The following is a 69,353-nucleotide window of genomic DNA, read 5'->3' on the forward strand; positions in this document are numbered from 1 at the left end:
CGGCTAATTTTTTTGTATTTTTAGTAGAGACGGGGTTTCACCGTGTTAGTCAGGATGGTCTCGATCTCCTGACCTCGTGATCCTCCCGCCTCGGCCTCCCAAAGTGCTGGGATTACAAGCGTGAGCCACCGTGCCCGGCCAGTATGTGGCTTTTTAATACCGGCCTCTTTTACTTAGCAATATGCATTTAAGGTTATGCTATGTCTTTTTGTAGCTTGATGGCTGATTTCTTTGTATCGCTAAATTTTAAAGAAATTGCCAAACTGTCTTCCAAAGTGGTGGTGATCATTTTACCCCTCTTGGTGTTTGAGAGCTCCAGTTCTTCTATATCCTTGATAACATGTCAACACTTGGTATGGTCAATCTTAAATTTTAGCCATTCTAGTAGGTGTTCTTTTAGAAGCAGTCCTTCTAGTGGCTTTAGTTTGCATTTCCCTAAGAGTAATGCACTCAGTGTTTTTTCATGTGCCTATTTGCCATCCAGAGATCTTTTTGGATGAAGGGTCTGTTCAAATGTTTTGTCCGTTTTTTGACAGGCGCGGTGGCTCACCCTGTAATCCCAGCACCTTGGGAGGCAGAGGCGGGCAGATCACTTGAGGTCGGGAGTTTGAGACCAGCTTGGCTAACATGGTGAAACCCTGTCTGTACTAAAAATACAAAAATTAGCTTGGTATGGTGGCAGGCGCCTGTAATCCCAGCTACTGGGGAGGCTGAGGCAGGAGAATTGCTTGAACCCGGGAGGCGGAGGTTGCAGTGAGCCAAGATCGCGCCACTGCACTCCAACCTGGGTGATGGAGCGGGACTCCATCTCAAAAACAAAAACAAACACCAGAAAACAAACAAATGTTTTGTCCATTTTTATTGGATTTTTATTCAATTGTAAAAGTTCTTTATACAAGTCCTATATCAGATAGAATTTTTACAAATATTCGTCCTAGTCTATGGCTTATCTTTTCATTTTTAATAGTTTCATGCATTTTGAGGAACAAAAGGGTTTATTTTGATGAAGTTCAATTTATTGATTTCCTCTATCATTTACACTTTTTGTGTCATATTTAAGAAATCTGGCCAGGTGCCAAAGCTCACACCTGTAATCCCAGCACTTTGGGAGGCTCAGGCAGGAGGACTGCTTGAGCCCAGGAGTTCCTGACCAGCCTGAATAACGCAGCAGGACCCCATTTCTACAAAAAATTTAAAAATTAGCTGGGTGTCGTGGCACGTGCCTGTAGTCTCAGCTACTCAGGAGGCTGAGGTGAGAGGATCGCTTGAGCCCAGGAGTTTAAGGTTACAGTGAGCTGTGATCAGGGCACTGCACTCCTGCCTGGTCAATGAAGGCAAGACCTGCCTTTAGAAAAGAAATCTTTTCTAAACCCAATATTGTTAAGATTGTCTCCATTTTTAAAAAAAGTTTTATGGTTTGGCCATTTATATTTAGGTATGTAATCCAGTTTGAGTTAAATTTTGATGGTGTATCCTAAATAGTTATCGAATCCATCTACTTCTGCCTGCCACCTGCCTAGTTTAAGCCACCGTTCTCTGCCCCTGGACACCTGCGCAGAAAGCCTAGGAGCTGGTTCCACCCATCACTCACCAGGTTAGGGAGTTCAGGCAAGTCACACCCTCTCAGGCCTCAGTTATTCTCTTTTGTTAACTGAGGGTGAAAGTGGGGTTAGATTAGATCAGCGGCTCTTAATTTTTGAGGGGTCGTGGGCCCTAGAGTCCTAGGAACGCTATGCAGTTTCCTCAGCAAAATGCTTGCATCCACAACCTGCGAGGCTGCAGCAGCTGCTGGGCTGGGGCTGCGAGACCAGCGAAAAGCCCTGACTTGGGGGCGGGGTCTCAGGAGTCTGTGCAGTCTCCCCACCCACACTCCCGGCCTCCGCGCCGAATCCTGGCCCCCCAACTTCTTGCAGCCCGTGAAGCAGGATCTCAAGGTTCTGGGGGTGGGGAGAGGGGGCTGCCGTCCTGCTCGCAGCCTCTGCCGCCCTCTCCTGGGTAAGGTGACACATGGGCGCTTCCAGGTGGGTGGGCTGAGAGCCTGGGGGAGAGGACAGGGATGTCCACCTCTCGAAGTTTCCAGGTTCAAGAAACCCCAGAAAGTTAGAGAAAGATGGGCTCCCACAATTGCCCAACCCCATCCCATAGGCTGCACGCATGCGGAAAGCCGGGCCGAGCGGGGCAGGGACTTACCCAAGGTCACGCAGCGAGCCCGGTCCCCCTGGGTTCCCCCGGGGAGCGCCAAGCTGGGGCGCGGCGGTTGGGTGGGGGCGGGGAGCGGCTTGGCCCTGCGGGGTGAGGCTGCGGTTTGCTGAGTGTTCGGCAGGGGTCTGCTCGCTGCCAGCCGGGCCCCTCCTCAGAGCAGCTGCCGCAGCCCGAGGTAATCTCGGCCCCGCGCCGGGGCGGGCTGGGAGCGGCGGGAGCAGCTGCGGCCGTGCGGAGCGAGGGGAGCTGGGGACCGGGCGGGCCCGGGGCTGCGGAAGGCGGCGCCGCCGCCCGATCGCCCGGGAATGCCCGCCGGGGCGCGCGTGGGGTGCGGCCGTCCGGCCCTGCAACTCGAGCTACTGCCCCTGGTTAAAAATACCCCCTGCCCGGCCCTCCCCCTCCGCTCCCAGCGGTGCCCTTCCGCCGCGCCCCGGCCCCCCCCCCGCCCCCCCCCCGCGCTGGCCCCTCCCCGGGGACTGCTCTGCCTTTTACTAATTTGTCCTCTCGCGGAATTGGCCCCTGGCCTGCGGAGGGAGGGGCGGGGAGACACCGTGAGTAAGAGATAGTCAGAGACCGTGCCGGAGAGATAAGGGAGAGCCGAGAGGAAGCGGGGTAGGAGCCCCAGGAGGAGGAGGAGGAGAAGGAGAAAGGGAGGGCGAAAGGCGGAGGGGCGGCGGGAGGAGGGCGGGGAGGAGCGCTCTTCCTGGTTGGGCCCTGCCCTGAGCTGCCACCGGGAAGCCAGCCTCAGGGACCGCAGCGACCCCCAAACACCCCTCCCCCAGGTAAGAAGCTGGGTAGCCGAGCCGGGATTCCTTGACCCTGGCCACTGCTCCTAGGCTGAGGGGCTGCCCCAGCTCGGCCCCTTCTCGGGGGCCTCTGCGTGCCTGGGGCAGGGGCGGGGGCTGGCGGAGCGGCACAGCCCAGGCGCCTGTCCGAGCCTGGCTCACCGCTGTCCCCATGGGCTGGGCTAGGGCCCACCAGCGCTGATATCGAGCCTGCTGCGGGATGTCCCCAGGGGCTGGGCTAGGGCCCGCCAGCGCTGATATCGAGCCTGCTGCGGGGGCCTGAGGAGGGAGACCCCGACTGTCTGGGGTTTTCAGCCCACGGCAAGGGGCCGGTGCACAAGGAGCTTGGTTAGTTTGGGGAGGGGGTTGCAGCCCGTGAACAGGATCAAAGAGGCCTTCCCTGCTGTGTCCCACCTGCCCAGTTCCTTGTGCTGTCTGGAGGCTCCGCCCTGCCCCACCTGACCTGCTGGCTCACTACAGAGCTGCAAGCCCCTGACAATGGGATCCGGGAAAGGAGAGGTGGCCGGCACGCCTGGGAACTGGGAAACCCCTTTCCTAGATTCACTGGGAGCACCGGGGGGTGGCTGAGAACGCTACTTCTGTGAGGGGAGCAGTGAGGCAGGGAAACCCTAGGTTTGGGGATGGATAAGCAGGGGCAGGAGAGCAGAGCTTGCAGGGAGGAGCCCAGGTTCTAGTCTTGGGAAGGCCTGGGTTCTGAGCAGGCCCATCTGTCCGGCAGGATGTCGGAGGAGATCATTACGCCGGTGTACTGCACAGGGGTGTCAGCCCAAGTGCAGAAGCAGCGGGCCAAGGAGCTGGGCCTGGGCCGCCATGAGAATGCCATCAAGTACCTGGGCCAGGATTATGAGCAGCTGAGGGTGCAATGCCTGCAGAGTGGGACCCTCTTCCGTGATGAGGCCTTCCCCCCGGTGCCCCAGAGCCTGGGTTACAAGGACCTGGGTCCCAATTCCTCCAAGACCTATGGCATCAAGTGGAAGCGTCCCACGGTGAGAGGGGCCATCCTGGGTGGGACTCGGCTGAGCCCAGATCCTGGATGAGGAGTAGGGATGGGACTCCATGTCCCTGGTGGGGAATGGGGTCTGGGGTGGCCTGGTGCCAATTTCTGGGAGGGGCTGGCCCAGGAACAGGACTCTGGGTCTCTCGTAGGAGCTGCTGTCAAACCCCCAGTTCATCGTGGATGGAGCCACCCGCACAGACATCTGCCAGGGAGCACTGGGTAGGCCCCCAGGGCGTGGGGTCCCGCCTATTTTTTCCACAGTAGTTCCCCATTCCCGCTCCTTCAGGCTCTGCCCCAACCCCTCCCTCTTGCAAGCCCAGGCAGGCTCTGGCTATCAGCGCTGGGGCTGGTTTGCCTAGATTCCTGGGTCTTTTCTGCAAGCTGAGGGGAGTTAAGTGGCACCCTGGCCAAGGAACCCCAGATTCTCCCTAGCACCCGCTTCCCCCCGGGGCAGGTTGGTAGAGCAGGCTGATGTGCATCCCTCCTGCCCCAGGGGACTGCTGGCTCTTGGCAGCCATCGCCTCCCTCACTCTCAACGACACCCTCCTGCACCGAGTGGTTCCGCACGGCCAGAGCTTCCAGAATGGCTATGCTGGCATCTTCCATTTCCAGGTGAGGGCCCCCCTGGGGAGGAGGTGCAGCAGGCACTGGGGGAGATGTGGAAGGATGACCCACAGTACCTGCAGTTAGGGCCACACCCTGTGGGGCCAGCCCTCCCTCTAGCAGGTATTTGACCTCTCAGTGCCATCTCGGGTCTGTCATGTGTGAAGTGACTGGGCTGGGCAGGTATTTCGGCTGGCAGTTTTTCTAGGTGGTTGTATGTATCAGGTGGAAAGTGCTTGAAAGAACAGAAAGACTTTTGTGTTATATCCTGTGGGACAAATTCCGCTCCTCCCGGAGGTCGGTCTCAGTTGCCCCATCTGAGAAAGGAGTGTTCGCTGGGGAAAATAGATCAGCACGTGTGGCCTTCTCCACCTGTCAAGCCTCCTATCCCCCAACTCCTCCTGTGCTTTGGCAAGGTCTGACTGAGCCCAGCAGAAAAGAAAGACTCGAGATTAAGTCTATGTAAACCAGCTTTTCCTGACAGTGTGCCCACGGCCCATTTTTCAAGTCACACCAATCAATTCTCAATGAGCTGCCTTTGGGAGGGACATGCCCAGCAACCCTGGATGAGACTCTCCAGCCTTGGAGGCCCAAGCCCTGCCCGAAGGACTCTTGGGTGTTCCCTCCTTCTGCCTGGTTAGAGAGCCCCTTACCCTACTCTGACCTTGCCCACCTTGCGCGGGTGGAGGTGGCCCTCGGAACCCAGGGTGCGGAACTCACAGTGCGGATCCAGTTTGGCCCAGCGCCACACTCACCCGCTCTAGTCTGCAGGGGTGCAGGCTCGCCCCCTTCCCTCGCTCCTCCAATCCGCTCCTCCCTGGCCTCTGATTGGCTAGTTCAGTACCCGCCACCCACACTCTCCGCAACTTGGGCTCCTAGGGCCCCCTCCCTCCGCCCCCCCCCCCCCCACCCCCGTTGTCCTGGCCCCGACCCCTCAGATAGTACCTGGAGTCCTTGGTCGCTTCTGACCCCAGACGCCTTGGGCCCCGACCCTGCCCTGGGAAACCTGCCCCTTGTGGCATCTCTGAAACAAAGCCTGTGATTGTGAGAACCAGTCCTGCCCATCTTGTGGTTGTAGGATCTGGATGCCACATTTTCACTGCTCATCCAATGACACAGGTGCCCCTAACCCCCTAGAATAGGGAGGGAAGAGTCAGGGGGCCATGGCCTAAAAGGGGGCTAGTTCCAGAAAGCCCAGGCCCCAGAGCTTTTCCACCTCTCCGTGCCTGAGGAGGAACCCTGTTTGTTCAGTGACTCCCTAAAGGCTTTGCCTGTGCTCTTATTTAAAAATGTCTTCCGTGAAGAAGGCACCGCTGCTCCTTTTTATGGATAGGGAAACTGAGGCTCAGAGGCGATAAGTTTCCCAGGATCATGTAGCTAGTATGTCTCGAGCATACATGTACATATCAAGTATACACATGTCTCTATGTGGTATGCATGTGTTAGCATACATCAAATATGAAGGTATCTAGTATATATTGTACAGGCAAAGGAAAGCATCCCCTTCGCCCTCTGAAGGTTCACGGAAAAATCAACTCACAAAAGGAGGTTAGTAGGAGAAATGGCATACAAATTGATTAGCCTGCAGCGTGGGGTCGGGAACCACAGAGTGACCACCCCAGCCCCACAATGGGTACAGAAGCATCCTGAGGTTACAGGAAGAATGGGGGCTCGAACATGGCCAAAACCAGGTTCTGGTGATAAATCAGGTTATAGTGGCAAGACAGACTATGGAAGGGGAAGAAAAGGGGGCCTGGGTAGCAAAGGCAGTCTTGTTATGTAGATGAAACCTCACAGGTAGCAGCCCTCAGAGGGAATATATGGTAATTGTTTCGTTCAGACCTTTAAAGGGTGTCAGGCTCTCAGTCTGACAAGGGAAGGCCTTAGAGAAAGCCTGGCTACATCAATGCAGATTTTCTCTACAGATGCAAATCTCCCCCACGAAAGACAGTATTACAGGGCTACTTCTGTTTGCAGACCCTCTGAACAGCTATCTCAAAATATGTTGAAGAAGTATATTTCAGGGTGAAATACTTTGATTTCCTTCAATACCTAGATTCATGTATCTAGCATATCTGTAGCATACATGTATCTAGAGGTATACATGCATGTAGTGTGTATCTAGTATATGTGATCTAGTATACATGCATCTACTATGTACCTGGTATACCTGACCTAGTATACATCTAGTATGTATCTAATTTACATGATTTAGTCTACGTGTATCTGGTATGTATCTGGGATCTAGAATCCTCATCTAGGAAGGTAGAGGTAAGGATGGAGCTCAGGTCTGGGAATTCCAAAGCAGGTACTCACCGTGCCCCTCCCCCACAGCTGTGGCAATTTGGGGAGTGGGTGGACGTGGTCGTGGATGACCTGCTGCCCATCAAGGACGGGAAGCTAGTGTTCGTGCACTCTGCCGAAGGCAACGAGTTCTGGAGCGCCCTGCTTGAGAAGGCCTATGCCAAGTGAGTAGCGGCTGAGGGGACAACTCCAGCTGAGGGGTGGGGGCTCCTCACTGTCTTCCCAGAGGGTCCTGCTTGATGCCAGAGCACTGACCTGGAGCTGCCCACAGGGTAAATGGCAGCTACGAGGCCCTGTCAGGGGGCAGCACCTCGGAGGGCTTTGAGGACTTCACAGGCGGGGTCACCGAGTGGTACGAGTTGCGCAAGGCTCCCAGTGACCTCTACCAGATCATCCTCAAGGCGCTGGAGCGGGGCTCCCTGCTGGGCTGCTCCATAGACGTGAGTGCGCCCGGCCCCGATGCTTTGGTACCCTGGAACCCTGGTACCCTGGTATCCTGACCTGTCGCATTTTCTAAAATCCCCACCTGGGCTTCGCTCCAGACCCCTGTCCTGCACCTAAGCTCCACCTCTGGATGCATACCCAGCCTTATCCATCACTTCCACCCCCCATGCCTGGTGTCGCTCCTGTCCTCACCTCCCCACTCCTCCCCCAAAACTTCACACCTCAGCTCTTTCCTGTGCTTGTTTTCCCGACCGTCCACAATGCTGTTTTCCCTCACTCCTGTCATCTCGATCCATGCCATCCTCTGTCCAGTTCACCAGCCTCAGATTTCATCTCCTGGTCTCAGTTCCCACCCAATCCTAGCCTCAATCCCACACTCACTCCATTCCCACCCTTCCCTGCTCCTCTGTTTCCACACTCAACTCTGCTCCCCAGTCCTCAACGCCAGACTTGACCCCAGTATCACTGCCACCCGCAGCTCTAACCCCAGCTCCCATCCCCATTTCTAACCGACTCTCCTGTCCTCACGTCCTTCTCCATGAGGCCCACTGAGGGCCGTGTGGCTCTGGTGGGCTGTGCACGGCTGTGTGTGTGCACATGCATGTTCGCACAGGTTCTGGTCAGCCCTGGCCAGTAGCAGTGTCAGCCGGGTGGCTGAGCTCCCCCGTCCCAGTGGCAGCATTGGTGGGGTACCCAGGCTACCCCTCTCCAAAAGAGCAGCATCTATATGTGGGGGTATCCATAGGTGGGGGTGATGAACCAGGTGGGATCGGGGTCCCTGCTTGCTTCTCCTGGCAACTATTGTATGTGCAAGTGGGAACATCCAAGACCCTGAGTGCTGGGGGCTCATCTGATAGGCCGGGGGGACCTAGCCACTGACCACAGTGTGTGCCTCTTTCTGCAGATCTCCAGCGTCCTAGACATGGAGGCCATCACCTTCAAGAAGTTGGTGAAGGGCCACGCCTACTCTGTGACCGGGGCCAAGCAGGTACTGCCCTGGGTGGGGCCTTCCCTGCAGGGCAGTTCCTGCCCCCTGGCCTGTTCTTGCCTCTCTGGCACCTGACCAGGGCTGTGGAAGGTGCTGGCTCCTCCTTTCCCCTCCTGCAGCACCTTATCTCTCTTCTGGGGACACCCATCTGAGATGCCTATCATGTGCTGCCCTCACTGACTATAGTTCATGTGCACAGCTGCCTGCCTGGGCTGTGAATTTCAGGAGGACAGGCTTCATCTGGGTGCTGAGCAGGGCTTGGAGAGGATGAGAGTATGGGAGGTGGAGTGTTAAAGTGCGTGCATGGGCCAGGTGCAGTGGCTCACACCTGTAATCCCAACACTTTGGGAGGCTGAGGTGGGCAGATCACCTGAGGTAAGGAGTTCGAGACCAGCCTGGCCAACGTGGTGAAACTCTGTCTCTACTAAAAATACAAAAACTAGCCAGGCATGGTGGCAGGTGCCTGTAATTCCAGCTATTTGGGAGGCTGAGGCAAGAGAATTGAATTGCTTGAACCCAGGAGGCGGAGGTTGCAGTGAGCTGAGATCACACCACTGCACTCCAGCCTGGGTGACAGAGCAAGACTCTGTCTCAAAAAAAAAGTGCCTGCTGGAAGCTAGCACTAACAGGAGCTCTGGCAAATAGGTGAACTACCGAGGCCAGATGGTGAGCCTGATCCGGATGCGGAACCCCTGGGGCGAGGTGGAGTGGACGGGAGCCTGGAGTGACAGGTGAGGGGCAGTGGGCACTGTCTGGGGTGCCTTGGGGAAGCTGTTAGGTGCCCCGACATTTCTGCTCGGGGCTCTTCCAGGCCAGACTGGACCCAGGATTGAGCAGAGGGGCCTATCTTCACAAGACTGGGTCTGGGGGACTGCTCTGACAAAGCTCAGGCCGTGCGGGCCCCTGTGCCCAGCCATCAGGTGTGTGCAGGGTGTTAGACTGGCCCTGATGAGACCACCTCCTAGAAGCGGAACCTTGGGGCTTGACCTTGAGGAGGCCACCTGGGCTGGGCCGGGGGAAGACAGGCCAGGGTAGACAGGCCCTAGGGACAGAGGCCAGGCAGGTCATTGCCCACCAGCCCTGGCAGAGCCCTGCTCCTCACAGCTCCTCAGAATGGAACAACGTGGACCCGTATGAACGGGAGCAGCTCCGGGTCAAGATGGAGGACGGGGAGTTCTGGTGAGCGCCCCTTCCCCTTCTACTCCACCTCTCCACCGCTATACATCAGCTCTGTGCCCTGACGGGCTGTGCCTCACCTGTGCACCTCCCCGCTCAGGATGTCATTCCGAGACTTCATGCGGGAGTTCACCCGCCTGGAGATCTGCAACCTCACACCCGACGCCCTCAAGAGCCGGACCATCCGCAAATGGAACACCACACTCTACGAAGGCACCTGGCGGCGGGGGAGCACCGCGGGGGGCTGCCGGAACTACCCAGGTGCATGGGGGCGGGCTCTGGGTCTTGCTGCTTCCTGGCTTAGGGGCTCCAGAAGGCACGTCATCTCACTGAGCCTCCGTTTCCTCACTTGCAAGATATAGGCTGATCTCTTGAATTTGCTTTGAGGAGTAAAATATTAAATGTCCTCGTAAATTTTAAAGAGGCATGCTTGACTCACCGTCCTGGGGCCTGAGCCTAGGGTGCTCATGAGGGGCAAAGATCTTGTGGCCATCCAGCCACCTGCCTGTCACTCCTTTCCTGGGCCCTTCCCTCCTGCTTTCGCTTTTTTTTTTTGAGACAGAGTCTCACTCTGTCGCCCAGGCTGGAGTGCAGTAGTGTGACCTCGGCTCACTACAACCTCCATCTCCCAGATTCAAGCAATTCTCCTGCCTTAGCCTCTCGAGTAGCTGGGATTACAGGCACCTACCACATCCAGCTAATTTTTGTATTTTTAGTAGAGGCAGGGTTTCTCCATGTTGGCCAGTCTGGTCTCGAATTCCTGACCTCAGGTGGTCCGACCACCTTGGCCTCCCAAAGTGCTGGAATTACAGGCGTGTGCCACTGCGCCAGGTCCCTTTTGCCTTCTCTTGCCATCTTTCTCTGGGCTTCTAGATCCATGTGGCTGACGCGGGCCACAGCCTGGCCTCTCAGTTCCTTGTCACTCTCACCTGCAGCACCCTTTTTCTCTACCTTAGCTCAGCCCCCACCACGAGGGCACCAGAGCTGCCTTGCCTTGCAAACACCCGCTCTCTGACCTCCACCTTCGACTCTTTCCACTCCCTTAGTCTTCAACCCTTGGACCAAGCCAGTCCGTTGAACCCACCAGGTGTACCATCCTGCCTCTCCCATCTTGCCTTCTCTCCTTACCTAGGTTAGAGCTATCATTTTAATCTTGTTCCTACAAACACTTTCAGTCCCCTGGCCCCTGTCTCCCATCATCTGGCACAAAACCCATCCTAGTGGAACCTAGCTCTCCACTGGCTTGAGAACCATTGAGTGTGGCAGGAGAGAAATCACATAACTGATGCCATATTTTCTCTGTAAATTCACAGCCACAAATCTCAAATGAGCATTTTCCATGATCCCCAGCAATTCCACTATTGGTTAGTAACGTTTCCACTCTCACCTTGACCTCTCCCCACTGTTACTGTCACCTTCGGGCCTGGCCTTGCACTTCATTGAAAAGATAGACTTCATCCTGCAGGACACCTTGTGTTCCCACCTCCAAATCCCCCAGCCTTCTGCATCTATGCCTGTGTTCTCATTGCCTCCCCACCTGCGACAGTGGCAGAACAGTCCCTGCTCATGGGGACCCCCACGTCTGCACCAGATCCCATTCTCCCTCACCTCTGAAAGCATTTGCTCCTTCATCTGTCACCTCTCTCTCCAGTGTTATTATGGAGAGTTCTCTGTCTTAACATAAAGCAACCCTCTCAACCCCACTTCCCTGTTCATTTCTCCGCCCTCCTTCAAAGCACAATTTCTCAGGAATTTTCATACTCCCTGTTTCCTTTCTCACTTCTGCTTCATTGCTTAACCCTTCCCAGTCCAGCTTCATCCCTACCATGCTGCTAAAACCACCCTTTCAAAGGTCACTTACAGCTTTGGCCTTGCCAGATCCGCCGCTGCCCTGTTCTCCTGTGCTACATCCTCAGCACGGCTCCCTGCCCTCTGTTTTGAAGCATTCTTCTCCCTTGTAGGGATCCAATTTCAGTCTTTCCCCAAATAGATAACCACCGTTCCCTGTGCCATTTATTGAGAAATACATCATCTCGTCTCTCCCCAGCAGCACTAGCGCCCTCACCTAGTCCCGAGGTATGTGTTGGTCTGTTTCTGGACTCACCATTCTGTCCCTGGGTCTATCCCTCTGCCAATAACACATTGAATCCATTACTATAGATATGTAAGTCCTGCTGTTGCACAGGGCAAATTCCTTCTTCAAGAGTCTCTTAGCTGTTTTTTTTTTTTGTCGTTTTTTTTTTTTTTTTTTTTTTGAGACGGAGTCTTGCTCTCTTGCCCAGGCTAAAGTGCAGTGGCGCGATCTTGGCTCATTGCAACCTCCACCTCCTGGGTTCAAATGATTCTTCTGCCTCAGCCTCCTGAGTAGCTGTGATTACAGGTGCCTGCCACCACACCCAGCTAATGTTTGTATTTTTAGTAGAGACGGGGTTTCACCACGTTGGCCAGGCTGGTCTCAAACTCAACTGATCCGCCTGGCTTGGCCTCCCAAATTGCTGGGATTACAGGCGTGAGCCACTGCATCTGTCTTAGCTGTTCTTGACCTTTGTTTTTCCAAATGAATTTTAGAATCAGTTTACCAAGTCTTTTGAAAAATCATTTTGAGATTTTAATTTGGAATTACATGAAACCTATAGACCAATTTGGGGAGAATTGACATTTTTATAATTTTAAGTCTCATCCAAGGATGTGGTGTATCTCTTCATTTATTTTGGACTTTAATGTCTTTCAATAGAATGTTGTATTTTTTATCATAAAGAATTTATACATCTCTTGAGATTTAATGCTAGGTACACTATAATTTTGTTTCTATTATAAATAGTATGTTCTTTAAAATTACATCTCCCAAGTGATCTTGTTGCTCATACGATAACATGCATTTGACCTTTTAGATGTATTTTTTATATCCAGCAAATTTTTTAAAACTGTAATTAATCTTACTGATTCATCTGTATGTATTTTTTGGCACGATCTTAGCTCACTGCAACTTGTTTCCCTGGTTCAAGTGATTCTCGTGCCTCAGCTTCCCGAGTAGCTGGGATTACAGGCGTGCGGCACCACACCTGGCTAATTTTTGTATTTTTATTAGAGACGGGGTTTCACCATGTTGGCCAGGGTGGTCTCGAACTCCTGACCTCAGGTGATCTGCCTGCCTTGGCCTCCCAAAGTGCTGGGATTACAGTGAGCCACTGCATCCAGCCCTTTTTGGTTTTCTAATTAGGAATATAGCATCTGCAAATAATGACAGATTGTTTCTTTTCTAATTCTTACAACTTTTGTTACTTTTTCTTGTCTAATATGCTGCCTAGAACTGTAGAGCTTCCTGCTCTTGTTCCTCCCTTTTTTAATTTTTATTTTTAGGAGCAACCCTATTAACTAAGCCTCACTCTTAAAGGGGAAGTTTTCACCACTAAGTACCTTTCTAATCTAGGTTTTTTGTGGATACCTTTTATCAGACTAATGAAGTTTAATATTGTTAAATACTTTTAATTGTCTACATTATGATGATAGTATGCTTTTTTCTTTTATTTATTAAAATGGTCCCAGGAGTTTGTGAACAGCTTGGGCAATACAGTGAGACCTCATCTCTACAAAAAATTTTAAAAATTAGCCTGGTATGGTGGTACACGCTTGTAGTCCCAGCCCCTCAGGAGGCTGAGGAGGGAGGATCATTTGAGCCAGGGAGGTAGAGGCTACAGTGAGCCATGTTTGTGCCACTGCACTCTACCCTGGGCAACAGAACATGACCCCGTTTAAAAAAAAATAAAATGGTAAATTGCATTTGTTGCTTTTCTAATGTTAAATCAACTTTACATTCTTGAGATAAAAACAACATGGTCATGAGTGACATTTGCCTGTTATTTTCCTTTCTCATACTGACCATACTGGTATCAGTGCTATGTTCGTCCTGTACAGTGAGATGGGAAGTGTCCTCTCTTTTTCTGTTTCCTAGAAGAGTTTACCTAAGATGGGAGTGATTTGTTGCTTGAATGGTTGGTAGAACTTGTCTGTAAAGCTGTCAGGCTTGCTTTTTTCTTTGTATGAAGATTAATGATATTCAGTATTGAAAGTTAAAGGTTATAGAATTGTTCAGATTTTCTGTTTCTTGAGCCGATTTTGATAAGTTGTATTTTCTTTTGTTTTTTCTTTTTCTTTTCTTTTTTTTTTTTTTTAAGAGAGACAGGGTTTTTTTAGAGACAGGTTACTCACTGCAACCTTGAACTCCTGAGCTCAAATCCTGCCTCAGCCTCCTGAGTAACTGGGACTACACAGGTGTGAGCCTCTATGATTGGCTAATTTTTTATTTTTATAGAGATGGGGGCCTCACTATGTTGCCCAGGCTTATCTCGACTTCCTGGGCTCAAGTGATCCTCCCACCTTGGCCTCCCAAAGTGCTGAGATTACAGGCATGAGCCACTGTGCCCAGCCCTGAGTTGTATTTTCTAATAATTTATTCTTTGCATCTGTTTTCAAAGTTATTAGCACAAAGTTATCCTTAATATACTCTTTTTTTTTTTTTTTTTTAAGACAGAGTCTCGCTGTCGCCCAGGCTGGAGTGCAGTGGTGAGATCTTGGCTCACTGCAGGCTCTGCCCCCGGGGGTTCACACCATTTTCCTGCCTCAGCCTCCCGAGTAGCTGGGACTACAGGCATCCGCCACCTCGCCCGGCTAATTTTTTGTATTTTTGTAGGGATGGGGTTTCACCGTGTTAGCCAGGATGGTCTCGATCTCCTGACCTCGTGATCTGCCCGCCTCGGCCTCCCAAAGTGCTGGGATTACAGGCGTGAGCCACCGTGCCCGGCTCTTTTTATTTTTATTTTTTTTGAGACAGAGTCTCGCTCTGTTGCCCAGGCTGGAGTGCAGTGGTGCCATCTCAGCTCACTGCAAACTCTGCCTCCTGAGTTCACGCCATTCTCCTGCCTCAGCATCCCAAGTAGCTGGGACTACAGGCGCCTGCCACCACTCCTGGCTAATTTTTTTTTTTTTTTGTATTTTTAGTAGAGATGGGGTTTCACCATGGTCTTGATCATCTGACCTTATGATCCTCCTGCCTCGGCCTCCCAAATTGCTGGGATTACAGGCGTGAGCCACTGCACCCAGCCCCCCCAATATACTCTTATGTCTCGTGTATAACAATGTCCCCTTTTTATGCATGGGATTGCTCATTTGCATTGTCTCTTTTGTCTTTATTAATCCTGCAAGAAGTTTGTCAATATAAATCTTTACAAAGAAATGACTTTTGGCCAGGCACGCTCAGGAGATGGAGACCATCCTGGCTAACACAGTGAAACCCTGTCTTTACTAAAAATACAAAAAATTAGCCGGGCGTGGGGGCAGGTATCTGTGGTCCCAGCTGCTCGGGAGGCTGAGGCAGGAGAATGGCGTGAACCTGGGAGGCAGAGCTTGCAGTGAGCCGAGATCGCGCCACTGCGCTCCAGCCCGGGCAACAGAGTGAGACTCCGTCTCAAAAAAAAAAAAAAAAAGAAATGACTTTTGACTTTGTTGGTCCTTTGTATAGTATTTCTTTTTCTTTTATTATTTTTACTTATTTATTTAGAGATGGGGTCTTGCTCTATTGCCCAGACTGGAGTACAGTGGCACAATCCTAGTCCTCTGTGATCCTAGGTCACTGCAGCCTAAATTCCTGGGCTCAGGTGATCCTCTCACTTCAGCCTCCCAAGTAGCTGGGATTATATGTGTGTGCCACAGTGCCTGGTAGTATTTTTTTTTTCCTATATCATTAATCTTTACTGTTTATTATCTCATTCCTTCTTCTTTGGATTTATTTATTTTTTATTTTTTATTTTTTTTGAGACAGAGTCTCACTCTGTCACCTAGGCTGGAGCGGTGCGATCTCGGCTCACTGCAACCTCCACCTCCTGGGTTTAAGTGATTCTCTTGCCTCAGCCTCCCAAGTAACTGGAATTACAGGCATGCACCACCATGCCCGACTAATTTTTTTTTTGTATTTTTAGTAGATACCAGGTTTCACCATGTTGGCCAGGCTGGTCTTGAACTCCTGACCTCAACTGATCCGCCTGCTCTGGGCTCCCAAAGTGCTAGGATTGCAGGCGTGAGCCACCACACTCGGCCTGGATTGATTTTTTGACTTTATGTTATGACTTCTTAAATTAGATGCCTATTTCGTTAATTTAGATTTTTAAAATTTAAGCAACTAAAGTGATAAATTTCCTTTTAAGTACATCCTTAATTAAGTTACACAATTTTGATACGTAGTGTTTTTGAAAACTGTGAATGAATATAATTCACACACCAGAAAATTTGCACTTTTGATGTGTGAAATTTAGTGGTTTTTCGTGTACCCACAGTGTTGTGTAAGCATTACCGTTATCCAGAGCATTTCTTCACCCCCTCCCCCGAAAATCCTGTAACTATTGGCTGTCACTTTCTTTTTTTTTTTTTTTTTTTGAGACGGAGTCTCACTCTGCCGCCCAGGCTGGAGTGCAGTGGCGCAATCTCGGCTCACTGCAAGCTCCGCCTCCCGGGTTCACGCCATTCTCCTGCCTCAGCCTCCCGAGTAGCTGGGACTACAGGCGCCCGCCACCACACCCGGATAATTTTTTGTATTTTTAGTAGAAACGCGGTTTCACCGTGTTAGCCAGGATGGTCTCCATGTCCTGACTTCGTGATCCGCCCGCCTCGGCCTCCCAAAGTGCTGGGATTACAGGCTTGAGCCACCGCGCCCGGCTCCTGCTTGCTTTTCTTTGCAGTTGCTCTGCTCACTAACTTAACAGACTTGCTCAGACTGAAGCCTCTAGTTTGCAAATGCAGGCTGTGAGGGCATGGACCGAGCCTGGCCCAGCCTGCCCATCACCCTGCATGCTGCAGGTGCTCAGTAATATTTGTTGAATGAATGAATGCGTGTACAGGCACGTGCTGAGGAGGCTTGGGGGCCACTTGGCTCTGCCCTGCCCTGCCTCTGATCCCCGCCTCCTCACCTGCCCTCAGCCACCTTCTGGGTGAACCCCCAGTTCAAGATCCGGCTGGATGAGACGGATGACCCGGACGACTACGGGGACCGCGAGTCAGGCTGCAGCTTCGTGCTCGCCCTTATGCAGAAGCACCGCCGCCGCGAGCGCCGCTTCGGCCGCGACATGGAGACTATTGGCTTCGCGGTCTACGAGGTGAGCAGGGTGGATCCCACTGAGCAGGCAGAGGACCTGGCGCCCCCGACCCGCAGTGCAGGCGGGCTTCCGCCAGGGGGTGCCAGGGGCCATGCCCTTCCCCACAAATTCCTCTCCACTCCCCCCACCATCCTGAGGGCTGGGAAATCTCAACCTCCAGGAGGCACCTGCTGAGGCCCTCTGGCCGAAAGAGAGTAAGGGGGTTGGCTCAAGGAAGGGAGATTCTGGGATTCACCTCACGCTTAGAGGGCAGCCTGCTGCTCTTGGAGGAGGGAGCTGGCTCAGCTGATGCCTGGGAGTACTGAGCTCTCTGTCTTGGAGGCTGTGAGCAGAAGCTGGCAGGGAAAGCTAGGGGATAGGGAGGGCCTGTTGGCCAAGGTGAGGCTGTGCCAGTCGCTCTGGGATTAGAACTCCTTGCTCTTGCCCTATATTTGCCCTGCTTCACACACTGCCCTTAAGACAGGGACAGAAACTTCTGGACCTCCCTGGTCGCAGTCTTGGCCCACACCCAGACCCCCTGGTAGCAGCCTGCAGTGGCCCTTTCCTGTCCCTGGGCTTTGGAACATTGCAGTTGGCCACCCCGGGGGCTGGCCTGGAGCCTCTGACTCAGAGTGGAGTCCTAGGGCAGGCATTCCCAGGACCAAGAGGACCCTGCCTGAGCCCTCCCTCCTGGGGCCCTGCTCTGGTGCAGGGACAAGATCTGGGTCCCCAGGGCCCTGCCTTCTGCCTCCTTATCCCATCAGTCCGGTCTAAGAACTCAGGTCCTCTGCCCATCATGCAGTGTGACCCCGCCCTGGGACAAACACACATCTCTGACTTCCCCTGTCTCTCTATTGCAGGTCCCTCCGGAGGTAGGTGTGGCACATGACCCACCTGCAGTCACACACCCCTGATGGTGCCAGAGGGGAGCAGCCCAGTGGCAAACCCACCCTGGCCTGGAGAGCTAAGAAGTCACCTTGTTTCACTGCTTGAAAAATGCTTCTCCCCACCTGTTCAGTGGGCAGAGCAAACATTGCTCTCCTGACGGTCAGCACAGGTAGTCAGTGAGGGAGCTGGATTTGAGCCCTGGTCCTCAGAGCCCCTGTCTGACATGTACACACGAGGCTCTTCCTGCCTTGCCATCTACACCAAGTAAGTGCCAACTAGGGCGGTCCAGCAATGTCAGGAGCAGCACATTAGACAGGCTGAGAGTTCTGTACCCTTGAGCAGTTGCTTAAGCTCCGAGCCTGTGTTTGTGTCTGTAAAATGGGTGTAATAGCAGAACAGCAAATGAGGTGCCGAGTACCCTGCAGTGCTGGACCTGGGGAAAGCTCCCAGTGATAATAATGACAGTGTTATTGAAACACATGCCTAATCTGCAATCCGGTGCTCCTCTCCTCTACTCTCTGCAGTGAGTAGGGTTGTTACATTTTACAGATGAGGAAACTGAGGCAAAATGTCTTGTTAGGGTCACACAGGCTGTGAGTGAGCCATGCCCCAGCTCTCCAGCCCCTTGGCCAGGACAAGGAGCCTGGAGTCTGGGTCTGGGGGCGGCCCCTGAGGGTGGGCTGAGTGGGCAGCTGCAGCCCTGCTCCCTCCTCCCTCTCACCAGCTGGTGGGCCAGCCGGCTGTACACTTGAAGCGTGACTTCTTCCTGGCCAATGCGTCTCGGGCGCGCTCAGAGCAGTTCATCAACCTGCGAGAGGTCAGCACCCGCTTCCGCCTGCCACCCGGGGAGTATGTGGTGGTGCCCTCCACCTTTGAGCCCAACAAGGAGGGCGACTTCGTGCTGCGCTTCTTCTCGGAGAAGAGTGCTGGGACCGCGTGAGTCATGGACCGGCCCCTGCCACCCTCCCCTCTCCCAGCCAACCCCCTCAGGCCCTCTCTGCTGTCCCCCTCTGACTGGCTCCTTTCCTCCCCACTCTCTGCAGGGAGCTGGATGACCAGATCCAGGCCAATCTCCCCGATGAGGTGCGTGGTCCCACCCCACCAGGCCCCGTCCTCCTCTCTTCCTCACCCCTGGGTGTGTGATGGGGATCCAGGTGTCCTGTCCCCTGAGTTCCTGCTAACGGGGAAGATCCCCTCCTGGCAGGAGCCATAGGAGTAGTGCTAATCCCTCATTGGCCCAGCACTTTACAGTTTGCAGACGACCTGTGATACTAATGGCACAGGCCCTGAGCTCTCACCTGGTGGCGGGTTTGTGCTGAGCACTTCACCTGTGTTACCTCATTTCCTCCCTACATCAACCCTGTCTGGGTCTTGTTGCCATACCTCCTCTGAATGGGAAATTCAGGTTCACAGAGGTTAGGGAACTTGCCTGAGGCTGTACAGTAGGGATCCAAACTCTTGCCCTTTTTTTTTTTTTTTTGAGACACAGTCTCACTCTGTCACCCAGGCTGGAGTGCAATGGCGTGATCTCGGCTCACTGCAACCTCCGTCTCCTGGGTGCAGGTGATTCTCCTGCCTCAGCCTCCCGAGTAGATGGGATTACAGGTGCACGTTGCCACACCTGGCTAATTTTTGTATTTTTAGTAGAGACGAGGTTTTGCCATTTTGGACAGGCTGGTCTCGAACTCCTGACTTCAGGTGATCCACCCACCTCGGCCTCCCAAAGTGCTAGGATTACAGGTGTGAGCCACTGCACCTGGCCCAAACTCTTGCCTTTTACTCACTGAGCAGAACAGCATCCCCTTCATTTAGGTCACATGAGTCCTGGGTATGGGGCAGGGCAGGGCAGGAACGAGATTCCCTTTTCAGATTAGAAAAGTGAGACTCAAGCCAGGCGCGGTGGCTCATGCCTGTAATCCTAGCACTTTGGGAGGTTGAGGCGGGTGGATAACCTGAGGTTGGGAGTTTGAGACCAGCCTGGCCAACATGGCAAAACCCCGTCTCTACTAAAAATACAGAAATTAGCCAGGCATGGTGGTGGGCACCTTTAATCCCAGCTACTCAGGAGGCTGCGGCAGGGAGAATGGCTTGAGCCCAGGAGGCGGAGGTTGCAGTGAGCTGAGATCCCGCCACTGCACTCCAGCCTGGGTGACAGAGTGAGACTCCATCTCAAAAAGAAAAGAAAAGAAAACTGAGGCTCAGAGAAGTGAAGTGACTTGTAGCAGATATGCGGCCTCAGCCCTCCCTCCAGCTGCCTCCACATGGGCAGGGCCGGGGCCTCTCTTACCTGCTTTCTCCCCTTCTCGGTCCAGCAAGTGCTCTCAGAAGAGGAGATTGACGAGAACTTCAAGGCCCTCTTCAGGCAGCTGGCAGGGGAGGTAGGTTGGGGCATGGCGCGTTGGGAGGGGCCTGTGAGGGGCAGCCCTCTCCTGGGGCAGGTGCCACCTCCTCTCTCTCCCCAGGACATGGAGATCAGCGTGAAGGAGCTGCGGACAATCCTCAATAGGATCATCAGCAAGCGTGAGTCCCCGTGGGGCTGCCCCACCGCACCATTTCTTCCACATCAGAATCCAGGCTCCTGCTCACACATTGAGCTGAACCCCATCCCTTGGTCTGCACGAGTCAGGGAATCCTCCAGTTTTTCTGAGCCCAGTTCCCTGCCATTTCCATCCCATACTCCTCCTCCTGACCTGCCGTCCTGATAATCCCTGTGCTCGGGTGCTGTGCTTTTGTGGGATTAGAAGCACAGCCTGGCCAGGCACAGTGGCTCACACCTGTAGTCCCAACACTCTGGGAGGCCGAGGCAGGAGTCGCTTCAGCCCAGGAGTTCAAGACCAGCCTGGACGATATGGAGAGACCCTGTCTCTACAAAAAAGTACAAAAATTAGCCAGGCGTGGTGGCATGCACCTGTAGTCCCAGCTACTCAGGAGGCTGAGTTGGGAGGATGGCTTGAGCCCAGGGAGGTTGAGGCTGCAGTGAGCTGTGATCACATCAGTGCACTCCAGCCTGGGCAACAGAGCAAGACCCTGTCTCAAAAAAAGAAAAAAAAGCAGGAGCAGCACCTTAGTGCCAAGGAAAAGTCTACCTTTCCTCCCAAAGCCTCCTGGGCCAGGCTGAGTGGCTTGGGGAACACCACGTGACTGGCTTCACTCCCCAGGGCAGACAACTGCTGGCCTCCCCTCCCCTCCCCTCCCCTCCCCTTTGCTGCCACTGACCTCCATCCACACGGTTTCCTTAACCAGAGCCTCTCTCCTCCTCTCCTCTGCTAGTGAAGCACTGCTTACCCTCCTAGCCTGCAGCAAGCCCTGCCCTGCCCCATCTTTCTACCCAATTTCGCGCTCTTCTGTTTCACACTCGTTTCTTTTTACTTTGGACTAATTGTGGCTGTTGGGACTTTGGCTTGATTGCTAAAATACTTTACCTGTACTTCCTGATGATACAAACAATCCTGCCCACTTCCTCTGCCAGATAGTGCACCCACTCATCAGGATTTGTGCGTCCTTGACTCTGCCCCACCCAGTGCTCCCAGCAGGGGCAGGTGCAGGAAGCTCGCTAGGTGGAGATGTTGGAATTGGTTTTTCTTGCAGACAAAGACCTGCGGACCAAGGGCTTCAGCCTAGAGTCATGCCGCAGCATGGTGAACCTCATGGATGTATCCTTCCGTTTGCTTTTGTCTCCTGAATGGGGTTTTGGGTGGAGGTATCGGTGTTGGGAGAACTGTCCCAGGACAGCGGAGAGAACGGGACAGAGCCATGTGGAGTGTGGACACACAGTGCGCCATGCTCAGATGCCTCCCTGGATGTCTTCCTGTTGGTTGGGAGGGAGAGACTGAGGCACAGACCTGTGTCAAGTGAAAGGTGGAGCAAGACCTGGGTCCCCATTGACCCGGAGGCTGGTGCTGTTTCTGACCCCTCCCCAGCCCACTCCACTGCAGCCCAGCTCAGAGAACGAGGCAAGCCCGGCTGTGGGTTGACTGCACGTGGCTTTTGCTGCTTCTCCTCACCCAACCCCAAGTCGGCTTGCTGGCTTGGCGGCCGTCTCCACTTCTGCACAGTTGCCCACTCTCCCATGCCTGGTCTAAGTGATGGAATTTCCTTCTTAACGGCCACCCAGCGTGATGGCAATGGGAAGCTGGGCCTGGTGGAGTTCAACATCCTGTGGAACCGCATCCGGAATTACCTGGTAGGTTGTCCCCACTCACCTCAGTCATGCAGGTGCCGGCTGGGCAGGTGGGAAGGGCCGGGTGACTCAGCCTGGCCCTCACCCTCTGCCCCCACCCCAGTCCATCTTCCGGAAGTTTGACCTGGACAAGTCGGGCAGCATGAGTGCCTACGAGATGCGGATGGCCATTGAGTCGGCAGGTGAGACCCCAAGGCTGATGGCACCTGTGGGGACTGGGGCAGGTAGCCCCACTGCTCCTATGCCCCAGGCCCTTGTCCCTGGGGTGCTAGTGGTGACGTGGTAACAGCCATCTTGTCCTTTTCCCCGAGGTTACTAGCACCCTGCCTAGCCCCAGCCCCCTTCCTGGGGACCCAACCCCTCCCCCATCCTGTTGGGCAGGGGCTGCGCCTCCCTGACCTTCACTCACTCTCCTGCACCAGGCTTCAAGCTCAACAAGAAACTTTACGAGCTCATCATCACCCGCTACTCGGAGCCCGACCTGGCGGTCGACTTTGACAATTTCGTGTGCTGCCTGGTGCGGCTAGAGACCATGTTCCGTGAGTGTCCCCAACCGCCTCCCACCCTCCAGCTCCATCCCAAACGCATCCCCCAGGAGCTGGGGGGAATGACAGATGGGTGAATTAGCAGATACAGGCCAGTGCTGTGAGTGTGTGCCAGAGAGGCCTGGGTCTGGGTTTGGGTGGCCCTGGCTGAGTGCCAGGAGAGTTGGGGAGGGAGGGAGTTGACAGTGGCTTCTCAGGCAGCAGGAAGGGGTGAAGCTTCCCAGCTTCAAGGGCTGTCAGCTTGCGGCACTGTGGGGAGGTAGAGAGGGACCAGGCAGGAAGGGGGCCAGGCCTGGCCCTGCGTGAATATCCCCCTGAGTTTTCAGCCCTATATCACCTTTTCTTGAACACACAGGATTTTTCAAAACTCTGGACACAGATCTGGATGGAGTCGTGACCTTTGACTTGTTTAAGGTGGGAACCTCCCTGGGCCCATGGTGGGGGAAGAGTTCCAGGCGATCGAGTTTTCTCATCTGGCCAGTGTTCCCTGTCCTTTCCTGGAAATAAGGCTGGGGTGGGGGTGTCTGGATTCTGGGAAAGGAGCAGGAGGGGAGGCCCAGGCCCTTGGAGGCCTCTATGGGAGCCACACTCCGGTTTCCCAGGGGTGGGGGAGGTAAGAAAGTAACCCCTCCATGAGGTCCCTGAGGTGGCTCCTGAGCCGTGGAGCTGGGGGCTGGACCTGGGGTTCGGGTGGGGAAGAAGCCAGGGAGCCATTTCTGCGGCCCCGGCTGACCTGCCTGCTCTCCCGCAGTGGTTGCAGCTGACCATGTTTGCATGAGGCAGGAACTCGGTCCCCCTTGCCGTGCTCCCCTCCCTCCTCATCTGCCAAGCCACGCCTCCTACCACACCACACCAGGCCACCCCAGCTGCAAGTGCCTTCCTTGGAGCAGAGAGGCAGCCTCGTCCTCCTGTCCCCTCTCCTCCCGGCCACCATCGTTCATCTGCTCCGGGCAGAGCTGTGTGGCCCCTGCCTGCGCCAGCCATGGGCTCGGGATGGACTCCCTGGGCCCCTCCCATTGCCAAGCCAGGAAGGCAGCTTTCGCTTGTTCCTGCCTCGGGACAGCCCCAGGTTTCCCCAGCATCCTGATGTGTCCCCTCTCCTCACTTCAGAGGCCACCCATTCAGCACCACCGGCCTGGCCTTGCCTGCAGACTATAAACTATAACCACTAGCTCTACACAGTCTGCAGTCCAGGTGTGTGGAGCCGCCTCCCGGCTCGGGGAGGCCCCGGGGCTGGGAACGCCTGTGCCTTCCTGCACCGAAGCCAACGCCCCCTGTGTCCTTCCCTGGCCCTGCTGCCGCCCAGGAGCTGCCCAACCTGTGGGCAGTCGGCCTTCCCTCCTTCGCTCCTTTTTTATATTAGTGATTTTAAAGGGGACTCTTCAGGGACTTGTGTACTGGTTATGGGGGTGCCAGAGGCACTAGGCTTGGGGTGGGGAGGTCCCATGTTCCATATAGAGGAACCCCAAATAATAAAAGGCCCTACATCTGTCTGTGATGTGTTTCTCCCCAGCCTACTGCCTGGAGGGCACCTGCCCTGGCCCATGGGGGCAGCTTGTGGCCTCAGCTCACCTCTCCCCTCCAACCCCTCCATCTCCTTCCCCTTGACCCTGAAGCTTGAACCCCTACTGGAGTACTGGGTATCTGGGCAAGGCCACCCCTGGCCCTGGGAGGTTGGGAAGGAGGGGTCCTAGCTGCAGGGACAGGGCCACACAGCTGAGGTCCCACATGGCTCTGCTGATCCTACATGCCCTCCCCGCTGCCCAGGAGGCCTGACCCCTACCTTTGTTGCACACTTCGTTCAGCCCGTTGAGGTGAGGCTGTGTCTGAAACTCAAACCTCTACTTAGCACACACCCGGCCCCCCAGGGAGCTCCCCAGAGCACAGAGCCGCCTTCAGGTCATTCTGTGGGGAGCCCCTGTGACCCCGACACCTGCACTTACATAAGCCCCTCCAGGGCCTTCTGGGATCTGGTTTTCTTACCAGAGATAAGAGTGGTTTGGGGGAAGGAAGAGGGGATGGGGCAAAGCTGCAAATGCAGAGCAGAGGCCAAGGTGGGGAGGGTGGGGGTTGGCTGCTGTCAGCTGCTGTGGGCCCCAGCGTTGGGGCGGAGATGGAGGTGGAGGCCCCTGTGTGCCCCATGGGGAAGGCTGCCCACACACTGCTATCTTGAGCTTGCGTTTTGCCCTTGTCACCTCCTCACTGGGAGTCCAGGTCCTGTTGGGCTCAGGGTCTTCAGCAGTGAGGGCAGTGGCTCAGCTCTCCTGGAGCCTGGGCTGGTGTGTGAGGGGCTGGAGGGCGGGAGCGTCTGCAGGGCCCCACCATCTTGCTCAAACCCTTACTTGCTCTCTGGATTGGGTTTTATTTGATGTGGGGATGGGAACACCACGTCTGGATGACCTGGGGCCCTAACCTCTCATAAACTGAGTCACTGAGGTAGGGGTGGGAAGAGCAGGGCTTCCTCCTGACTGCCCTATTTGGGCTTTCTTGCTTTTTTTCCTTCCTTTCTTTCTTTCTTTCTTTCCTTCCTTTCTTTCTTTCTGATGGAGTTTCTCTCTTGTTGCCCACGCTGGAGTGCAGTAGCATGATCTCGGCTCACTGCAACCTCTGCCTCCCAGGTTCAAGCAAGTCTCCTGCCTCAGCCTCCCAAGCAGCTGGGATTACAGGTGCCCGCCACCACGCCTGGCTAACTTTTGTATTTTTAGTAGAGAGAGGGTTTCACCATGTTGGCCAGGCTGGTCTAGAACTGACCTCAGGTGATCCGCCTGCCTTGGCCTCCCAAAGTGCTGGGATTACAGGCACGAGCCACTGCACCTGGCCTATTTGGGCATTTTAAAAGGGCTTTTTCCCAAGTGTCACCTGTGCAGCCAAGTCCCTGCTTTCTTGGGAAGTGGGGGAAGGGTAAGCAGCTGTAAACACTGCACCTCATTATTCTGAACTCTCAGCACTTAAGGCTCCAGCTGCGATTTGGAGCCCAGAGACAGGGACTGTGTCCCATGTGCCAAGGCCGGAATCGGGGCTCCCAAACATGCCGCGGTGTCCTCCGGAGGAAAGGGAAGTTGATGGTGCTCCGTTCACTGCTGGGGTCCTGCCGGTGAGGGCAGTGGGCAGGGCGGCTGGACATGCGGATATGGGTGGTAGGCTGTGACTCAGCCCTCGGGGTGAGAGATGGAGAGAGCTAGAGAAAGGGCATGGGGGAGGGGAGCCCTGCAGATGTGGGGACACCTGAGCCCTCCGACACAGAGTGAACAGAATGTCTGCAGTCCTCACCCCTGGCCTGTTCCTCCCCCTCCCAGAGCCCCTCCCGGCCTCTCTACATAAAGCCAGGCAGGCTGGGCCTCAGGTCAGGCCTATGGCCATGGCCTTCACAGACCTGCTGGATGCTCTGGGCGGCATAGGCCGCTTCCAGCTCATCCACACGGCCCTGCTGCTGCTGCCCTGCGGCCTGCTGGCCTGCCACAACTTCCTGCAGAACTTCACGGCCGCCGTCCCCCCCCACCACTGCCAGGGCCCTGCCAACCACACTGAGGCCTCCACCAACGACTCGGGGGCCTGGCTGAGGGCCACCATACCCCTGGACCAGCTTGGGGCCCCTGAGCCCTGCCGGCGCTTCACCAAGCCTCAGTGGGCCCTGCTGAGCCCCAACTCCTCCGTCCCGGGCGCGGCCACGGAGGGCTGCAAGGACGGCTGGGTCTATAACCGCAGTGTTTTCCCGTCCACCATCGTGATGGAGGTCAGAAGGGGCTGGGCGCGGGGGGGGTGCTGCTGCCGAGGCCCAGTCTGAAGCGCCCACGTCTTCCCTGCAGTGGGATCTGGTGTGTGAGGCCCGCACTCTGCGAGACCTGGCGCAGTCGGTCTACATGGCCGGGGTGCTGGTGGGGGCTGCCGTGTTTGGCAGCCTGGCAGACAGGTGAGCCCGTGGGGATAAGGGCCCCAGCCACCCAGTGCGGGCCAGAAAGCCTAGGCCTCTGCATTCATTTTTCTTTGTTACAGTTGATTTGTGCATTGTAAACAGATAATACATATAGTACATTCACATGTTTTCAAATCCCAAAAGGCACAGAAGAGCCTGCCGGGGATCACCACTTTCCCGCCTCTGCCCCACCTTGCAGTAATCCCCAGAGGGCAGCCTGCTTTCTATGCCTTTTACCAGAAACATTTTATAATTCTATGCAGTCAAGCAAGTGGGTGTGTATGTTCCATTCCCCCATTTTTCTTTTCCTGTTTTGTATTTGTTTTCTTCTTCATGTGCCCCCATTTTTTTATTTGAGATGAGGTCTCACTTTGTTGGCCAGGCTGGTCTCAAACTTCTAGGGTCAAGCAGTTCTCCTGCCTCTGTCTCCCAAGTAGCTGAGGTGACAGGCCTGGTCATCCTTTTTTTATGCAAATACTGGCATACACCCCACGTGGTCCTGCACCCAGCTTTTTCTTCACTTTGGAGGCCTCTTCTATTCCTTCAGAAGGAGCTGTCCCATTCCTCCTAGTCTTTACACTACATCCCACTGTATGAATGAGCCAGTACGAACCCTAACTTGTTCCTCGTTATTTTTTAGAGGTGAGGTCTCGCTCTGTCACCCAGGCTGTAGTGCAGTGGTACGAACATAGCTGTCTGCAGCCTCGACCTTCTGGGCTCAATGATCCTCCTGCTTCAGCCTCCCCAGTAGCTGGGACTACAGGCACGCAGCACCACACCCAGCTAATAAAGAAAAAAAAATTTTTTTTTTTAGTAGAGATGGGGGGGGGTCTCACTATGTTGCCCAGGCTGGTCTTGAACTATTGGGCTCAAGCAATCCTCCTGCCTCTACCTCCTAAAGTGCTGGGATTACAGGTGTGAGCGCTGCGCCTAACTGACCCCTATTGACAGATGGCAACGTGCAGCCAGCTCATGGCTCTGAAGTTGGCTCCCACGTCTCTCTCTCTGCACCTCTTTCCCCTTCATCCTCTTCGCTCTCTCTCCTCTCTCTCTTCTCCTCTGCCCTTCTTCTCTCAGTTCAGGTTTGGGGGGCCCTCCCGGACTCCACCCCACACTCTGGAGTGTAGATGGCTCCCTGTGCCCTGTGCTACACGCCTCAGGCCCTCATCACACCGTGTCATGATATATCCTGGTCTTTCTACATGTGAGCTTTTGTCTTATCCAGAGTGTCTTGTCACCAGCCCTCAACTCAGGCCTGTCACTTAGAGGTGATTAATGATCAATGAACATTGTGTCACAATGAATGAGTGAATGAAAGAATGCATGAAGAAATGAGTGAGCGAGCGAGTGGGCGAGCGGGTGAGCAGGTGAGCGAGTGAGAGGGTGAGCGGGCGAGCGGGCAAGCGGGTGAGTGAGTGGGCGAGTGAGCAGGCGAGTGAGCGGGTGAGCGAGTGAGTGGGTGAGCGAGTAAGTGGGCAGATGAGTCAGTGGACGAGTGAGCGAGTGACCGAGCGAGTGAGCGGCTGAGCGAGCGAGTGAGTGGGTGGGCGAGTGAGTGAGCGAGTGCCCTGGAGCTCCCACCACAGGCCATGCCCTGCCTCGGGTCACACCGCACAAGTGTAGTGACCCCCCCACATATATATGCCTCCCCTCATGTTTGTTCCTGTGCACACTGTTCTGTATCTTGATTCTTTCACTTAACCAAGCTGTCACTGGTCCACTGCCTGATAGAGGGCCTCTTAGTGCCAGGAGAGGCTCCAGAGGTTGCGGTGAACACAGCAAAGCCCTGGTCCTTGGAGTCCATATTCTAGCGAGGGGAGATATCACCAGCCTGCATAACGAATTATATGGTATGTTCAAAGACAGTAAGTGCAAAGCCTGGAAAGGGGATAAGAATGGCCGGGTTGGCCAGGCGCAGTGGCTCATGCCTGTAATCCCAGCACTTTGGGAGGCCAAGGCGGGCACATCGCCTGAGGTCAGGAGTTTGAGACCAGCCTGGCCAACATGGTGAAACCCTGTCTCTACTACAAATACAAACAATTAGCCCGGGCGTGGTGGCGGGCGCCTGTAATCCCAGCTACTCGGGAGGCTGAGGCAGGAGAATTGCTTGACCCGGGAGGTGGAGGTTGCTGTGAGCCGAGATCGCACCACTGCATTCCAGCCTGGGTGACGGAGTGAGACTCTGCCTCAACAAAACAAACAAAAAATCCCACAAAGAATGGCCAGGTTGGAGGGGAGGGGTCTGCAGTTTTAATTAGCATCGTTTGGGAAAGACTCACTGAAAAGGGGTCATTTTGAGCAAAACTGGAAGGAGTTGAGGGAATGAGCCTTGCAGGTTTCTGGGGTAGAACATTCCAGGCAGAGGGAACTGCCAGGCAGAGGCCCTGCAGGGGAAAGTGTGCCCAGGGTGAAGAGCAAGGAGGGCCCTGTGGCTGAAGCAGAGTTGGGAGGTGGGCGACAGGTGAGGTCAGGGGAGGGCAGTTCTGCAGGACCTTGTGGCCAGCGTTCTAGGACTTCAGCTTTGTCTCTGAATGAGACAAGAGCCACCGGAGGATTTTGACCAGGGAGAGACCCGATCTGATTTAGGATTTGAGATCTGATAAGATCTATCTGGCTGCCATGTGACACCAGGACAGAAGCAGGGAGGCCGGTTAAGGGGCTGCTGCTGTCATCAAGCAAGAGACCAGATTGAACTGGGCCATGGTGGCAGCAGCAGAGGCAGTGAGGAGAGCTCAGATTCTGGCATAATTCTGAAGGATTTGCTGAAGGACTGGACGCACAGGCTTCTTGCCCATTGGGAAGAAGCTTCCTCATTAATTTGTTACAGCTGCCTCGTAAGGGTGTATCATCATTACTTAACCAGTCCCCTATAGGTGGACATTCAGGTTGTTCCAAGTTTTGCTATTTATAAAAATTAGTATTTTCTGTCTTTGCATGGGGTTGAGCACCTCTGCCCATTTTCCTTTTAGCTTGTTGGCTGTTTTCTAATTGATTTGTGAAAACTCTTTCAGTGTTAGGGAAATTAGTCTTTCTTTCTTCTTTCTTTCTTTTTTTTATTTTTTGAGACAGAGTCTTTGGCTCTGTCGCCCAGGCTGGAGTGTAGTGGTCCAATTAATTTCAGCTCCCTGCAACCTTCGCCTCCCAGGTTCAAGCGATTCTCGTGCCTCAGCCACTCGAGTAGCTGGGATTACAGGCACACCACCACGCCCCGCTAATTTTTGTATTTTTAGTAGAGACGGGGTTTCGCCATGTTGTCCAGCCTTGTCTCAAAACACCTGACCTCAAGTGATCCGCCCGCCTCAGCCTCCCAGAGTGCTGGGATTACAGGAGTGAGCCACCGTGCCCAGCCCAAAATTAGTCCTTTATCTGCTATTTGGGTTACAACTATATTTTTACATTTTTTATTGACGTTATGGCTTGACTTACGGTGTTTTGTTTTGTTTTATTCCAATGCAGACGTTTTTTATTTTTACAACTCCAAGTTTGTCAACCTCCCCTTTTATTGCCTCTGGGTTTTGTGACTTTCTTGGAAAAGCCTTTCCCTACTCTAAGATTGTAAAATAATCTACCATGATTTCTTCCGGCATTGTGGTGGTGTTATTGTTTGAGTTCTTTGATCCACTTAGAATTTATCTGGAGTGCAGTAGGGACACCTTTGCCTGTGTCTCAGTGGGTCTCTGGAATGAGTTTAAGCGGTCAGAATCATAAGGGGGGTGTGGTGAATTAACCACATGGGTAGCTGAATGCCACTGCATGTCACTGTTTTCTCCCCAGTTGTGGAGTGGATGCCCACCCGGGGCCGGACTGTGGTGGGTATCTTCTTGGGGTATTCCTTCACCCTGGGCCAGCTCATCCTGGCTGGGGCAGCCTACCTGATTCGCCCCTGGCGGTGCCTGCAGTTTGCCGTCTCTGCTCCTTTCCTGATCTTTTTCCTCTATTCTTGGTATGTCCTGAACAGAGTGGGGTGGGGGAGGGTGCACCTGTGTGGCCGAGTCTTCACCTGGCCCTGTGAGAGGTTGGGGTGTGCAGTGACCGGGGCTTGCTGGACTTGACAGGGGACACAAAGGATGGCAGGTGTTCATGGAGGCTGCAAGCTCTCAAGTCCTCACGAATGGCTACTGGGACGCTCTGGTAAAATCCCTTGCATTAGTGTGGGGTCCTGGAACATCCCAAGAGCTTTTGCCTTCATCAACTCCTTCGCATCCCTCAACACTTCATAAGTACTCTAAGTGCTTATAAAGTTCTAAGAATATAACTGGGGCATATATAAGAGGGTAATGAAGCACAGCCCAGAGAGGGTCCATGACTCACACCAGGCCACAGAGCTGGGGTCAGAACCAGATTCAAAACCGGGTCTGGGACAGGTGTGGTGGCTCACATCTGTAATCCCAGCACTTTGGGAGGCTGAGGTAGGCAGATCACTTGAGGTCAGGAGTTCGAGACCAGCCTGGCCAACATGGTGACACCCCGTCTCTACAAAAAAATAATTAAATAAATAAAATAAAATTAGCCAGGCATGGTGGTGGGTGCTTGTAATCCCAGCTACTTGGGAGGCTGAGGAAGGCGAATCTCTTAAATCTGGGAGGTGGAAGTTGCAGTGAGCCAAGATTGCGCCACTGTACTCCAGCCTGGGTGACAGAGTGAGACTCGGTCTAAAAAAAAAAAGCCATGGGTCTGTTGTAATCCTAAGTCCTCTGTAGTTTTTTTGTTTGTTTGTTTTTTGTTTTGTTTTGAGACGGAGTCTCTCTCTGTTGCCCAGGCTGGAGTGCAGTGGCGTGATCTTGGCTCTGCAACCTCCACCTCCCAGGTTCAAGCGATTCTCCTGTCTAGGCCTCTTCCCAAGTAGCTGATTACAGACACACACCACCACGCCCGGCTAGTTGTTTTGTATTTTTAGTAGAGACGGGGTTTCATTATGTTGGCCAGGCTGGTCTCGAACTCCTGACCTCAGGTGATCCACCCTCCTGGGCCTCCCAAAGTGCTGGGATTACAGGTGTGAGCCACCGTGCCTGGCCAAGTCCTCTGTAGTCTTTAAATACTGTTCAGTGAGTCTCTGTATGATGTACTGCAAAAAAAGGGAAGCTGGCATGGCCCCCAGACTTCCTGATGCTACAGACAGGAGGACAGGTCATCTTTTTTGGGTCTGAAAGAAGGTGGACAAGGGGGTATTGGGTTTGGGGAATAGAATGAGCTCTACCCAGCCCCAGAACCTTCTTCCTCCTCTCGATCCCAGGTGGCTTCCAGAGTCATCCCGCTGGCTCCTCCTGCATGGCAAGTCCCAGTTAGCTGTACAGAATCTGCAGAAGGTGGCTGCAATGAACGGGAGGAAGGAGGAAGGGGAAAGGCTGACCAAGGAGGTAAGCGAGCTGGGAGGAAGGAAGGGTGGGAACAGTCTTCAGTCTTGCTGGCAACCTCCAGTTGTGCCAGAATTTAGCAACTTCCCAGGACTCAAGTGCCATCCAGGTGTAGACATTGGGAATAAACAGGACAGGCAGAGTTCTGATGTGTGAAAGATGTTGTTTAGGTATTGAATGATTGTGTGATTTGGGATAAATAATTTAACTGCTTTGCTCATCAGTCGATCCATCTTTGTAATGAGGAAATAACCCTATTAACTTTGACAACCAGTTGAAATTTTAATAAAATAATAAACTAAAATTATTAAAATAGCAACCACACAGTAAAATTACTGGAGAATCAATAACAAAAGCACCATTATAAATACCATTTATTATAAGATAGTCACCATTTATTATCAATAAGCATCATTTCTCAAGCCCCATGCCAGGCACTAGGCTAAGAGCTTTATATATGTAATCTCATTTCATGTCTCATTTTTGCCAAAGAGGAAATTGAAGTGGGGACAGGTCAGGTAACTTGCCTGAGAACACACAGTAGGAAGTGGCAGAACCACTTGGAACCCCTGCTCTTATCTGACTCAATCTCTGAGTCTATACCAGGAATGGGGTGGGAGGCCCTCCAGAACCGCAGAACCTCAGTAGTGTTGGAGTTCGTGTTGGAGCTTCTCAACACCCTGGAAACAGCCCCTCAAGTGCCATCAGTCCTTGGATAGAGCGGAGACAAGGGCCAGCCACCTCACCAAAGGCCTCAACCCCAGCTCTCCTCCACACGATGAAGGGGTTCCCAGCAGGGATGTGGAGTCCGAGCTCCCTCGCTTCCCCTGAGCAGACTCTTCTCACCTAGGCGGTGAGCTCCTATATCCAAAGCGAGTTTGCAAGTGTCCGCACCTCCAACTCAATCTTGGACCTCTTCCGAACCCCGGCCATCCGCAAGGTCACATGCTGTCTCATGGTGATTTGGTAGGTGACAGGCTCATGCCCAAGTCTTTCACCCGAGGCAGGGGCATGCTCTCTGCCCCCACTGAAAACCTCTGTTCTGAAATACTCTTAATGCAATGAACAGGTGAGCCGTGTGAACTCAATCTCTTCCCACACCCTTTTTCCAGCACTCGGCCTCTGCTGGATGCTGAGATGTGGTGACAGATGAGATATCATGCTAACGCAGGAACCCCACTTCTGGGCAGTGGGTCTCACCTGGGTGGGAGGACTGTTGGAATCACCAAGGCAGCTAGCTTTTCCAGAATGTAATTTGTCCCATCCTGATATGCCCTTTGGGCTGGCTCTCCAGTGGATTCTGGGAAGTGTCGCACTCTGGAAAAAACACTTCTGGATCCAGAAGGGGATAGACAAGAAAATTGTAATTTCCATGCAGTGAGACAAGTATCCTAACAGCATTTCTGCTAGTTGGGGCTGCTGAGGGCTTCAGGCAGGAGATAGCATTTAGACTGGTTTTAAAAGATGGTTAATCGGCTGGGTGCGGTGGCTCACACCTGTAATCCCAGCACTTTGGGAGGCTGAGGTGGGCAGATCACGAGGTCAGGAGATCAAGACCAACCTGGCTAACATGGTGAAACCCCGTCTCTACTAAAAATACAAAAAATTAGCGGGGTGTGGTGGCAGGCACCTGTAGTCCTAGTTACTTGGGAGTCTGAGGCAGGAAAATGGCGTGAACCCGGGAGGCGGAGCTTGCAGTGAGCCAAGATCATGCCACTGCACTCCAGGCTGGGCGACAGAGCAAGACTCTGTCTCGAAAAAAAAAAAAAAAAAAAAAAAAAGATGGTCAATCAAGTTTGCAAGGTGGGCAGGAAGGAATACCTAACAGGTTCACAGGCATGAAGATGTGAAATGGACAAAAATACAAAGGCAGCCCATATGCAGTAGCACCACCAACTGGAAGCTGACAAATCCTAAGGGGAAGGGCTGATAAAAAACAACCGTGGTGATTTCATTCCACTGGATTTCCTGCACATTTAAATAATTGGTACTGATACTTAAGAAGCAGGGAGTGCAGGCAATGAATTACTATCTCCTTCCTTCCTCCCTCTTTTTCTTCTCTCCTTCTCTCCTTCCTTCCCCCCTCCCCTCCCCTCCTCTCTCCTCTCCTTTCTTTCCACAGAGTCTCCCTCTGTCTCCAGGCTGGAGTGCAATGGTGCCATCTCCGCTCACTGCAACCTCCGCCTCCCGGGCTCAGGCGATTCTCCTGCGTCAGTCTCCCAAGTAGCTAGGACTACAGGCACATGCCACCAAACCCAGCTAATTTTTGTATTTTTAGTAGAGACGGGGAACTGTTTTCTGTAGCAGACTGGGGAGTCCCTTTTAGTAGCTATCAGCTGGGCTCTGAGGCCAGACTATCCATGTGACCTGAGCAAGTCAGGGAGCCCAGCCTCCTGGGGCCTCTTTCCTTGTGAGGATCCAGAGTTAAGACATGAGGCCAGCCCCGGTGACTCATGTGTGTAATCCCAGCACTATGGGAAGCAGAGGCAGGAGGATTGTTTGAGCCCAGGAGTTCCAGACCAGCCTGGCCAACACAGGGTAGCCCAGGCATGGAGGGGCATACCCGTGGTTCCAGCTACTTGGGATGCTGAGGTGGGAGAATTGCTTGAGCCCAGGAGTTTGAGGCTGCGGTGATCTGTGATTGCACCACTGCACTCCAGCCTAGGTGACAGAGTGAGATCTCATCTCAAAAAAAAAAAAAAAAAAAAAATCAGTTAAGGCACATAAAACACTTAAACCACAGGTTGCCCCCTGGGAAGCTCTGGGGTATAGAGTCTTTCCTCCGGTTTGGATTTGGGGCTGTGACCCCTGTGTACTGGGAAGATGGGACGGCCCCCGACTCTGGGAGGCTGTGAGGGCTTCTGTCCCCAACAGAGTGGCAGGCAGCGCAGTTCCGGCTCTGGGGAGCAAGGGGCCTCCTGCGAACCCGAGTCCAGGAAGGGGCGTCTTCCTGCGGTAGCCCCGCCGGCCTCGGTTTGCCCTTCGTCCACCTTCCTCTCTCCGCGAGGGAGAAACAGATCCTGAGTTCAAAATTCCAGAGCTGCAAGTCCTCTCTTGGATCCTTCTGGAAAGAGTAAGCAAAAGCCCGTTTTTGTTGAGAAAGTGACTCGGCAGCCATCCGGAGCTCTCTGCCTGCAGGTGGGGCCATTCTCCCATGGAGCCGACCCGACCCGCTCAAAGCTGCCCCGGGCACCCCAGGTTTGGTTCGCGCACGCCGGGACTCACCAACCGCACCGGGAAAATCGGGGCCATGACCAAATGTTTCGCTTCGCTGCCGGCCGGGAGCCGCGCCAGGCTCGCGCCTGGGATCAATTGCACAGTCCTGGCTTTGGGGAGCGGGAGGCGGCGAGCGTGCCCCCCCACCCCTTCCTCACTAGTGTGTCTGGGGTGAGGTGGGGATGGGGAGTCCTGGGGTTTGAAAAAGGATAGAGGAGGAGAAAGAGGAAGTGTTAGGAACTGGTGAACTTTCACAAACTTCCACAAACCCTATTGTAAATGCCTTCAATTAACTGGGATTTTTTTCTTTACTGGTTGATTGATTTGATTAAGACAAGGTCTTGCTCTGGCACCCAGGCTAGAGGGCAGTGGCACAATCATAGCTCACTGCAGCCTCGACCTCACAGGCTCAAACGATCCTCCCACCTCAGCCGCTGTAGTAGCTAGGACTACAGGTGCCTGCCACCAAGCCCGGGCTAATTTTTAAAAATAGAGATGGGGTGGAGGGCTTGCAATGTCGCCCAGGCTGGTCTAGAACTCCTGGACTGAAGCGATCCTCCCCCTTGGTCTCCCAAAGTGCTGGAATAACAGGCTTGAGCCACCTTGTGTTTTTTTTCTAAATTCTGAAAAGCATACATACTCATTGTTAAAAACATTTTTTCCCCCAAACAATCCAGCAACAGGCAGTGTAGTGTATTGGTTAAGAAGCAGGACTTGGCCGGGTGCGGTGGCTCACGCCTGTAATCCCAGCACTTTGGGAGGCCGAGGCAGGTGGATCACGAGGTCGGGAGATCGAGACCATCCTGGCTAACATGGTGAAACCCCGTCTCTACTAAAAATACAGAAAAATTAGCCGGGCATGGTAGCGGGTGCCTGTAGTCCCAGCTACTTGGGAGGCGGAGGCAGGAGAATGGCGTGAACCCAGGAGGTGGAGCTTGCAGTGAGCCGAGATCGTGCCACTGCACTCCAGCCTGGGGGAGAGCGAGACTCCATCTCAAAAAAAAAAAAAAAGAAGCCGGACTCGAACGTGCTCCTTCAGTTTGAATCTCAGCTCTGCTATTTACTGGCTTTGTGATCCTTGACAAGTTACTTAACTGCTCTGTGCCTCAGTTTCTCCATTTGTAACATGGGCATCATAATAGAACCTACCACATAAGGCTATTGTGAAAATTAGTCTGTAAAGCAGGTAGAACAGTGCCTGAATACGAGTTGTTTTCTGTTATCAGATACATAAGTGCATGTTCCTCTCAACCTACTCTGCCTTCCACCTCTGAACATCTCCCATCTCCCATTTCTGTCAGGCATGAATTTGTATCCTTGCAGATCTTAGTATCTACATGACACCCACATACTTACACACACACATGTTCTTATAGAAATGGATTTAATAGGGGCTGGGTGTGGTGGCTCATGCCTGTAATCCCAGCACTTTGGGAGGCCGAGATGGGGGAATCACCTGAGTCGGGAGTTCGAGACCAGCCTGTCCAACATGGTGAAACTCCATCTCTACTGAAAATATAAAAATTAGCCAGGTGTGGTGGCACGCACCTGTAGTCCCAGCTACTCAGGAGGCTGAGGCAGGAGAATCACTTGAACCCGGGAGACGGAGGCTGCAGTGAGCCAAGATCTTGCCACTGTACTCCAGCCTGGGCAACAGAGCAAGACAGAGTGTCTCAAGAGGGAAAAAAAAAAAAAAAAAGGATTAATACTCTACCTTTTCTGCTTTTGTTTTTTTAATAACTTAATCACATCTGTAAAAACTTTTACAACATTACATGTAACCAGCTTCTGGCATGTGATAGCTTTGCAATAAATATTTGATGAGTGAATGAACCAATGAATAAATGAATGAATTTTAGAATATTGTGAGCCACAGAATTATAAGATGAAAAGGAATCTTAGAGAATGTCTGGTCCATTGTCCCTGCCACTGCCAATCTCGCCTGAGTGGCAAGGCTGGCTGGTCGTGGTCCAATCTCTCTGGGAAGACTCCGTTTCTAGAGCTCACATTCTCAGGAGCCTTTTGCCCTTCTTTCCTCCTAGGTGAGCAGACACGTTAACAAGCAAAAGAACTGAATGTAAACCTGGTGGTTTTTGACTGAGTGTCCCTCAAATTTCTCAATGGCCACTTTATTTTTTGTGTAATGTTTTAGTCTTATATTGCTTATAACAAATCACCATAATTTAGTGGCTTAAAATACCCATTTATGAGCTTACAATTCTGCAGGCCCAGAAGTGCCCGCTGGGTTCTCTGCTCAGGCTCTTAGGAGGCTGAAACGAAGCCTCCTTTCTGGAGGCTCTGGGGAAGAATTCACAGCCAAGTTCATTTCAATTGTCGGTTCGATTTAACTGCTTTCAGCTGTAGGATTTGTGTCTCCATTTCCTTACAGGCTGTTCATAGAAGCCATCTACAGTCCTGGCTAAGTGGCCTCCTCCATCTCAAAGGAACATCTTCTTCATATTGAATCTCTCCCATGCTTTGAATCTCCAACTCCCAGTCTTTGACCTCTAGACCCAGATTTAAATCTCATGTTATTAGATCAGGCCGTCCCAGAAAAATCTCTGTTTTAAAGTCAAGTGATTTGGGACCTTAATTACATCTGCAAAATCCTTTCACAACACCTAGATTTGTATCTGAATAACTAGGAGAAGGTTGAAAAACAGTTTTGAAAAGTATTGGTCGGGTATTTTGTAGAATGTCCCTCAATTTGAATGGTTTTTTCTTTTTTGGCCACATTGGAGTGCAATGGCAAGATCTTGGCTCACTGCAACCTCCGCGTCCCGGGTTCAAGGGATTCTCCTGCCTCAGCCTCCCAAGTAACTGGGATTACAGGTATATGCCACCATACCTGGCTAATTTTTGCATTTTTAGTAGAGATGGGGTTTCACCATGTTGGTCAGGCTGGTTTTGAATTCCTAACCTCGGGTGATCCACCAGCCTGGCCTCCCAAAGCTCTGGGATTACAGGCGTGAGCCACTGCGCCCGGCCTCAATTTGGATTTGTCTGATGGTTTTCTCATGATTAAACTGGGATTGTGGATTTGGGGAAAGAGAACCATGGAGGTGATATGACCTTCTCATCATATCATATCATATGAGGGCATATGTGATGTCAGCATGACTGATTACTGGTGATTTTGAAGTTAATCCCTTGGTTAAGGTTTCTCCACTGTAAAGTTAATAATGTTCTCTTTCCATATTCTTGTTTTACTTTTAAATTTTAATCTATTTATTTATTTTGAGACCAGGTTATGAGACTGGCGAATTTTTGTACTTTTGGTAGAAATGGGGTTTCACCATGTTGCCAAGGCTAGTCTTGAACTCCTGGGCTGAAGCAATCCACCCACCTCAGCCTCCCAAAGTGCTGGGATTAAAAGTATGAGCCACCATGAGCAGCCTCTTTCCATATACTATTATTTGAAAGTGAGTCCAGTCCGCACTCAAGGGAAGGGAACCTAAGTTTCATCTCCTGAAGGAATGGATTTTTTTGTTTATTTTGTTTTGTTTTGTTTGAGATAGAGTCTCCCTCTATTGCCCAGGCTGGAGTGCAGTGGCGCGATCTCGGCTCACTGCAACCTCCACCTCCCGGGTTCAAGCAATTCTCTGCCTCAGCCTCCTGAGTAGCTGAGATTACAGGCGCCTGGCTAATTTTTGTATTTTTAGTAGAGACCGGGTTTCACCATCTTGGCCAGGCTGGTCTTGAACTCCTGACCTAATGATCCACCCGCCTTGGCCTCCCAAAAGTGCTTGGATTACAGGCATGAGTCACGGCGCCCAGCCTAGGAGTGGAGTATTTACACATATTGTTTGGAGTTCTTCTTTAAGAAAGACTTATTTATGAAATCATTTATTTATATAGGCTCATGTATAACCATGTAGTTTATACTTTGGGTTATAATTCAACAATGTTTTTCCTTTATTTAGTAGATACTACATTCTTTACCTTATTTCCCAAATTGCTCCAGCTTTGGCCATCAGGAGCTCTTCCACATTGGCTCCTGTGTCCTTTGACCTTCCTCCATCTTCTTCTCTTCTTATTTTTTAGCACTGCCTTAATTTCAGCGCTGAGGTGGGTACTGCAGAGAAAAGCAAACACACTCCAGAACCCATGCACTGGATCCAGGAGTGGGTGGTGGAAAGGGATGTGGAGGGAGGGCTCTGAGCTCTAATGCTAAAGACAGAGACTTAGGAGACCGGGAAGGGGTGTTTATGGAAAGTCAGGGAATTTTACCTCCCCGAGGAGAGGAATCCTGTGTCATCTACCTTTGTGTCCCCTCCCCTGGGCTCAGAACAGTGAACCACGGGGTGAACAAAGACCATTCCACTGCCTCTCCCAGGTTCTCCAACTCTGTGGCTTACTATGGCCTGGCTATGGACCTGCAGAAGTTTGGGCTCAGCCTATACCTGGTGCAGGCCCTGTTTGGAATCATCGACATCCCGGCCATGCTGGTGGCCACCACCACCATGATTTACGTGGGCCGCAGGGCCACGGTGGCCTCCTTCCTCATCCTGGCCGGGCTCATGGTGGTCGCCAACATGTTTGTGCCAGAAGGTAATCACCCACTTCTGCCCTTGCTGCCCACCAAGAACTGGGAGCCTCTGGGGTCTGGTAGACAGCAAATTTCACATGGCAACAAGGCTGAGGGTTATGTGTCCGGATCTGAAAAGAAAGCAACTGTTAGGCTGGGCACGGTGGCTCACACCTGTAATCCCAGCACTTTGGGAGGCCAAGGCAGGCAGATCACTTGAGGTTAGGAGTTCGAGACCAGCCTGGCAAACATGGTGAAACCCCGTCTCTACTAAAAATACAAAAAAATTAGCTGGGTGTGGTGGTGTGCACCTGTAATCCCAGCTACTTGGGAGGCTGAGGCAGGAGAATCACTTGAACCTGGGAGGTGGAGGTTGCAGTGAGCCAAGATCATGCCACTGCACTCCAGCCTGGGAGACAGAGCGAGACTCAAAAAAAAAAAAAGGAAAAAGAAGAAAGTGACTGTTGATTACTAGAGTTTGTATTAAGCACTTAGTGCCCAGTGGCAATTAGTGGCAGGTGGAGGCCTTGAGCCTTAGCCCTCAGAGCTTCTACTGGGTGGCCATGGAGGTTAGACAGGTGCATCTAAGCAGCTGGAGAGCACAGGGGCTGGCTCGGTATAGCCAGCAGTGTGTGCGGCCCCCCGAAGTCTGAGCAGGCAGCATGTCCAAGGGTTGAGAAGTTAGGATTCAAACCTCAGCTGGACTGGCCCTGGAACAGTGGTTTGCAAACCTGGCTAAAATGACCTTCACCTGGAGCGCTTTGAAAACTCCCAGGGCCCAGGTGCTCCATGCCAGCGCCCTGGGAATCTCAAGGAGTTGGACTCAACCCTCAGTATTTTACAAACTGTCCAGTGAGTCCAGCAGGATGCCAGGGTTGAAGAGCAGCGACATAGAGCATGGGCCAAACCATGTGCCCATTGTGACTGCAGCCTTGGCCGTGGGCAGGTTGTCCAACTTCTCTGTGGACAACTTCTTCTTCACCTGTAAAATGGATAAACATTATTATTGGTATCTTGACCTATTTCATTCCAATCTTTTTCCCTATTTATAGATTTGTATTTAGCATAGTTGAGATATTTTATATGTTTATACATACAAAAATGTAAATAGGATACATACATATATATGTATATATGTGCATGTGTACATATATATAATATGCTCTTATTTCATTATATGTTGAAACATACACGTTCTTTCCCATGTTAGCACAAATGTTTCATGGACCTGATTTTTTTTTTTTTTTTTTTTTTTTGAGATGAAGTCTCACTCGTCTCCCAGGCTTGGAGTGCTGTGGTGCTCACTGCAACCTCTGCCTCCTAGGTTCAAGTGATTCCCCTGCCTTAGCCTGCAGAGTAGCTGGGATTAGAGACGTGTGCCACCATGCCCGGCTAATTTTTGTATTTTTAGTAGAGATGGGGTTTCATCATTTTGGCCAGGGTGGTCTCAAACTCGTGACCTCAAGTGATCTGCCCACCTCGGCCTCCTAAAGTGCTGGGATTACAGGCATGAGCCACTGTGCCTGGCCTCATGGACCCGATTTTTTATTACTATATGATCCTTCTCTCCCTCCCTCCCTCCCTCCCTTCCTCCCTCCCTTCCTTCCTTCCTTCCTCCCTCCCTCCCTCCCTCCCTTCTTCCCTCCTCCCTCCCTCCCTCCCTTCTTCCCTCCTTCCTCCCTCTCTCCCTCCCTTCTTCCCGTCCTCCCTTCCTCCTTTCCTCCCTCCCTCCTTTTCTTCCTTCCTTTCTTTTTCTTTCTTTTCTTTCTTTTTTAAGACAGAGTCTCACTCTGTGGCTCAGTACAGTGGCACAATCATGGCTCACTGCAGCCTCAACCTCCCAGGCTCAAGCAATCCTCCCACCTTAGCCTCCTGAGTAGCTGGGACTACAGGTGCATTCCACCACACCTGGCTAATTTTTTGTATTTTTGTGTAGAGACAGGGTTTTGCCATATTGAGACTGCCATAGGCTGGTCTCAAACTCCTGGGCTCAAGCGATCTGCCTGCCCTGGTCTCCCAAAGTGCTGGGGTTATAGACGAGAGCCACTGCACCCACCCTAGATAATATTTCATCTAGATTGGCGTTTCTAACTCTGGCTTCACAATAGAATCTCTTGGGGACCTTTAAAAAATACCCAAATTTGAGCCTATCCCCAATAGGTCTTGCTAGAGTGGGTATTAAGACCCAGGTGTGAGTGTTTTATAAAATCTCCCCACCTGATTCCAGTGTGCAGCCAGGGCTGCTGCCCAGCCAGAGACGGCACCATCATTTCTTTGACTGCTGTCCTAATGTTGGATGTTTGAATAGGGGTTTTGCTATTTATAAACAACAGCAGGAGAAGCATATTGAAAATGAGGGCAATGGGCTGGGCGCGGTGGCTCATGCCTGTAATCCCAGTACTTTGGGAAGCCAAGGCGGGTGGATCACCCAAGGTCAGGAGTTTGAGACCAGCCTGGCCAACATGGTGAAACCCCGTCTCTACTAAAAATACAAACATTAGCTGGGTGTGGAGGTGCGCACCTGTAATCCCAGCTACTCAGGAGGCTGAGGCAGGAGAATTGCTTGAACCCAGGAGGCAGAGGTTGCAGTGAGCCAAGATTGTGCCACTGCACTCCAGCCTCAGTGACAGAAAGACTCTGTCTCAAAAAAAAAAAAAAAAAAGAAAGAAAGAAAATATGGCAAACATTTAATGGGCACTTTGCACCCCTGGCATCGTGTCCAGCTTACGCCAACCCCATGAAGCAGGTGCCGCTATTTTCCTCATTTTACAGATGAGGACAGGGAGGTACAGAAACACTGACCTAGGTCAGCCAGCGGGGTGAGAGCTGCTATTTGAACCCAGGCCTGACTGTAAAGCACCTGCCTACCCAGCAGGACTTGGTGACAGATGCAAATAAGGGAGCAAAGAGGGAGAAGTCAGAGAAGGGCAGTCAGGGGACTTCTGGGTCCCAGGAACAGTTGGGAAGGGGAGGTGGTGGAAATCCTGGTTCTCCTCTGGGTTCTGAGTGGGCTCCGCCTCTTCCCCCCCCAAACCCTATCCCCTCCTGAGGCTCCACCCCTCTCCACTACACCCTGGGCCTCCCTCTCCTCCCCTCCTCCTCAGCTGCACCCTACTCCCTTGTCTAGGCATGCAGATCCTGCGCACAGCCCAGGCAGCGCTGGGGAAAGGCTGCCTGGCCAGCTCCTTCATCTGTGTGTACCTGTTTACCAGCGAGCTGTACCCCACGGAGATCAGGTGGGTGCATGTGGGGAGACGCTGCAAGTTAAGACCTGCTGGGCTCACCGAGGCAGGACCCCCGGTCCCTCCTGCCCTGTCCTCTGACACTCAGGGCGTGGCCCTCTTGGGCCCGTAGGGGTGCAGGTCGCTGCACTGACCCATCCACACACCTCCCACGGGCAGATGGGGATGGGCTTTGCCTCGGTCCACGCCCGCCTCGGGGGCCTGGCGGCACCCCTGGTTACCACACTTGGGGAGTACAGCACCATCCTGCCACCTGTGATCTTTGGGGCCACCGCAGTCCTGGCTGGGCTGGCCGTCTGCTTCCTGACTGAGACCCGCAATGCACACCTGGTGGAGACCATCGTGGCCATGGAGAGGAGGTGAGGGGCCTCCAGCACCAAGAGGCCGAAAGTTACAGGAAATAACTGGGGGGCAAATGGGGTGCCCTACCCACTCCTGCGCATCGGAAATGTCCTGGCTGGATGCACCAGAGCTGTGAGATGCCTCCCCCACCTCCATCTACAGTGGCTTAGCTTTCCCCAAGAACAGACCCAATCACGAAGGTAAAAAAGAATAAACCGTGAACCAGGAAACACATGGGTTGGAAGTGAGACCTGGCAGAGAAGTGGGGAGAGGAGAGCCGGGGAAACTGAAGTAAAGACAGGCCCCCGTAGTTGCTGTGCAGGCTTCAGATTTGGTTCTGGGCTTCCTCACAACAGAAAGGGAGACCCCATTCATGACTGCTCTTGGAAAGGAAAACAAATACCAGTCCCTCAGGAGAGTGAAGCTTTCCTTAGCATTTAGCACTAGGAGAGGTTTCTCTTGACTTCTTCACTTCTTGGCCACCCCCCCCCCCCCGCTTTTTTTTTAAGATCATCTTGGCTTCAAGTGTGGGTCTCATTAGAAAGGTCACTAAGGTGACAGCAATGCCCTGGACAACGTTTCTAAAACAAACTCAAGAGGAGGCTTGATGTGGCTGCTTCTTGCAGCATTTCTCAGCAACAGTGGGCTCAGGGAAGACCCTTAGTTTGCGGGAATGGTGACAGGGACAGTAGCAGGGCCCGTCTGTAACCCTCTTTGAAGGTCAGCTTGATCCCAAAGGTGGACCCATCTGTACCCAGTGGCCTGTATAGGTGCTGTGTTTGCAACCCTGAAATAACTCCCATAAACATCCCATCTCTAACCTGAGCCATGGGCCAAGGCTGCACTGCAACAGATCAAGGATATGTTCTTTGGCAAGTCCTATCATTTCTTTTCTTTTTTTTTGAGACAGAGTCTCACTCTGTCACCCAGGCTGGAGTGCGGTGGCGCGATCGTGACTCACTGCAACCTCCGCCTCCTGGGTTCAAGTGATTCTCCTGCCTCAGCCTCCCGAGTAGCAGGGATTACAGGCACCTGCCACCATGCCCAGCTAATTTTTGTATTTTTAGTAGAGATGGGGTTTCACCATCTTGGCCAGGCTGGTCTTGAACTCCTGCCCTTGTGATCCACCTGCCTCGGCCCCCCAAAGTGCTGGGATTACAGGCGTGAGCCACTGTGCCCAGCCCAAGTCCTATCATTTCTGCCTCCAGAATAGACTTAAATCTGTCATCCTCTCTCCAGCCCTGTGTCCATGGCCCTACATCAAGCCACCATTGTCTCTTGTCTGGACAACTACCAGAGTCTCATATCCTCCCCTGTCCCTGTCCACTTTATTCCCTGCAGGCCAAGTGGGGGAGGACAGGCTTCATCTGGGTGCTGAGCAGGGCTTGGAGAGGATGAGGGTATGGGAGGCGGAGCATTAAAGTGCATGTATGGGCCAGGTGCAGTGGCTCACACCTGTAATCCCAGCACTTTGGGAGACTGAGGTGGGTGGATCACCTAAGGTCAGGAGTTTGAGACCAGCCTGGCCAACATGGCGAAACCCTGTCTCCACTAAAAATACAAAAATTAGCCAGGTGTGGTGGTGGGTGCCTGTAATCCCAGCTACTTGGGAGGCTGAGGCAGGAGAATCATTTGAACCTGGGAGGTGGAGGTTGCAGTGAGCCGAGATCGCACCACTGCACTCCAGCCTGGGCAACAGAGCAAGACTCCGTCTCAGCGGGGTTGGGGTGGGGGAGTGGGAAGATTAAGCCAATCGACTAAAATATTATAAATAGAAGAGTTAAAAAGCAGGATAGAAACATTGAAAAAACAGTATAAATGCTGAAAAAAATCCAAAAATGGAACCAGCTAAAAGCAGACAGGAGAAATGGGCAAGATATGAAACGATTAGAACAAGAGGATAACAGGCTGGGCGCGGTGGCTCCTGCCTGTAATCCCAGCACTTTGGGAGGCAGAGGCAGGTGGATCATGAGGTCAGGAGTTCCAGACCAACCTGGCCAACATAGTGAAACCCTGTCTGTACTAAAAATACAAAAATTAGCCGGGCATGGTGGTGTGCCTGTAGTCCCAGCTACTCAGGAGGCTGAGGCAGGAGAATCGCTTAAACCCAGGAGGTAGAGGTTGCAGTGAGCCAAGATCGCACCACTGCACTCCAGCTTGGGCGACAGAGCAAGACTTCGTCTCAGGCAAAAAAAAGAGGATTAGAAAAACTAAGATAATTCAGTTGGAAAACAGTTATCAGTGTCCACAATGCAAAAATAAAAATAAATGGAAGAATTATAAATCATTTCAAAGACTAGAGGGTTCTTTTTTAAGGCGATAGGCCAGGAATGGTGGCTCATACCTGTAATCCCAGCACTTTGAGAGGTTGAGGCGGAAGGATTGCTTGCGCCCAGGAGTTCAAGATCAGCCTGGGCAACATAGCAAGACCCCTATTTCTACCCCCCCCCACCCCCATCAAAAAAGGCAAAATTGGATCTGGTCAAATGATAGCCAGTGGGGTAGCCTTGGGCTATTTGGGACTGAGGGGGCCTCCAAGTCCAGGCAAGCCCCCCATCACCCTCAACCTCCCCTGACTTCTTCAAGAGCCAACCAGGGCAGGGCAGGAGTGGCTCAGAGCCCCAATCTTTGTCCCTCCCTGCCTCCTGGGGTGGGAGAAGAAGGGTGCTAATAGTGCCCAGTCCCTGGGGGTGTCTGCTGGCCCCTGTTCTCCAGCCAAGTGACCTCGGGCACGTGTCCAGCCTCTAGGTCCTCATCTGTAAGACTCTTTGTTGAACTCCTTGACTCTGCAGCTCTTCCAAGTCTGTTTCCAGACAGGCCAGCCTCTGCCAGCTGCAAGACCCCAGGGACAGAGCAAGGAGGGAGCTGGAGGGACAATAGGAGGGTGGCTGCCAGGATGCCCGAGAGAATCTGGAGGAGGGGCCGCTGCAGCATCCACCTCCCTTCTGGCTTCAGGAGGGTGGAGCTGCACCCCGTGCATATGGCACCACCCTTCCCATGACATGCACACCACCTGCCCCTCACCACTGCCTTCTGCCTTTTCATTTCTACAGGGTCAAAGAAGGCTCTTCCAAGAAACATGTAGAAGAGAAGAGTGAAGAAATTTCTCTTCAGCAGCTGAGAGCATCTCCCCTCAAAGAAACCGTCTAAGCTGCCTGGAACCTGGTGCTTGCTAGCAGCACCTGAGCCGATGTCCAGACGGCCCCCTGGGGGCTTCTCCCAGGAGCCCCTGGGGACACTGGTGCTGAGCTGGAGGAAAGGTCACTGAAAACATCATGGCTCCTATAGACAGCCACCCACAAGCCAGGGCTGCTTGGAGGGAAATCCCACCAGAAACAGCCAATCTGCGTTAGAAATGCATAAAAAGCCAGGAGAAGCCAGTCCCAGGGACCAAAGGAGAGACTGTTTTCCTTTCCCATCCCCAATCTGCCCCTTAAAATGTCTCTGTATTAGTCCATTCTTGCACTCCTATAAAGAACTACCTGAGACTGGGTCATTTATGAGGAAAAGAGGTTTAATTGACTCACAGTTCTGCAGATTGTACAGGAAGCATGGCTGGGAGGCCTCAGGAAAATTACAATCATTGCAGAAGGCAAAGGGGAAGCAAGCACGTCTTCACATGGCTGGCAGGAGAGAGAGAAAGTGAAGGGGAAGGTGCCGCACACTTTACAACAGCCAGATCTTGTGAGAACTCTTTATCACGAGACAGCACTAGGGGGGTGGTGCTAAACCACTGGAAACCACCCCCAGTATCCAAGCACCTCGCACTAGGCCCCACCTCCAACACTGGGGATTACAATTCAACGTGAGATTTGGGTGAGGACACAGAGCCAAATCATATCACTGTTTATTCTTGTTCTACCTGAGAATGCTGTGTCTTTGCAGGGTTAGGGTGATATCTCTGCCAAAGGGTTGTCCCTGGAATAGCCCCACTTATCTTTGAGAAACGTGGAGAACTCATTCTATTCCACTCGCCTGGAAAGAGTGAATACTCTTCTGCTTATAGGATTAAAGCTCTTTCCCCTGTGTGTGTGTGTCTAACCTTGACAGGAAAATGTCTCCATAGCAGGCATTCTTGCCTACCTTTGTAGCTCCAGCAGCCTCTCATAGTGGCCTTGCAGAAGCTGCGTTTTTTTTTTTTTTTTTTTTTTTGAGATGGAGTCTTGCTCTGTCGCCCAGGCTGGAGTGCAGTGGTGCGATCTCGGCTCACTGCAAGCTCCGCCTCCCGGGTTCCCGCCATTCTCCTGCCTCAGCCTCCCGAGTAGTTGGGACTACAGGTGCCCGCCACCACGCCCGGCTGATTTTTTGTATTTTTAGTAGAGACGGGGTTTCACCATGTTAACCAGGATGGTCTCGATCTCCTGACCTCGTGATCTGCCCGCCTCAGCCTCCCAAAGTGCTGGGATTACAGGCGCGAGCCACCGCGCCTGGCCAGAAGCTGCATGTTTAATAAATAGTTGATGAAGAAATGATGAAAACAGACTCCCGCAATAGATGGAGATCTTTGTGCGTTGTTTGCATTCCTAGCAATATCACTTTGTGGAACTGGGATATGGTTCTTTTCCCCAGAAGTCTTCTTCAGGTGTGTGCCACTATGATCAGCTATTTTTTTAATTTCATAGCAATAGGGTCTTGCTTTGTCGCCCTGGCTGGCTTTGAATTCTTGGCCTAAAGCAATCCTCTGGCCTCAGCTTCCCAAAGTGCTGGGATTACAGAGAGGAGAAGGCCTAGTTTGGCACAGCATCCCACTGGCCTCAGATCCATTTCCAGCCCAGGTGTTGGCCATGTATCCCTGACCTTAACCTTCACTGGAATTCAGATTAGATTTATAAGAGATTCGAATCTTGGCCCATTGGGTTGTCTTGGCCAAATTTTCTTGTCTGATCCCTTCTTCCTGGAGTTACCAGATAACCCAACAAGATCAATTCTCAGTCCTCTACAGCCCAAAGAAAGGCACAATATAGGGAAGAAACAAGACTCTCACAGTCTGGGCAGGAAGCATGGCAGCTTGCCGTTTTGCCAAGATTAGTCAGTCTTCCAACAGCTTGGAGCAGAGGTGGAATGCGATTCCCCCAAGGACTTGTCCCAAGGCCTTGTTATTGATGCACTGAAGCCTCAGCTCCTCCCCGGGGATTTAACCTCTTGTTGAACATGTCAGGGAACACCTGTGTGATCCGCTACATGAGCTTTTCCATTTGAGTTGCTCACCACCCACAGCCCTCAGCAAATCAGTGATTTCAATAGGCAGAGGGCTGCTGTGCCTGGCCATGCTTTGAGATTCACCTTGGGGGTTACCTCTTCCAGGCAGCTTTCACTGACCACACCTGCCTGCCTCTGCGCGCCGCTCCCCTCCCCCGCACCCCCCGCATCCCCCCCCCCGCATCCCCACACCCCAGCCTGCTGCCCCGTGCCCTCGTGTCCTTATTGCACTTTCCCATTGTGTTGTGATGGGTCCATTTACGTGCTGATCTCTCCAGTGGCTCCTCAAAGGCAAAGTTAAATCATCTTTTCTTGACCTGGCCTGCACATGGCAGGTGCTCAGTTCATGTTGCCAGAGTGAATGACTTTTTTTTTTTTTTTTGAAATGAAGTCTCACTCTGTCGCCCAGGCTGGAGGTCAATGGCGTGATCTCAGCTCACCGCAGCCTCTGCCTGCTGGGTTGAAGTGATTCTCCTGCCTCAGCCTCCTGAGTAGCTAGGATTACAGACGTCCACCACCAAGCCCAGCTAATTTTTGTATTTTTAGTAGAGACAGGGTTTCACCATGTTGGTCAGACTGGTCTGCAGCTCCTGACCTCAGGTGATCCACGTGCCTCGGCCTCCCAAAGTGTTGAGATTACAGGCTTGAGCCACAGTGCCTGGCTGTGAATGACTATTATTTTATTTATTTGTTTATTTTTGAGACAGAGTCTCACTACGTCACCCAGGGTGGAGTTGCAGTGGTATGATCTCGGCTCACTGCAGCCTCGACTTCCCTGGCTCAAGCAATTATCCCACCTCAGTCTCCCAAGTAGCTAGGACTACAGGTGTCTGCCACCATGCCTGGCTAATTTTTAAAGTTTTTGTAGAGACAGGGTCTTGCTCTTTTTTTTTTTTTTTTTTTTTTGAGACGGAGTCTCGCTCTGTCACCCAGGCTGAAGTGCAGTGGCGCGATCTCGGCTCACTGCAAGCTTCACCTCCCGGGTTCACGCCATTCTCCTGCCTCAGCCTCTCCGAGTAGCTGGGACTACAGGCGCCCGCCACCACGCCCGGCTAATTTTTTTTGTATTTTTTAGTAGAGACAGGGTTTCACCATGGTCTCGATCTCCTGACCTCGTGATCCGCCCACCTCGGCCTCCCAAAGTGCTGGGATTACAAGCGTGAGCCACCGCGCCCGGCAGGGTCTTGCTCTTTTGTCCAGGCTGGTCTCAAACTCCTGCACTCAAGTAATCCTTTTGCCTTGGCCTCCCAAAGTGCTGGGATTACAGGCATGAGCCACCACACCCAGCCTTTATTTTTATTTTTGAAGAAAATTTAGAATAGTGGTTCTCAATCTTGGAATCACCTGTGAGCTTTTTTAAAAAAAATACCAGGCCGGGCACGGTGGCTCACGCCTGTAATCCCAGCACTTTGGGAGGCCGAGGTGGGAGGATCTCTTGAGACCAGGAGTTAGAGATCAGCCTAGGCAACATCAGAAGACTCCATCTCTGCTAAAAAAAAATTTAGCTGGGCATGGTAGTGTGTGCCTGTAGTCCCTGCTACTTGGGAGCCCTAGGTGGGAGGATCACCTGAGCCCAGGAAGGTTGAGGCTGCAGTGAGCTATGATGGTTCCAGGCTGGGTGACAGAGTGAGACTTTGTCTCAAAAACAAACAAAATATATATATATAAATATATATACATAAATATATATAAATATATATACATAAATATATATATAAATATATATAAATATATATACACATATATACACATATATATATAAAATATATATACATATATAAATATATATACGTATATAAATATATATAAAATATATATACGTATATAAATATATATACATATATAAACATAATATACATATATAAATATATATATACATATATAAATAAATATATATATATATATATATATATATATATATGAATGACAACCTTCTTCCTGGAATCTCTATACGTTTCCAAGTATTATAGGGCCATGTGGCTATGTGGCTGCAGGGAGATGGCTCAAGGTCAAGGTGCCCGGAGGATTCAAGATACCAGTGATTGCCTGGGCCTGGTTCACAGGCAGATCAGCTAAATGAAAGACTGAAGGTGCCCTGGGCCATTGCTGCTGTGCAGCCCTCAAGGAAGTTGCTGACAACTGTGTGTGGAAAAGAGAACTCTGCTTAATCCGGGCTGTGGTGTTGCCCCAGAAAACAGCAGCCAGAATTCACCTTGTTACATTGTCATCCACCCATGACCACCCTGGTCAGACCTGTGCAGCCAGGCAGCAGGTACGTTCAAAAGATGGACTTTTGCCTTTAAAGTTTGGTTGTAAATGCAGCAGTTTCCCCGGAGGAATGCCCCCAACCAACTTAAATAATTGTTTGATTACGAGGTTGGGAGGAGCAAGGAGGCCCAGACTGGCTGAATGAGACCAAACCACATAACTCACCCTTCTCCCTCTTCTGTTTTCTTTCCACGCCTACTCTGGGAAAACAGGCTACTGGACTTTGCAAGTAGCAAAGAAGAGAGTGGGTGCTGAGGATGGGGAGTTCTAACCTCGTGCTTCTTTTGCAGCCACTCTGGTTACTGGATTTGGGCAATTATGGAGACCAATGATAATGATCATGAACATGAAGTGACAGCTCCCAACGTGAACCTGGCATGGCCCACAGTCAGGCAGCAGGAGATGTTTTAAAATAGTACAAGGTGAAGCCGGGCGTGGTGGCTCACACCTGTCATCCCAGCACTTTGGGAGGCCTAGGTGGGCAGATCACCTGAGGTCAGGAGCTCAAGACCAGCCTGGGCAACATGGGGAAACCCCGTCTCTACTAAAAATAGAAAAATTAGCTGGGCATGGTGGTGGGCACCTGTAATCCCAGCTACTCGGGAGGCTGACGCTGGAGAACCGCTTGAATCTGGGAGGCAGAGGTTGCAGTGAGCTGAGATTGTGCCACTGCACTCCAGCCTGGGCGATAGAGCGAGACTCAGTCTCAGAAAAAAGAAAAGAAAGGAAAAGAAAGAAAAGAAAAGAAAGGAAAAGAAAAGAAAAGAAAAGAAACGCAACAAGGTGTATAAGGAGAAACTGCCTGGCCTCCTAGGCACAAGTCTGGGCAAATCGTATGGGGAAGACATGACGGAGATTAGAAAAAGGGTGAAGCCATCACTGCAGGAACTGGTCATGGGGACCCTGGGGCTGTGGAGGGAGAGCAGGAGCCATAGCTGGAGGGAAGGAAACTGGGAGGTCAGGTGGAGACAGGGGCCACTGAGCTCTTTCTCTCAGCTCCTGTCCATAGGATGTTCAGCCAGTTCAACCCAGACTGCCACTGCCACCTCAACTTGAGCACTGATCAATGAAGAATCTTAATCAGAAACTTCCCAACATGCCGGACGTGGCTTATCCCTCTAATCCCAGCACTTTCGGAGGCAGAGGCAGGCAGATTGCTTGAGCCCAGGAGTTCAAGACTAGCCCGGGTAACAAGGTGAAACCCCGTCTCTACTAAAAATACAAAAACTAGCCATGTATGATGCACATACCTGTAGTCCCGGCTACTTAAGAGGCTGAGGTGGGAGGATCACCCAAGCCCAGGAAGGCCAAGGCTGCAGTGAGCTGTGATCCAGCCTGGGTGACAGAGCGAGACTCCATCTCAAAACAATAAATAAGTGGGCTGGGCTCAATGGCTCACATCTGTAATCCCAGCACTTTGGGAGGCCAAGGCAGGCGGATCACCTGAGGTTAGGAGTTCAAGACCAACCTAGCCAACATGGTGAAACCCTCGCCTCTACTAAAAATACAAAAATTAGCCGGACATGGTGGCACACACCTGTAGTTCCAGCTACTCGGGAGGCTGAGGCAGGAGAATCGCTTAAATCCGAGAGGTGGAGGTTGCAGGGAGCCAAGATTGTGCCACTGCACTCCAGCTTGGGTGACAGAGCAAGACTCTGTCATAAATAAATAAATAAATACATAAATAAATAAATAAATAAATGAAACTTCCCAACAGCTACTGGCTCCGCCAGGAAGGAACAGCCTGCACTTAACACAACGGAACAAGATTCACTTTCTGAGCTGGTTTGATTCCTTTTGTTTCATCCCATTGTTTTTGGATGGTTTTGTGTGTTTTTCACGGACTGATTGTTCGGAATGCACCAACACAAGTGGCCATGGACAATCACATTGCCCTGGACTTCCTTGGAGTCAGACGAGGTGGGGTATGTGTGGTGGCCAGCACCTCTTGCCTCACAATTTGTTTAATGGCACATTTTGGTGGCTTGGCTCTGGCTGGGACCCTGGCTGTGTAGGCCTGGTCAGCCTGCTGGCAGTCATAGTTACGGCCACACTCATCTCATGTTCTCTAAAGAAAATAAAACGGTTGGGCGCAGTGGTTCACGCCTGTAATCCCAGCACTTTGGGAGGCTGAGGTGGGCGGATCACCTGAGGTCAGGAGTTCGAGACCAGCCTGGCCAACATGGTGAAACCCCATCTCTACTAAAAATACAAAAATTAGCCCGGCATGGTGGCACACACCTGTAATCCCAGCTACCCGGGAGGCTGAAGCAGGAGAATTGCTGGAACCTAGGGGGCAGAGACTGCAGTGAGCAGAGATTGTGCCACTGTACTCCAGCCTGGGTGACAGAGCAAGACTCCATCTCAAAAAATAAAATAAAATAAAATAAAATAAAATAAAATAAAATAAAATAAAATAAAATGTTTTGGGGCTGGGCATGGTGGCTCACACCTGTAATCTCAGCACTTTGGGAGGCTGAGGCCAGCAGATAACTTGAGCTCAGGAGTTCGAGGCCAGCCTGGGCAACATGGTGAAACCCTATCTCTAATTCAAAAAGAAAAAAATTATTTTGAGGCCAGGCAGTGGCTCACACTTGTAATCCCGGTGCTTTGGGAGGCAGAGGTGGGTGGATCACTTGAGTTCACGGGTTCGAGACCAACCTGAGCAATATGATGAAACCGTGTTTCTACAAAAAAATGCAAAAATTTTTAAATAATTGTTTAATTATAGTATTGCTGGGTGCAGTGGCTCACGCTTGTAATCCCAGCACTTTGGGAGGCCAAGGCAGGCAGATCACCTGAGGTCAGCAGTTCGAGACCAGCCTGGCCAACGTGGTGAAATCTCATCTCTACTAAAAAAACAAAAATTAGCTGGGCATGATGGCGCACACTGTAATCCCAGCTACTTGGGAGGCTGAGACACAAGAATCGCTTGAACCCGGGAGGCGGAGGTTGCAATGAGCTGAGATCATGCCACTGCATTCCAGCCTAGGCAACTGAGAAAGACCCTATCTCAAAAAAAAAAAAAAAAAAAAAAAAAAAAAAAAAATATATAATATAAAATAAAATATATATATATATATATGGTGGTGGCATGTGTCTGTAGTCCCAGCTACTTGGGAAGTTGAAGCAGGAGGATCACTTGAGCCCGGGGAGGCAGAGTGCAGACAACTAGAGTATCTGATGGGGCAGCTATACCCCTGAGAGTCCTTAGCTGGATACATGAAAGGCCAGAGACCAGCCAGGTGTGGGGGCTCACGCCTGTAATCCCAGCACTTTGGGAGGCCAAGGCAGGTGAATCACCTGAGGTCAGGAGTTCGAGACCAGCCTGGCCAACATGGTGAAATCCCGTCTCTACTAAAAATACAAAAATTAGCCAGGTATGGTGGTGCATGGCTGTAATCCCAGCTACTCGGGAGGCTGAGGCAGGAGAATCACTTGAACCCAGGAGGCAGAGGTTGCAGTGAGCCAAGATAGCGCCACTGCACTCCACCCTGAACAACAGAGTGAGACTCTGTCCCAAAAAGAAAGAAAGAAGGAAGGAAGGAAAGAAAGAAAGAGAGAGAGAGAGAAAGACGAAAGAAAAAGAAAGAAAGAAAGAAAGAAAGAAAGAAAGAAAGAAAGAAAGAAAGAAAGAAAGAAAGAACGAACGAACGGAAGGAAGGAAGGAAAGGCAAGCGGGCCAGAGAGCAAAATACTTAGGCCAGGTGGCAAAGGCTTCAGCTGCAGCTCATCTGAGTCTTGGCAGGGCACCTTGCGATCATCCAGAGGGTGAAAGGCCTATAGGAGCTACTACCGGGCCACCTCCTATTGGCCTCCCCGTCTCCCCCTGGAGGCTGTCATGAGACAGGTGTTCTGCAGGTGTTCTGCATCACCTCCAGGTTCTGTGGGATCTGAGGCTCTCTGCCCTGCCCTCCTCTGAATAGAGATGCAGAAGATAAAATTACTCAGCTGCATCTGGAACAGGCTCCTCAGCTACGGGGCATCCCCCAACTCCCCTTGCAGTAACAAGCCCCTTCTCTTTCAGGGTCTTCCTTTTTGGTGTAGAGGACAAGTACCGCAGGGGCTGGCACCTTAGGCTTGTCCTCCTTTTCACTGTCTATGTAGAGAATAAACCCTAAATCTAAAAGTGGTTCATCGTGACTTTACAGGTCAAATCAGTCAGGACTTGGCCTCTGCCTGGCCTTGTTGGATGTGAGCTTGACAGTGGCCTATTGCTCCACCTCTCGTTTTAACCAAGGCTGAATCAGAGAATTTGGGATAGAATTTGTGGCTATCACACAGGTCTAATAATGCCCCTCAGCTTGGGAGAGACAACTGATTTATGGAACCTCAATAAATATTGGTGGCTGGCTTTGAAATTAAGACACCGGGATTATATCTGGAAGGTTTCCATTTAAATGGGTCACATGAAAGGTTTAATCCCTGAAGGAATATATATATAGAGAGAGAGAGAGAGAAAGAGAGACAGAAACAGAGAGACAGAGTTTTGCTCTTGTCACCCAGGCTGGAGTGCAATGGCATGATCTCGGCTCACTGCAACCTCCGCCTCTCAGGTTCAAGCGATTCTCCTGCCTCCAACTCCTGAGTAGCTGGGATTACAGGCACCTGCCACCACACCCAGCTAATTTTTGTATTTTTAGTAGAGATGGGATTTCAACATGTTGGCTAGGCTGGTCTCGAACTCCTGACCTCAGATGATCCACCCGCCTCAGCCTCCCAAAGTGCTGGGATTACAGGTGTGAGGACACCTTGTTTCCTGATGGAGAGCCAACAAGATGTAAGTTACCAGTGTGCTGGACAAATACCCAGAAGCTCTTTCCCAAAAACCCTCTAGAAGAATGAGGCCAGGGAGTAGATTTCTTTGACCACAAGGGCGTGTGTGGAGAAGCTTCAGTGATCAGTAGCAGTGAGACAGTAGGACGGGGTTCTTGGAGTTGCTCCACAGTGGCGGCACAGGAAACTTCCAGATCGTCCAAACTGCACTCACGCTATTCCCTGCGTGCCTGCTCACCTGCCGCAACTTCCTGCAGAACTTCACAGCCGTACCCCAGAGCATCACTGCCGGACAGGTGATAACTGGACCAACAGATCTCCTGTCCAAGCCATGTCAGGGATAGGGACCTGCTGGGGATCTCCATTCTGCTGAGCAAGGACCCAAAGCCTGAGCAATGCTTGAGGGTCTCTGAGCCCCAGTGGCAGATCTTAAACCACAGCAGCTCCTCCTCTTTGGGCCTGGGCACTGAGGCCTGCCTGGATATATGACCAGAGCACTGTGGCCTCCTCCAGCATCACTGAGCAGGGGCAAAGCTACAGCGGAGTGCTGAACCTTCAAATCACCTTTTAAACTTTCTTTTAATCAAGATATAACCGGCCGGGCGTGGTGACTCATGCGTGGTGGCTCACGCCTGTAATCTCAGCACTTTGGGAGGCTGAGACGGGCGGATCACCTGAGGTTAGGAGTTCGAGATCAGCCTGGCCAACATGGAGAAACCCCCGTCTCTACTAAAAATACAAAATTAGCCGGGCATGGTGGCACATGCCTGTAATCCCAGCTACTAGGGAGGCTAAAGCAGGAGAATCACTTGAACCTGGGAGGCAGAGGTTGCAGTGAGCTGAGATTGCACTATTGCACTCCAGCCTGGGCAACAAGAGTGAAACTCTGTCTCAAAAAAAAAAAAAAAGATATAACCTTTTACATTAAATGTAAATTTAAGTACTGCTGGATAACTTTTTTTTATTTTGTTTTGCCTATGTTTGAATTTCATATAAACAAAACCACATAGAATGTATTCCTCAGGCCGGGCACGGTGGCTGGGTGACAGGGTGAGACTCCGCCTCAAAAAAAAAAAAGAATTTTTTTTTTTTTTTTTTTTTTAGACAGAGTCTTGCTCTGTTGCCCAGGCTGGAGTGCAGTGGCATGATCTTGGCTCACTGCAACCTCCGCCTCCAAGGTTCAAGCGATTCTCCTGCCTCAGCCTCCCAAGTAACTGGGATTACAGGTGCGTGCCACCATGCCTGGCTAATTTTTTGTATTTTTAATAGAGATGGGGTTTCACCATGTTAGCCAGAATGGTCTCAATCTCCTGGCCTTGTGATCCGCCCACCTTGGCCTCCCAAAGTGCTGAGATTACAGGTGTGAGCCACCGCGCCCGGCCTCCTTTTTTTTTAGAGACAGATTTTACTCTGTTGCCCAGGCTGGAGTGCAGAGGTGCAATCACAGCTCATTGCAGCCTCGAACTCCTGGGCTCAAAAGTTATTCCCAAATTTTAATTTTTTAAATTTTTTGTAAAGATGTGGGGTCTAATTATGTTGCCCAAGCTAGTCTTGAACTCCTGGGCTCAAGTGATCCTCCTACCTCAGCCAAATATATCCTGGACCAGGTGCAGTGGCTCACGTCTGTAATCCCAGAACTTTGGGAGGCCGAGGCAGGTGGATCACCTGAGGTCAGGAGTTTGAGATCAGCCTGACTAACATGGCAAAACCTCATCTCTACTAAAAATACAAAAAGTAGTGTATGGGTGTGGTGGTGCATACGTGTAATCCCAGCTACTTGGGAGGCTGAGGCAGGAGATTCGCTTGAACCCAGGAGGCAGAAGTTGCAGTGAGCCGAGATCATGCTATTGCACTCCAGCCTGGGTGACAGTGAGATTCCATCTGAAAAAAAAAAAAAAAAAAAGAAGACGAAGAAGAAGAAAATTGAAACATTTCAAGCAAACTGGGTCTAGATTTGTGTGGATCATCCATCTAGGTTAGAGGTCTCCTAAGGCAAGGGACTGGACTGTGTGCTTTGTAAAATGTCTGAGATAATGTGCTAATTTTATCATCCTAACATTATAAAGGTTTGTACCATTTAAAATAAGTAGGCTGGCTAGGCCATGGTGACTCAAGCCTGTAATCCCAGCACTTTGGGAGTCCAAGGCGGGTGGATCACTTGAGGTCAGGAATTTCAGACCAGCCTGGCCAACATAGTGAAATCCCGTCTCTACTAAAAATACAAAAATTAGCCGGGCATGGTGGCGGGCACCTGTAATCCCAGCCACTAGGGAGGCTGAGGCATGAGAATCGCTTGAACCCAGGAGGCGGAGGTTGCAGTGAGCCGAGATGGCTCCAGTGCACTCCAGCCTGGGCAACAGAGCCAGACTCCCTCTCAAAAAAATAAATAAAAGGCTGATGTTCATGACAGCAGGACCACTGGACCCCCACAACTATCAATAAACCCACACAGTGCAGCGTGGCAGCTGCTGGCTGACATCCCCTCCTCTTCTCCTCCAGTGGGACCTGGTGTGTGCGTACAAGTCTCGGAAGTCCATTGTCCAGTCCGTATACATGGCCGGACAGGTGCTGGGGGTCACTGCCTTCGGCATCTGTTCTGACAGGTAAGGGAAGGAGGCCCAAGGAGGTCCCTGGAAGTGTCTGACCGGGCTGTTGCTCACACTGTCCCCAGGGAATCAGGATCCTCCCTGAGAAGATCCCCCTTCCCTTAGTCCTGCTCAGCACTTCAAGCAGAGGGGAGAGTGCTCCCCCCACCCTGCTGGAGTCCTGGGCCCCCTGCTTTTCTAGTGGCCCCCCGTCCACTAGGCATGCATCTGTCGCAGCCAGAGTGATGGCACCTCCCCTTTTTGTTGTGAAATGAATTTAAATCACTAATATCTAATTATTTTCTGCTTGCTGCCGAGTTCTGGGTCAGGTGGCAGAATGCCTTTTGTCAAGCAGAAGGTGCACGAAGCCCCATGTGCAGTCACTTTTCTGATGACCTGCGTGATTTCACCGGCAGTGTTGCCTCCACAGTTTGCTTCCTGAGGAAGGGGGAGATACTACGGTTATGGTTATTGTGAGTGGCCAACTTTATAGAGCACCTATGCCTGATTCGTAGGCTTCTCAGTAACCCCACATTCTCGTAGGTTCCCATTTTACCTATGAGGAAATGAGGTTTAGCACTGCCCATCTTAGAGAAAGCTGATTTCAACAGGGACACTGAACCAACGTCCTTGGAAGCAACGATGATTTGCTGTGAGGGGGAAGCTCTGTGCTTGGTGCCGCATCTAGATTGCTAATCCTGGTTGCAGCTGGGACAGCGGAAGCTGCCAGGGCCCGTGTCTCAGGAGGCCAGCACTGGGCTCTACCTCCTTGGGTTTTGTCAGCACCTCAAATGAGTCACCCTGGCGGGCTAGAGAGAGCATTTAAATGGACATCAGAAGAGCTGGGTTCTGGTCCCTCTGTTGCTAACCTTCCGTGAAACCTTAGGAAATTAACTTAGCCTCCTTGGATCATTTCTGCAGGATTGAGGGGCTCCCCCAGCTATCCCAGCTGCCCCAGTCTTCCTAGCCCCCCATGGCTGGGTCTCAGGGACACTTAGCCTCCTCCTAACCATTGTACTCCAGGCAGGAGGAGCCAGCCAATCAAAGGCCTTACTCATCAAGATGGAGGCCAACGGGAGGGCCCTGGACTCTGTGCTCACCCCCACCCTGCCCAGAGTGAAAGGAGGGGCCCAACTCATTTTTACAGGAGGTAGCAAGGTGGGGGTGCCCACGTGCTCATCACTGCCCCCTACCGGGGACATCTACACTTTAGGAACAGGCAGAGGGGAGCAGTGCCAGGCAAAAGCCCTATGCAGATAGATGATAGCGACACTTGGCAGCCAAAGAGCGGCCCCTGGCCCAAGGAGGAGGCAAAAGGCTGGAAGAGCCCTGGCAGCATCGGGTCCTGGGTTCAGTCCCCAGGCTCAGCGCGGCCGATGCATATCGGTTGCAGGTGTGGCCACAGTACATCGCTGCATGGAGTGGCACTGCTGGTGGTTGCCACAGGCGCCTGTAAAAAGTAAAATAGAGGTTCCTCTTCAAAGACTTTCCTCCCCGTCTAATCAGGAATAAATAGTAACTTCTCTCAAAAGCAAAATTTATTCAAAGACCTGTGCTAACATTCTTGAATATCTGCTAGCCATAATAAAGAAATCAATGTACTTTATGTTCTTAGCTCCCACAGTTTAGCCTAAATATTTGCCCTGGTATGCTTATACTGGTCCAAGCAAGCATTAGGTCATAGCCTGTTCCTCTTCCTTATTTGAAAGTGTTTTTATCTTTCTCAGCATTCCACAAGTTACTTCCTCCTTCCTTCGTTCTCCTCGACCTTTGCCTCTTTTAAAAAGTTCTAAGTTGCTAGCCAATCAGAACAAACACAGAATGTGAGGTCCCGTTTCAGCCAATGGAAACTGGACACAGCAGTAGGGTGGACGCGTTAGGTTATAAATGACCCTGTCTCCTTTGTTCGATGTACTCTCGTGGCAAAACTGCTGACAAGTGCACCCTTTCTCCAGGAAGTAAAAATGGCCTTACTAAATAAATTTATGTTCAAGTGCTATTTCTTTATGGCACTGGAGAATAAGCATTTCAAACACACTGATACCACCTCCATGCCCATGTTTGCAGCCCACTTCATGCTCTGCTTCCACAGTGGGTTGGCGCTCACCAGAGATATCCTCACAAGCCTATTCCTCAGGGAGCACCCCAGGGCGGCTGTAGTTCCAGCCGTAGCTCCTCCACTAACCAGCTGTGTGACCTGGGGAATGTTGCTTAACCTTTCTGGGCCTCAGTTTCTCCACTGGTAAAATGGAGGTGATTATGATAGTACCTTCTTCATCTCACATCTATTTATGAATAACGCCTGGCACACATGAAGAAGTCTTAGCTCTTTTAAGGTAGTGGGTTGAGGGCCCTAGCCCTAGGCTCAAATTCCCAGCTCCATCACTTACCTGTTACATTTTTTTTTTTTTTTTTTGGGGGACGGAGTCTTGGCTTTCACCCAGACTGGAGTGCAGTGGCGTGATCTCAGCTCACTGCAACCTCTGCCTCCTGGGTTCAAGCGATTTCCCTGCCCAGCCTCAGTAGCTGGGATTAGGTTTGATTGTTCAGGGAGCAAACTGCAGAGCCAGAAGATCCTGATTTCAAGTTGTTCCTGTGGCCGGGCGCGGTGGCTCACGCCTGTAATCCCAGCACTTTGGGAGGCCGAGGCGGGTGGATCTCGAGGTCAGGAGATCAAGACCACGGTGAAACCCCGTCTCTACTAAAAATACAAAAAATTAGCCGGTCGCGGTGGCGGGCGCCTGTAGTCCCAGCTACTCCGGAGGCTGAGGCAGGAGAATGGTGTGAACCCGGGAGGCGGAGCTTGCAGTGAGCCAAGATCACGCCACTGCACTCCAGACTGGACGACAGAGCAAGACTCCATCTCAAAAAAAAAAAAAAAAAAAAGTTGTTCCTGACTGTGATCTTGGACAAGTTTACCCACTCAGGCTCAACTTGCCCTCACCACTGTTGGGGAAAACAAGCAAGATGCTCTTATTGAGTGTTTATTACTTGCCAGACACCGCACTGGCACTTGGCATGTTTAACTCATTACTCCTCACAAGGACTCCTTAAGGTATCTTCGCGACTGAAGCAGAGAGGTTAGTGACTTGTCCAGGGGCACACAATTTGTGTTAACTTTCGTTAAAACTGAGGCCAGGCACGGTGGCTCATGCCTGTAATCCCAGCACTTTTGGAAGGCTGAGATGGGAGGATCACATGAGGCCAGGAGTTTGAGACCAGCCTGGGCAACATAGTAAAACCTCGTCTCTACAAAAAAAAAAAAAAAAAAATTAAAAATTAGTAGTCCCAGCTACTTGGGAGGCTAAAGCAGGAGGATTGCTTGAGCCCAGGAGATCAAGGCTGCAGTGAACTATGATCACCCCACTGCATTCCAGCCTGGGCAACAGAGCAAGTGCAAAGGACCTGAGGCAGGGAGGAGCCTGACACATTGAGGCATCCAAACAGGAGGTCAGCACTGATACTGAATTAACTCCCTGTTATCCACCTCCCACCCACGTCCTCCTCGCAGACATGAAGACCATTCAGATGACGTTCAGTTTATTTGGGAAAGGGAGGCTCGCTGGCTCTTTAGCTTGTCTTTACCTCTACACCATGGAGCCCTTCCCCACTGAAGTCAGGTGAGAAGACAGATGGAGCTCCAGGACCTAGAGGGCAGCCTCCGTCCCTCAGAGCTCTGAGCTGGGCCTCTGGGGAAACCAGCTTCCATTAGAAGAGGGCTTTGTGGTGGTCACATCTCAAAGGAGCAGATGCACAGGGCTATTTTATTATGATTTTGATCATCATACAGTCGCGTTCCCAGTTCTTATGGCAGGCTGTCTCTCCGCAGGCGGTTGGGGGATGAGCATTGGGATTCGCAGCACTCGCCTGGGCTCCTGCCTCGCACCTCTGCCTCGCGCCCCTGGTCTACATCCTCAGCCAACCACAGCCCACTGCTGCAGTCCTTAGAGTTTGGCCTGGTCCCAATTTTGGCAGTCGCCGCAGGCTCTTTCCTGATGGAGACCAACAACCTGCCATTGCCGGACACTGCCCAGGAGACGGAGCAGAGGCGGGACCCTGCCCACCCCATCCATCCAGCATTTTGGAAGGCCCATGTGGCCTGTGGGGATGGGGCAGTGGCAGGGGCAGGGGCAGTGGCAGGGGCAGGGGCTGATGGAGAATCCCCTGGCCAGTGTCGGGACCCAAGGGCAGTCCCCACTGTTCCTGACCTGCCATCTGTAAATAAGAACAGCTTCCAGTTTATGAAACTTTGTAAACTGCCCGGGAGTCTGACAAGGCACGCGGAGGTAAATCATGCAGGGGTGTGGGCAGTCCTGCCAGATTCTCCCCTCACTGAATGCATGGTCACTGTGGGCATGGAAGAAACCCATCACATGGCCAAATTCCCTGCAGATCACCGTGGTGAGCGAGCTGGGTCAAAAGGCTGCCATTCAAGATGAATTTCAGCCATGATTTCCATTTCAGAAGGAACAAGAGTCATCTAATCTATCCATGGAATACTTCTTTGCAAATATTGCAGCCAAGCTGGAGCCTGGCTGACCTCGACTGGGCCCCTGGGTGCATAGGCTCCAGCTGGGCTGAGCTGGGGCACCTCCCTGGGGGCAGCTCTGCTCTCCCATCTCCCGCCCTCCTCTGAGACCAGAGGCCTCCTCCTCCGGGCAGTGACGGAGGCCCAAGTGCGCCTCCACCTACAGAGCATTCCCGTTTGGACCACAATATCAAAGCTTGTTCTTCTGTGCTTCTCCTGCCAGGATGAAGAGGGCTTCTGACAAGAAAAGAAGCAACAGTGAAAACCTCACAGAGAATGGGGTAGTCGCACTTCTCCCAGAAACGACGAAAGTGGAATACGGCTGGGCACAGTGGCTCACACCTGTAATCCCAGCACTTTGGGAGGCCGAGGCAGGCAGATCACTCGAGGTCAGGAGTTCAAGACCAGCCTGGCCAACATGGCAAAACCCTGTCTCTACTAAAAATACAAAAATTAGCTGGGCGTGGTGGCGGGCGCCTGTAATCCCAGCTGCTTGGGAGGCTGAGATATGAGAATCTCTTGAATCACTTGAACCCAGGGGGTGGAGGTTGCAGTGAGCCAAGATCATGCCACTGCACTCCAGCCTGGGCGACAGAGCAAGACTCCATCTCAAAAAAAGTGGAATGCACCGTGTAACAGCTTTGGACCCACACCGATATTCTCAGCAGCCCCAGCTTCTCTTCACAGCTTACCATGTTTTAAAATGTGAAGCATCTTGCCAAGGAAATGCTGTGGCATTTCCAGGCCCAAGTGAGCCTGGCCTGACCTTCAGATGAGAAAAGCAACAATCGTGCTGTGATATGGGACCACTGAAAGGCAAATGAATAATCTGATGTCCAACTGGGAAAAGACATTTATCGGTCAATCAGAGACATCTGAATGTGTGGGATGAGTTTTAAGTAAACATTAAGAAAACTGTTGATTTCGTTATGTTTGACAAAGGCATCAGGTCATATAAGCAAATATAGGCATACCTCCAAGATATTGCAGGTTCCGTTCTAGACCATCACAATAAAGTGGGTCACAAAAATTTTTTTGGTTTCCCAGTGCATATAAAAGTTATATGTACACTAGGCTGGTTGCAGTGGGTCGCACCTGTAACCCCAGCACTTTGGGAGGCTAAGGCGGGCAGATCACTTGAGCCCAGGAGTTCAAGGCCAGCCTGGGCAACATGGTGAAAGCTCGTCTCTATCAAAAATACAAAAAAAAATTAATAATAATAACCAGGCATGGTGATGTGTGTCTGTGGTCCCAGATACTCAGGAGGCTGAGGATTTCTTGAGCCTGGGAGGCAGAAGTTGCAGTGAACCAAGATTGTGCCAATGCACTCTAGCCTGGGTGACAGAGTGATACCCTGTCTCAAAAACAAACAAACAAATACAAAAATTAGCCAGGCATGGTGACGGATGCCTGTAGTCCCAGCTACTCAGGAGGCTGAGGTGGGAGGATTGCTGGAGTCTGGGAGGTCAAGGCTACAGTGAGCTGTGACCGCACCACTGTACTCCAGAAAAAAAAAGTTGTGTGTACACTATAGTCTATTAAGTGTGCAATAGCATTATATCTAAAAAGCCGAGGCACATGTCTTAATTTTAAAGTGCTTGATTGCTAAAAAATGCTAACAAGCTCATCTGAGCTTTTAGCAAGTCATACTCATTTTGCTGGTAGAGCGTCTTGTCTCAGGGTTGAGGGCTGCTGACTGATTAGAGTGGTGGTTGCTAAAGGTTGGGATAGCTGTGTGATCATTTCTTTTCTTTTTTCTCTTTTTTTGAGACAAGATCTCACTCTGTCACTCAGATGAGTGCAGTAGTGCAATCGGCTCATTCACTGTAACCTCGAACTCCTAGGCTCAAGTGATCCTCTCGCCTCAGGCTGCCAAAGTGCTGGGACCACAGGTGTAAGCCATGCCACCTGGCCAATTTATCATCTTCACAGATAAAATGGAAATAGCCTGCTATCATCATAATAAATACAATTAAAACAATGAAGTTTGCCACATAAATTGACTCTTTCACGAAAAATTTCTCTGTAGCATGCAATGCTGTTTGATTGTATTTTATCCACAGAAGAACTTATTTCAAAATCGGAGTCAAACCTCTCAAACCTTACCACTGCTTTATCAACTAAGTTTATGTAATATTCCAAATCCCTTGTTATTTCAACAGTGTTCTCAGCATCTTCACTAGGAGTAGATTCCATCTCAAGAAGCCACTTTCTTTGCTCATCCATAAGAAACAACTGTTCAAGTTTTCTCATGAGATTGCAGCAGTTCAGTCCCATCTTCAGACTCCACTTCTTATTCTAGTTCTTGCTATTTCCACCACATCTGCAGTTCCATCCTCCACTGGTCTTAAACCCCTTAAAGTCATCCATGAGAGTTGGAATCAACTTCCTCCACACTCCTGTTAATGTTGATATTTTGAAATGTTCTTAATGCCACCTAGAATGGTGAATCTTTTCCAGAAGATTTTCAGTTTACTTTGCCCAGATCCATCAGAGGAATCACTTTCCATGGCAGATACAGTCTTACAAAATGTCTTTTTTTTTTTTTTTTTTTTTTTTTTTGAGATGGAGTCTTGCTCTGTCACTGAGGCTGGAGTGCAGTGGCACGATCTCGGCTCACTGCAACCTCCGCCTCCCAGGTTCAGGCAAGTCTCCTGCCTCAGCCTCCTAAGCAGGTGGAATTACAGGCGCCCACCACCACATCCAGATAATTTTTGTATTTTTAATAGAGACAGGGTTTCACCACGTTGGCCAGGATGGCCTCGAACTCCTGACCTCAAGTGATCCACCTGCCTTGGCCTCCCAAAGTTTTGAGATTACAGGCGTGTGCCACCACGTGTGGCCACAAAATGTATTTCTTAAATAATAAGAGTTAAAAGTTGAAATTATTCCTTCACCCATGGGCTGCAGAATGGATATTGTGTTTGCAGGCAGTGAAAACGGCACTCATCTCTGTGCAAATCTCCATCAGATGTCTCCGGTGACCAGGTGCATTGTCAATGAGCAGTAATGTTTGAAAGGAATCTTTTTTTTCTGAGCAACAGGTGTCAACAGTAGGCTTAAAAAGATTTAGCAGGGGGCCGGGCGCAGTGGCTCACGCCTGTAATCCCAGCACTTTGGGAGGCCGAGGCGGCGGATCACCTGAGGTCGGGAGTTCGAGACCAGCCTGACCAACATGGAGAAACACCGTCTCCACTAAAAATACAAAATTAGCCAGGCGTGGTGGCACATGCCTATAATCCCAGCTACTAGGGAGGCTGAGGCAGGAGAATCGCTTGAACCTGGGAGGCGGAGGTTGCAGTGAGCAGGGATGGTGCCGTTGCACTCCAGCCTGCGCAACAAGAGTGAAACTCCGTCTCAAAAAAAAAAAAAAAAAGATTTAGCAGGGCCAGGTGTGGTGGCTCATGCCTATACTTCTAGCACTTTGGGAGGCTGAGGCAGGCAGATCACTTGGTTCTAGGCTCTAGATTTAGTCTCTACTGTCTAACCAGGTTGTCACTGCCACACGTAGCTATAGAAATTTTTAAAATTAGTTAAAAGCACATGAAATTTACAGTGCAATTCCTCAGCTTCTCCAGCCCCATTCCAAGTGCTCAGTAGCCATGTGAGGCTGGCAGCTGCCGAATCCAGCGGTGCAGATCTAGAACGTTTCTACCATCGCCCTCCTCTCGCTGCTTCTGCTCCAGCGTTGGCGTCCCACTGAGGCACTGGCACAAAGACTCCCTCATTTGCAAGAGAAGTCCCTCTCGTAATGAGTCCTAAATGCTTTTAACACATAAGGTAATGCATGTTGAATATGACTGTTATGGGTGATTTCCTACCATTCTAGATGGAAGTTCTGTGCAAGAGAGGATGACTATGCAGAATTGCAAAAGAAGGAAAAAAGTTTAAATAATGCCATTCCCAGGTTTGGTTAATCTTCCTCAGGGGCACCCTTTCTATCCAGAGAAGAGAGAAACCCAGCCAGCTCTCCTGGCTCCCCAGCCAGGGCTGTTCCTAGCATACTCCTCCCTTCTCACAGCCATCAGCAGGTCTCAGAAGGCTATGGTGAGGATTATAATACAGCCCCATTGAGCCGAAATGGAGCAGCTGAGACACCCAAGTCCAAAGAAGGGCAGCTCACCAGAGTGGTCCCAACCTGCTGCTGGCTTCAAGCAAAGGAACCCTCTGGCATTAGCTGGGAGCAACTGTGAACACAGCTGGCTTCATGGATGTGCAACCTGTGCAACTGCATAGAGCCCCGAGTTCAGAAGAGTCCCACACTTGGTTCATGTTCTGCTTGAACTCCTGGCCTCAAATAATCCACCCGCCTCAGCCTAGAAGAAAAAAGGAAAAAATCTTTGTGATCTTGGGTTACTCAAAATTTCTTAGGAAACAAAAAGCATAAACCATAAAAGAAAAAATGATAAACTGGATTTCATCAAAATTAAAAACATCTCTTCAATGGCCAGGTGCAGTGGTTCACACCTGTAACCCCAGCACTTTGGGAGGCTGAGGCGGACAGATCACTTGAGGTCAGCAGTTCAAGACCAGCCTGGCCAATGTGGTGAAATCCCATCTCTGATAAAAATACAAAAATTGCGAGACTCCGTCTCAAAAAAAAAAAAAAAAAAAAAAAAAAAAAAAAATACAAAAATTAGCCAGGTGTGGTGGTGGGCACCTATAGTCCCAGCTACTAGGGAGGCTGAGGCAGGAGAATTGCTTGAGCTCGAGAGGTGAAGCTTGCAGTGAGCCGAGATCGCATTACTGCACTCCAGGCTGGGCAACGGAGCGAGACTCCGTCTCGGAAAAAAAAAGAAGAACAAGAAAAAGACAGGCCTTTCGGGTCAGATTGAGAGGCTTAATCTTCGTCCTAAAAGTAAGAGGAACTCGCTGACAGGGTCCTAAACGGATGGGGAATGCTGACATGATCAGATTTGAATTTTAAGCAGATGACAGTGGCCTCAATAGGGAGAACTATGGGAGGTAAGGGGGGCAACAGTCATGGCACACAGGGCTGCCTAAGGGGTAAAGATAACTTGGGGGAGGTGGCCAACAAGGTGCCCATCCCAGCTGCTGTTATTATTCCCTCTGAGCTCCCGCCACCTTCACCATGGGTCTAACTCAGTGCCTCAGACATAGTAGTAACTCAGTAAACAGTTGCTAATAGGTTCAAGGTTCAGAGTTTTGGGTTTTTTTTCAGACAGAATCTTGCACTGTCACCCAGGCTGGTGTGCAGTGGTGCAATCTCGGCTCACTGCAACCTCCACCTCTTGGGTTCAAGCGATTCTCCTGCCTTAGCCTCCTGAGTAGCTGTGATTACAGGCACCCGCCACCATGCCCAGATAATTTTTGTATTTTTAGTAGAGATGGGGTTTCGCCATGTTGGCCAGGCTGGTCTTGAACTCCTGACCGCAGGCGATCTGCCCGCCTCAGCCCCCCAAAGTGCTGGGATTACAGGCGTGAGCCACCGTGCCCGGCCCAAGCTTTGTTTTTTTAAATCTTGCCTCCCACTATGCAGAAAGCCTCAGTTTCAGATAACAGCACGGGGGGACTTTGGGAGGAAGAAAATTTGAATAACAACAATGCTGATGTTGGCAAGGATGTGGAGAAAAGGAAACTCTTTTTTTTTTTTTTTTTTTTTTTTTTTTTGCGACAGAGTCTCGCTCTGTTGCCCAGGCTGGAGTGCAGTGGCACAACCTCGGCTCACTGCAATCTCTGCCTCCTGGGTTCAAGTGATTCTCCTGCCTCAGCCTCCTGAGTAGCTGGGATTACAGGCGCGTGCCACCATGCTGGCTAATTTTTGTATTTTTAGTAGAGATGGGGTTTCACCATGTTGGCCAGGCTGGTCTCTAACTCCTGACCTCAAGTGATCCACCTGCCTCAGATTCCCAAAGTGCAGGGATTACAGGTGTGAGCCACTGTGCCCGGCCAAAAAGAGAACTCTTATACACTATTGGGGGATTGTAAATTAGTACAACTTCTATGAAAGACAATACAAGGATTTCTCAAAGAACTAAAAATAAAACTAACATGTGCTCCAGCAATCTCACTATTGAGTGTCTACCCAAAGCAATCATTACATCAAAAAGGTACCTGCACTGGTACATTTACCACAGCACTATTCACAAGAGCAAAGATAAGGAATCAACCTAAGTGTCCATCGACAGATGATTGGATAAAGAAAATGTGGTACATATACACCATGGAATACTATTGGGTCATAAAAAAGAATGAAATCATGTCTTTTGCAGCTACATGGATGGAACTGGAAGACATACATGGATGGAACTGGAGGACATTAAGTAAAAGAAGTCAGACACAGAAAGACAAATACTGCACATTCTCAATTCTAAGAGGGAGCTAAGTAGTATGTACGTACACATGGACGTAGAGTGTAGAATGGGGGTGGACGATCAGAGATTACTGAACGGATACAATGTGTGTTATTTAGGTGATGGATACCCTAAAAGTCCTGACTTCACCACTACACAATCTATGCATGTAACAAAATTACACTCGCACCCTATAAATTTATACACATGAAATAAATATTGTAAAAGACAATCCTGGAGAAACTCAGACCAGACCCTGAGGACCATGCTACACTGCCGCCACCTGGTGGCAATATACCTGCAGTGTAGGGCAGTGCCTCCCAAAATTCCCAAATTCCCGGCTTCTGGAGAGCACCAAAAATAAATAAAACATGTACTCACACTACTGAACTGTACACTTACAAACGGTTAAGATCATACATGTTATGTGTTTTTACCACAATTAAAACACAGATGACTAGGCGCGGTGGCTCACGCCTGTCATCCCAACACTTTAGGAGGCCGAGGTGGGTGAATCACCTGAGATCAGGGGTTCGAAACCAGCCTGGCCAACGTGGTGAAACCCCGTTTCTACTAAAAATACAAAATTAGCCAGGCGTGGTGGTGGGAGGCTGAGGCAGGAAAATTGCTTGAACCTCAGAGGCGGAGGTTGCAGTGAGCCAAGATCGCGCCACTGTACTCCAGCCTGGGCAACAAGAGTGAAACTCTGTCACAAACAAACAAACAAAAAACAAACCACATAAATAAAAGTGTAAAATAAATGAAATAAAAGTATAAAATAGGCTGGGCATGGTGGCTTACGCCTGTAATCCCAGCACTTTGAGGGGCTGA

The 69,353-nt window shown here is 51.3% G+C and overlaps 2 protein-coding genes across 7 annotated transcripts; both read left to right on the forward strand.

Moving 5' to 3' along the window:
• Positions 1–2,234: 2,234 nt before the first annotated feature.
• Positions 2,235–23,755, forward strand: CAPN1 (calpain 1). Of its 6 annotated transcripts, none has more exons than XM_030811176.1 (22): positions 2,235–2,377; positions 3,727–3,994; positions 4,155–4,224; positions 4,499–4,617; positions 6,943–7,076; positions 7,184–7,352; positions 8,261–8,344; positions 8,990–9,075; positions 9,449–9,523; positions 9,621–9,781; positions 16,490–16,665; positions 17,505–17,516; positions 18,257–18,468; positions 18,576–18,615; positions 19,845–19,910; positions 19,995–20,052; positions 21,121–21,185; positions 21,647–21,715; positions 21,816–21,894; positions 22,135–22,251; positions 22,613–22,671; positions 23,009–23,748. In XM_030811176.1, the coding sequence occupies exons 2-22, from the start codon at positions 3,728–3,730 to the stop codon at positions 23,033–23,035; spliced, it is 2,145 nt and encodes a 714-aa protein (XP_030667036.1). In that variant the 5' UTR covers positions 2,235–2,377; position 3,727; the 3' UTR covers positions 23,036–23,748. The 6 variants fall into 6 exon arrangements, with proteins under 6 accessions (XP_030667036.1, XP_030667035.1, XP_030667037.1 ...); XM_030811175.1 differs by lacking the exon at positions 2,235–2,377 and adding an exon at positions 2,650–2,814 and having other exon boundaries at positions 23,009–23,755; XM_030811177.1 differs by lacking the exon at positions 2,235–2,377 and adding an exon at positions 2,658–2,753 and having other exon boundaries at positions 23,009–23,755.
• Positions 23,756–25,034: 1,279 nt separating this feature from the next.
• Positions 25,035–46,879, forward strand: SLC22A20P. The gene is made up of 10 exons (XM_030810049.1): positions 25,035–25,990; positions 26,064–26,167; positions 27,253–27,433; positions 29,944–30,113; positions 31,404–31,527; positions 32,375–32,490; positions 39,077–39,291; positions 42,396–42,504; positions 42,666–42,869; positions 45,906–46,879. The coding sequence occupies exons 1-10, from the start codon at positions 25,511–25,513 to the stop codon at positions 46,000–46,002; spliced, it is 1,800 nt and encodes a 599-aa protein (XP_030665909.1). The 5' UTR covers positions 25,035–25,510; the 3' UTR covers positions 46,003–46,879.
• The last annotated feature ends 22,474 nt before the right edge of the window (positions 46,880–69,353 follow it).

The sequence above is a fragment of the Nomascus leucogenys genome, chromosome 4 (assembly GCF_006542625.1).
Source record: "Nomascus leucogenys isolate Asia chromosome 4, Asia_NLE_v1, whole genome shotgun sequence".
Lineage (NCBI taxonomy): Eukaryota > Metazoa > Chordata > Mammalia > Primates > Hylobatidae > Nomascus > Nomascus leucogenys.

Excerpts from the sequence above, each read along its gene's own strand:
- CAPN1 (XM_030811176.1), top strand. The coding sequence starts at position 3,728 with ATGTCGGAGGAGATCATTACGCCGGTGTACTGCACAGGGGTGTCAGCC. Across the intron at positions 9,524-9,620 it reads ATGGAGGACGGGGAGTTCTG|GATGTCATTCCGAGACTTCA; the intron begins GTGAGCGCCCCT and ends CTCCCCGCTCAG. Across the intron at positions 20,053-21,120 it reads CAATAGGATCATCAGCAAGC|ACAAAGACCTGCGGACCAAG; the intron begins GTGAGTCCCCGT and ends TTTTTCTTGCAG.
- SLC22A20P (XM_030810049.1), top strand. The coding sequence starts at position 25,511 with ATGTCTGCAGTCCTCACCCCTGGCCTGTTCCTCCCCCTCCCAGAGCCC. Across the intron at positions 25,991-26,063 it reads CGTCCACCATCGTGATGGAG|TGGGATCTGGTGTGTGAGGC; the intron begins GTCAGAAGGGGC and ends TCTTCCCTGCAG. Across the intron at positions 39,292-42,395 it reads CAACATGTTTGTGCCAGAAG|GCATGCAGATCCTGCGCACA; the intron begins GTAATCACCCAC and ends TCCCTTGTCTAG.